The 72,089-nt window shown below is 43.9% G+C and overlaps 1 pseudogene across 1 annotated transcript; it reads left to right on the forward strand.

The window, feature by feature from the left end:
• The first annotated feature begins 30,109 nt into the window (after positions 1–30,109).
• Positions 30,110–41,656, forward strand: LOC147466201 (chaperone protein ClpB1-like; annotated as a pseudogene). Its single transcript, XR_015189756.1, has 6 exons — positions 30,110–30,661; positions 31,221–31,381; positions 31,465–31,610; positions 40,131–40,412; positions 40,493–40,833; positions 40,912–41,656. The product of XR_015189756.1 is annotated as a chaperone protein ClpB1-like (transcript).
• Positions 41,657–72,089: the final 30,433 nt, after the last annotated feature.

A 72,089-nucleotide genomic window follows, 5' to 3' on the forward strand; every position in this document is an offset into this window, starting at 1 on the left:
TCTCTCTCTCTCTCTCTTTCTTTCTCTTCTTTTTTAAAATTGAGATTTTAATCAATATTCTTTAATTTTTACTGAGAGGAGGGAAACACAAAAATTTTAAGGGAAAGGGGGGGGGGGGGGGGGATGTTTATTGTAAGCCAGAATTTGAAACTTTAGGCGCTAAATTTGGTTGTCGAATATAACAGCGGCAATAAACGCAATAATAACAGCAATACTAAACGCGGTAATAATAGTAGAAACTATCACGGTAATATTTTAAACACAAAAAAAACCCCCTGACCTCCTCTCTCTTGTTTCGCTACTTGAATTTGCACCTTAATCTCTCTATAAAACGCGATAAAACAGCGCGGTAAATTTACACTTGGAGATTTTCTTAGTGTTTCCAAAGATTAATGAGTCACTCGTTTAGACAATATCTTCAGATATTTCTAAAATTCTATATGGATGACCCTTGCATTTGTTCTTCTTTAAGAGAAGATCATTTCAAACACCTTGGGATTTTTTTTTTTGAGAAATGCCACTTGTACAAGATTCACTTAAAAATACTAAAAAGTGTATATTTATGGTACGGCAAGGGAACATATTGGGACACATAGCTCAAAAAATGCGGTATCTATTAATATTGAGAAAACTAATGCCATTATTGAAATGGCTAGAAAGTGCAATCATTCATGGGACACTACGAGTATCATCATCAAATTATATACATGTATGTGATTGCTACTACCAAACCCCTTCATGGTCTTATCAATGACTTCAAATGAATGAAAGATTGCAAGGCATCATTTCAAATATTAAAGGACTCTTTATTCTCCACACCCATCTTGAAAGCACTAGTCTAGAACAAAATATTCCATGTACATGTGGAATATGCTTCAAATTTTGCTACTAGATGTATCTTGGCATAGCCAAGTGAGAAAACCATGGATTTTTCTATTTGCTATACTAGTAGACATCTCAATAGCGGGGCAAGAAATTACATGACTACTCAAAGAGAAGGATTGAGCATGATATATGTTGTGAAGAAACTCAAAAATTATCTTCTCATAGACAAATTCATCTTTTTTAATTTGTAGACCACCAAGCTCAGTAAATAAACTGTGTAATATAGGAAGGATTGTGAGATGGTTTATCGTCCTGCTTGAGTTTGACTTCATGGTTGTTGTTCAAAAGGATACAACTCATGTCAGGGTTGACTATTTCTTAAGAGTGATAGATGGTGAGAACCCATCTATCACTCATGTCAGGGTTGACTATCTGTTTAAAGTGATTGCTAGTGAGAACCAAGTAGGAGTTGACAATGATTTACTAGATGCATATTTGTTTTTGGTAGAGTTGATCCCTAGATGGTGTGAAGAGATAATGGCATTAGTGACTATTACCCAGCTAGACTTAAACATTCCCTTATCCATTATGCACAAATTGATAGGTCAAGCTGCTATGTATCGATTACTAGCAAGACGAGTGTATAAAAAAATGCTAGTAGGGATTCTCTTATTGTGCATAGAATGTGACAAACAATACATCTATCTAGAATGCGGTCATAACACTATGGTTGGCATTCATTATGCAAGAGATCAAACTATTTAGACACTAAAATAATTAGGAGTTTACTGGCTTTCTATGATACAAGATGGAGCAACATTTATATACATCTATAGATAATGCCAAAAGCCCAACCTTATACCTCATGCTACTCTATTGCAAGTCATGTTAGCACCCTGATCATGGAGCAAACATTTGGTAGAATATTTGTCAAAACTCACATTCCGTGAAAAAGTGAGTAAAGACGTAGGGGAGCAATTGAGGTAGAGTCCCAAAGCTATGCTTTAATCGAAAATCAAGTGTATAGGAGGAGACAAGACCAATACCTTTTTGTTCATGCAAACAAATCTAATTACAATTTAATACTAGAGAAATCACATGTTAAGTTAGCAGGAGACACTTTTCAATAGCCACCACACTGCTCAATCGATTATGACAAGAATTTGGTGGCCCACTCTCAACTCAGATGCCCAAGAATTAGGGTACCTCAATGTACATATCATATGCCATTAAGGCCAACGATGGGCACTCATCCCTTTGCCAACTAGGAAATATACTTTTTGGCCCAATTCACCCACCAACTTCTCTCATGCATAACAAAATGGGCAGAAGCCAAGGGAACCCAAAAGAGTGATGCACGTACCACATTACAATTCTTATATGAGCATATATGCACTTGCTATTGATTGCTAATAAAAATTGTGAGTGATTGGGACACTTATTTTTTGAATGAATTAATTGAACACCTGTTAAATGAGTTCATGGTAAATTGTAATTCATAACAAGTTAGCCCCATACCACCCCAAGCTAACAAACAAGCAGAATATATATACTAGCAAAATTTTGAGCTCTTTTCTAACAAAAGTTGTTACTATTAGATGGATCAATTGGAAAACATGATTACATTTTTCATTATGGGCATATTGAGTGGCTTACAAAACCCCTTTGAAATCAAAACTCTTCAATTTGGTTTTTGGATTGGATGCCATACTTTTGATGGAATTTTTAATTCCTACACTTTAGTAAGCTCAAAAACTTGAATGGAATGGCCATGAAATATCAACCTAATAACAATAATAGATAACTATTAATATTGCTCACATATATGCACTAAAATAAAAACCAAAATAGTTCTTTGATTGCAAAGTACTATCAAATAGTTCAAAAAAGGAGACATAGTTTTGATATAGTCTCTAAAACAACATGTATTAAAGTTCAAGAGAAAAATGGGAATGACTCATTTGTCATTGAAGATAGATCTTCGAGTGGGATAGTACAACTTGATACTCTTGATGGTGAGGTAATGGCTAATTGATCAATGGTGGTCATTTAAAACAATATCACTTTTTCTTAACTGACGAGATGCTTAGCAAATTGCATACAACTAAGGAGTAGAAACTCAAGAAGTAACAAATTTTAGAATAGGCTCAAGAAGAAGCACAACTTAGGATGCTCAAGTGCAAGCAACTAATGCGACCAAAACACATTTCTCTGGAGACTATTACCTTGCTTTATTGGATACAAGATAGCATGGGTGTTCGAATCCAAGTTGTCTCTTCTACAGGCTATTAAGAGCGATCAATTGTGGATGCAGGGGCAAAAGAAAATGTCGTATGATACACCACTTATTTCCAAATGACTACTAAACCAATGGAACCTTATTGGATAAGCCTCCACACCACTACCCATTCTCTTTTCTATACAGTCTGCAAAGTGTATCTTGATATTATAGTGCAGGGCATCCCTTGTTGACATTTGCTTTATGTATTGCCATATGATAGATTAGCAGAATAGATAATCCTTGGCACCCCTTGGATAGTAACTTATAACGAAATTCCAATTTGGGATGATAATACTTTACAAGTGAATACACCTAACGGGCCACACACACTTGCCTTATGCCCTAATAGTTTCTCGTACAAACAACAATTTGAAGAATCGCAACAATATCAGTGGCAACCACAACTACTAGACCAACATTGCATACAAGGGATCATGCAAGTTTGGGTAACAAAATACTTCTTCAAAACAATACTAACCACATTTCGATACCCAAAACACACAGCAACCACTCCACACCAACCCCATTGCAAACATCGAAGAAACCCTATCAAAAGACCTAATGGGTCTGGAGGAAGAAAACTACTTCTCATTTCATTGATATAGTTGCACTACCCATCCACACCACCACAGTCTACCAATCCACATCCATGGATTTGGCGACCCAAAGCAACTGCCCAGGTATAGCCCACCATTGAAGAATGAGTGCCCCACCTACAAATCTCTTATTTGGTAAGAAAGTTCATGAAACCTTGCCAGCAAACACCCTTGATATATTGCTCAACCGTCCCTCCTCTTGCACTGCATGTTCTTTGAACTACATGGTAGAGCCACTCCGGGCATAGCCACAATTTCATAACTCATGCATGCCACCACACTAGCGGTCACCCATTTTCTAGGAGGGGGAGGAAGAACACATACCAACTCAGCATGATAACCATGGGCATTGTTTTTGAACTAGTCCAAGGTACGTATATTCTCTAGAGGCATTTCCTAGCTCAATTCCATTGTCCTTTGTGTGTGTGTGTGTTGTTGTATTAAACTAGATACATATACACAAAAGAACATAACGTTCAAAAGACAACTAGCTTTAGATACCTGGGCAATGATTTTTACAGAAATGACTTACTTTTTGATTCATTTAAGTGCAACATAGTAAGAATGAGGCATCATTCTATTGATTTTATACAAAAGTAATAGATTTGTTGAGGTCATGCAGGTTGAATCATCAAGGGTCTTCAGAGTCAGATTGCAGCATGTTAAACCTCTTTAAGTCAAGATAGAATTCTCACCTGCATCCATATAGTCAAGATAACAGATTTGTTAGACTCGGCTACATATGGAAGCTTCAAAGAACCTATCAGTTGTTATCCATGTCAAACTTAAAAATTATTAGACTAGCTATTGTAATTAACAAATCTCAAGTACTTTGCACATTTTTTTTAAAAGTAATCCTGCCAAAATTGTACCATATGATCTTAAAAATTGATTTTTATAGTAACCATTTACTATAAAAAATTGTCAAACTATCCATAAGTTAACCAAAAATTTTATGCAATGCTTTGTAACTACAACATAATGTATGGACCAAGACTTGTATGCAATGCTTTGTTTTGTAACTACAACATAATGTATGGACCAAAGTCGATGTTGGCGGATCGTAGCGATTGGATGATGTAGCCTAGCGAGAACTCAACCCAACATAAATATGTCAATCCAAGGATGTAGCTGACTCAATTAGTGCATGGAAATGTTGAATGCAATGCCCATACGGCAAAGCATTAAGGAGAAAGGTGTCACTCTCAAGCAAGGAAGCAACTAAGTGGAAAATGCCTAAATCTCCCCTGCGATCTAACTAACAAATGGTCATATAGGGGTCAAATGAACTCCAAATGACATGAAACTTGAGATTGGGGGTCTCTAGGCTATAGGCAATATTAATAAGTTTCCAACACCAAAACCCAAAAGTCACAGTCGGATAGATGAGAAACCGAAATTATTGCCACCTCTCAACTTCACCAAAAATGACAAATGGGGGGTTGTTTGGCTCCTCCTAAGGCATACTTACGTCTATCCATGCTTAGTTTCACTTAAAACACCATTAATAACACAAAATGAGTACTTAAACACACTAGGTGACCTATAGCTAAAACCACTCATTGCATCGCGCGCGCTCGCACACACACACACACTCACTCAAGCATAGCACATTGAACATGTACATGATGCCAAGATCATGAGGAAGCAATACATGAAGTTTCATTAGCAATGCTTACTCATAGAAGGAGTGGTGAGCGCACAAGCGTAGGCGTCCTCTTCACTACATAAGCTCCAAAGTAAAAACAATCGACTAATAATTACAATTTTTGGCTTATATACCTAAGGTGAAAAATTGGGTTTCTTTCTTTTTTTTTGCTAGAAAGGGATAAGTATTTCCAAAATGTGATGGGATCTGGCATATAGCCTCTCTATTAAGTACAAAAAAGGGTTAAAAAATAATCAGACTTTTTCGAGTTCAGGACTTATGACACCGGCTTAGGCGGAAAAATTAGCTTTGCTTCTTGACTTTCCTTCCTATAATTGTATGAAATCTACTAAGCATTTCGTCAGCCAAGGGCAAGTGATATTGTTTTAAATGACCACCATTGATCTAGTTAGCCATTACCTCACCGTCAAGGTCAGGAGTCGGGGGATGAATATCTCAGTCGTCCATCTCCACTCCATTCCGTGTTGTAATAATTATGAGCAGTGTTGGATGCATGCCAGATCAATAGTCATAATCCAATTATGATTGTCCAATCACAACAGCCTGCAAATCCACGCTGTGTCTAATAGGTCAGCACACGAAATAAGTTGAGTGCAACTCTGGTGGTGACAAGTTAGCACACAAATGGTTAATAGCAATTATTTCATGAGCAAAAATCCTCCACATCAGCCCTTGGAATGGTTGATGACGAGCTTTGGATGTGCACAGGACCTCCACGTAGCCTATAGTCACAGTGCAATGTAGTGATCAGTTGAAAAACTTCAACCCGATCAGGAATGGCCGTCAATGACCATTCTCTCCGTAATTTGTGCTCCCTCCATTGGCTCCCAGCGTTCACTGGTCGCCAAGGGGTCACACAAATTACAGGGAATGGTCATTGATGAGAAAAGTTTGTTATCCCTTTTTAAGCTTCAAATTAACTATATATATTCCAACCCATGTACACAGCCACTCTAAATGCTTTTCAATTTTCTCCTTCCTTATACAATATCTACCCCATTGAAGTTTTTGACCATTTCTTTCCAACCTCTCTCTCTCTCTCTCTCTCTCTCTCTCTCTCTCTCTCTCTCTCTCTCTCTCTCTCTCTCTCTCCACATTTTTGTCTCTAATCTTGCAATTGCTACAATGTGCATAAGCCACAAAGTATTCTTTCTCTAAAAAATTCCATCCACACGAGCTCTTAGATTGATGCTTCAAATTAAATTTACACAAAAGGTAGATTGGTTCCATTAGGCTTCATTATGGATTAATTTTCAGCTTTTCAGTACTTCTTTGATGCACCATCTCTCACATTTATTCACTCAAAGATTTAAAAAAATTATCAGACACAATTTTGCATAGACAAAACCTTATGAAAATTGATGTACTAGGGAAATGGGTGATGAGATAATGAGGAGAGAATCACACAAGAGGAGACAAACATAACGTGAAAGAGAGATTGAGAGAGAATGACCTAGAAGCAATAACATAATAACTCAAGGGAGTGCTTGTGGAATAAATGATTGAGAATGACTGTTAAGGGATCACCTCTATATCATTAATGTGACCTAAAGGTCTACAGAAAGAGGGGTTGCACCCAATTTGGGACTAACTTATTCCAAAATGATGCCACATCAAAATGGTGCTCAATTTGGAGTTGAATCATCTCCATAAAATGCAACATCATCAAAAAATACAAGACATGGTAAAAAGGCTAATGAATATATCACATCAGTTAAAATATGCTACATCATAATCAAAAGTTAATAGTGGGAAAGTTGGACTAAAGTGCACATGCAAGGCATTATGAAAATACATAAATGAGATGAAAATATACTAAGTCTATCTATTATATCAAATTAGAGATAAGTGACGTTTTGATCCAACCAACAAAATCATCATGTGATGTTTATGATGTACCACTACATGCTCACATACTCACACACAGATATGGCAAGAGGAGGAGAAGAAGGAGATAGACACTCGTCACAAATATGGCCATAATTGCCTTCCACTTCATTTGATGCCTAATATTTCAATACAAAGCATCATTTTAGTGTGCACTTGGAAGTGTTCCCATGGAGCTTCCCTAACACAATAGGAGCCCTTCATATCTCCATTTTTGCATTCCTCAAAACTCATCATTTTCTCGATCGTAGTGCACTCTCAAACTAAAAATATATAAATAAATTTCTAAATGGGAATAACTTGGCCATATATCTCTATCATCCACACCTGGCACACCATGTGTAGGTTAATTTTAACAAAAATCCGACTCGTTGCACATAGATCCTTGATAAAAAAAATAAGTGCTAAAAGCCGTATATGATGCAAAGTGTAGTGCTGGGAACTTAATTCAAATTACACAAACCACACCATAGAAGTGCGTAGACACCATCCAAAGGATTACAATCCTATCAAAAAATATTGTGTAACTTTTTAGCACGTCAAGTGAATTATATGTACACACTTAATTCAATAAACCTCATACAATATGAATTTTCGAAACAAAAAATCAATAAGCAACAATTTGATTCTTGAAAACATGCCAAAAAACTACATGCATCTGTAAACCTACAATATCTACGTCACAAAGACTTTGCAAAAATAGATTTTTTTTTTCAATAATGAGTTATAATCCCTATCCTTCTACTCATCAAATGTGCAAATCGACCAAAAGACCATGTTATATATCACTGTGATCACCTCGATATATCATCTAATTTTCGCAAAATCAAACTCCACTCTACCTTGTTTCTTCATTAGATTAAAAAAATTATTTGAAGAATAAGTAAAATGGATAAATGAGTCGTCAAACTCATTGGCTACCTAAATGACACATGAGGTACAAAAGATATTCAAAAACTCTAATGAAAAAATACATGGCATAGAGTTTAAAACAAACTTGTATGCATGTTCACAATCAACTTCAACCATCAATTATCCACTATAAAGACCACATCAAACAAATCAAGCTTTTGTCCAAAGGAAAGTAAAGAGATTGAGCATTGACACTAGTTCTATAAGTGGGCACTAAACTGTCTTGTTTTTTTGTTAGATATTTATATATATTTGTGAAGCTAGAAATAAAACTTTGAGGTTTGCTTCATCATGTAGTTACAAAATGCAACTGTGAGCACTAAAGTGTCTTGTTTTTTTTTCTAGATATTTAGACATATTTTGTGAAGCTAGAAACAAAACTTTGAGGTTTGTTTCATCATTGTAGTCAGGCTACAATGCAAACCAAATTGCAAATTCTTTTCCTATGTCAAAATGAGTACTATGTAAGGAGATTTATGAAAGGTTTTATGTTGGCAATTTTATCAAAAACATTAGATGTTTAAAAAATAATAATAAGCCTAATTTTTCTAATAAATTATGTCTTTCATGTTTTTAAATCCTTAATAAAAAGTAACATTAAAAAATAGTATTCTCAAAAGCTAATTTTCCATGCCTATGATCATAAATGATATACAAAATATGTAATTTTGAAAATGCTAACTAGGGAATTAATTTTGGTCTATCAAAGAATAGTTTTTTTGTAGTGGTAAGGTATGGTCTAACTGATTCTATATATTAAAACTTTGTAGTGACATATTTTTCAAAGTCCAGGATAAATCTTATAACTCTACATTTTGAAAAGCTTTCATGTATAATTTGTGAAACACATAACTTATCACCAAAAAAGCATTCAAAGGAGATTATAAATGCTTTGATAGTTGGATTTTGGGAAACTGACGTGATATATTGACATTACAAAGTTTTTTGAAGCTATGCCCATTTTAATAGCTAATGTCTCTTATAAGAAAAGTGGAAATTTTGGTTGTATGCAGTTTTAGAAATGTATCAAAGTTGTAAGAAATGCGAAATACAATAAGGATCTAGTAACAAGGAGAGTAGAGAGAGATACGATGCAAAGTAGATTAGTGGCAAATCAAAAACTTTAGATTAGCACACTATTACAAAGTGATGGAATCATCCACCCATGCGCTCTCAAGGTAGAGCTTAGATGGAAATTTAGATAACTAGAGCAAGTAGGAAATGCAAGGGGCTAACAATCCTTCAACAAGGATGTGTGTGTGTGCATCTAGTGTGCACACCTCTAATGTGTAGTGCTAAAAATACTCACGGAGAAGGCCTCCTTATAAAGATGTAAAGGAACCTCTAAACTCCCATGTGTAGCTGCCCTTAGATAGCCAAGTCCAAGTAGGACTCTCCCATACACCCATGTGTAGCCGCTTTTGGGTAGACAAGTCCGCCTAGAACTCGACCATCAGCCAAGGACCACCGGCCATCGGTCTCATCAGACGACCGTTTTCCAACTGTCAAGATATTGGCCACTGTCTGGCCAATATATTCTGACAAAAAGGAATATTTTAGCAGCGTGCAAATTTGGAATCCACCAAATATATGTGCACCATTGGCTTCTCCTCATATGGGGGCCTTACAAACTGTGCAACATCTATTTTGGTGGCAAAACTGAGAGAGGTGAGCATTGCAAGTATACCAATACCCCCCCTCAATGAACACCCAAAGATGCTCTATGTTGGCCATGTGCCAACTCCAAGTTGATGAAGATGTCAAAGTAGCTGGTCTTTCCCTAGATCTTTGGCGAAGATATCTGCACAATTATCTTCAGTAGGACAATACTTTAGCTCTACAAATTCATCCTCAATTAGCTCTCGAACATAATGATATTGAACCTTAATATGCTTTGTGCGTGCATGATGGAAGACATGGTTCTTGTCGATTGTCATGCAACTCTGGTTGTCGCATTGAAGTGTTATTGTTGAATCAAGAGAAACATCTAAGTCCATGAGAGCTTGTCTGAGCCAACTGCTTTACAAGTTGCAAAACAAGCAGCTTTGTATTCTGCTTCCATTGAAGAAAGAGCAACGATTGGCTGCTTCTTGTTGATCCAAGAAAACACTCCAGAACCAAGTGAGAAACAAAATCCAGAAACTGACTTTCTAGAATCACAATCTTTTGTCTAATGGGAGTCACAATCCACTTAGAGTATTTGTGCCAACACTGCAGAAAATGCCGTGGCCCAAAGTACCTTTGATGTACTTTAGAAAACTTTCATAAAACACCTATTGCAAAAGAAGTATATGGCCTAGTATTACACAAGAAAATTAAGCTTCCCACGAGTTTTCTGTACTTTTTGATGCCGACTAAAAGAAGAAAAATCTTCCATGGCGAGTTTTGCGTTTACCTCCATTGGAGTGCTCACAAGTTTGCAATCTCTGTTGCATACTTTTGTTGAGAGATGAGATGCCTTTTGAGGATTGCCAAACCTGAATCCCCAAACAGTAATGCAACAAACCCAAGTATGTCATTTCAAATTCAGAGCTCAAACTTTTGCGAGTTTGTTGGATGAGCTCTTCGTGAGGATCACATGTGATTATTAAGTCATCGACATACAAGATAATAATGACTTGTTTTCCATTCTCTCTAAGTACATATAAATTTGCTTCAGAAGAGCTTCATCTAAAGATAAGTCTTTTGAAAAACTTATGAATTTTGATATACCATGATCTTGGTGACTATTTCAAGCCGTATAAATCCTTCTTCAATCTGCAAACCTTTTGTTTTAAATGAGGCAACTCAAACCCTGGTGGTTGCTCTATATACACCTCCTCCTTGAGAAGTCCATTCAAAAATGCAGATACAACATCCATTTGGTAAACAACCCACAAATAGATAGCAGCAAGCGCAAGTACAAGACGAATAGTGGTCATTTGAGCTATGGGAGCGAAGGTGTCACTAACATCAAACCCTTCAACTTGAGAAGAACCTTGTGCTACTAACCTTGAAGTTTGTACTTCTGCAATGAGCCATCAGCCTTATGCTTGAGCTTGAAGACCCATTTGGTGCCGAAGACTTCCTTCTTTGGATGCTGATCCACTACTTTCCAAGTGTCATTCTTTGTGATGTTGTCATACTCTAACCACATCACTTCCTTCCACTTTGGATCAGCCATGAACTCATTGACGGAGGCTGGCTTCTTCACAAAGCCCACAATTTTGGTAATAAGAGCCATGTGGACAATGTGTTCAGAAGCTCTTCTTTGCTCCTCTATTCTCTCTGACCATCATAAACCCCCCTCCTCTTCCTGAGGATTGTGAACTTGAGGGTTTCGAGCGTTAAAAAGCTGTTGAGCAGCCCACTTTGGTAGTGACTTTTTCTATGATGTTGCAACAACAGGTTGTTTAGATTTATTTGAGTTGTCATCATTAGACAACTCCTCCCTTGGATTTTTTACCTGACTTTAGTATGGCACATGGTGATTTATTTCTTCATTTGATGAGAAAGTGAACGAACCTGGTTTCTGCACCGCATGTGGCCCTTCTTCAAATACCACATCTTGACTCATGAGTATTTTCTTTTCCTGTGGATCATAGAGTCTATATGTCTTAGACTCTTTACTGTATTCGACACCCACATCTTTCTACCAAAGCCATCAACTAACATCAAAAAGTAGAAAGATCCACCCAAAGCGTACGTAGACATTTTACAACAGAGATCCGCATGTACCAACTCTAGAGGAGACTGAGCTCAATTACTACTCTCTTGTCAAAACGCCTTTCTTTGTTACTTTCCCATCATGCAAACTTCACATACTTCATTCATATCTGAGATTTGAGGCATGCATGCCACCATCCCAGATTTTTGCTTCTCTTTTAGCACATCAATGCTTTAGGTGACCAATTCTCTCATGCCATAGTTGAGTTGTACCTTTTGACTTCAAGATCATGATCAATGATCGCAACAATGAAGAGAAAATTCTTTTTTATTTGAGGCATGTACAACACATATGAGAACTCTTTAGTTTCACCTGTAGCTGCTAAAAAAGAAATTGCCCCAGACCCTTCGGCTAGACATTTGACATTATTCCCAAAAATTACACTAATGGGTTCCTATAGAGGCTTCAAGGAACTATACCAGTCGTTCTTACTAGTCATATGTCGGGATGCACCACTGTCTAGAATCCAAGAACCATCAACGAGCGGAATTTGTGCTGATGAGCATACCTCTACTATGATGGCCCATAGTTCAAGGTCTACCTCATCATTGTTGGCTGATTATCTTTCCTTCCAAGAAGCTTTCATTGTGCCATTCTTCTCGATTTCTTTCTTCTTCCTATAGTCTTTAACAACGTGACCCTTCTTGTCACAATAAAAATAGCTACCAAAAAATTTCCTCTTCTTGGGCTTTCTCTTAGAGGCATTTGACGTAGTTCCCTTACCTTTTGCACTGACTGTGAAGGCAGCATCACCTCCATCATCCCTAGTCCTGAGTTGCAGCTCCTCTTCAAGCAAAATTGCACTCAATTCTTCGAACATAAGAGGGGTTGGACAAACTTGACTGCTGAGTGCCGTAACAAGACCATCATATCTTGTCGGAAGTATATGAATGCAGCATCGAGCTAAATCTTTCGGAGAAATAGCCACACCAACGGTAGCTAATTGATTGTAGAGGTCCTTAATCTGCTTGATAAAGGCCTCCACCTTCTCTCCATCAGCAGCAAGCTGACTTTCCAATTTTTGAATTCTGGTGTGATTGTGTGCCTTATATTGGTGAGCCAATATGTTCCAAGCTTCATGTGCTTTAGTGGTATGTTGAACCAAAGTGAGGACAGAATCACTTACAACATGACAATGGCGCATAATGCATGTGAATTCCTTCTTTTCCAGGCACTTAGAGGAGTAGCATCCGAAGGAATTATAACACTTGGATTTGTCGAATCATTCGTTGCCGTGGGCTTTGAGTCTACACCATTTGGCCCCAACAGTGTATCCAATAATTCGTACAAATCCAAAATTGTGGAAATTTTGAATTTCCATAATGTGTAGTTGGTGCCATTAAGATTTCCTTCGGTGAAGGCTGGTGGACGCATGCAAAGCGGAGTAGCACCGGCAACGGCACTTGAAGACATTGACATATTTGCTTTTGCAAAGTAATACAACTAATTATTGTACTTTCTTAGCTATGAGCACTTGGAGCTTTGATACCATGTAAGAAATGTGAATTACAAAAAGGATCTAGTAGCAATGGCAGTAGAGAGAGATACGAGGCAAAGTAGATTAGTGGCAAATCAAAAACTTTAGATAAGCACACTATTACAAAGTGATGGCATCATCCACCCATGCACTCTCAAGGTAGAGCTTAGATGGCGATTTAGACAACTAGAGAAACTAGAAAATGCAAGGGGATAACTTCAACAAGGATGTGTGTGTGTGCATCTATTGTGCACACGTCTGATGTGTAGTGCTAAAAATACTCATGGAGAAGGCCTCCTTATATAGATGAAGGGAGCCCCTAAATGCCCATGTGTAGCCACCCTTAGATAGCCAAGTCGAAGTACGACTCTCTCATGCATCCATGTGTAGCCGCTTTTGGATAGACAAGTCCGCCTAGAACTCGGCCACCGGCCAAGGACCACCGGCTATCGACCATTGGACGGTAGCCTGTCTTCCGTCGATCGCCGTCTGACCGATATATTTTGATGAAAAAGGAATATTTCGGCAGTGTGCAAAGCTGGAATCCACCAAATATATGTGTACCATTAGCTTCTCCTCATACGAGCGCGTTACAAATTGTGCATCATATATTGTGGTGGAAAAACTGAGAGAGATGGGCATTGCATGTCTATATAACTTGATGAAGCTTGAAGTCCCATAAATAACATGTTCAACTTTATGGTCAAACATATAAAACTTTTATAGAACACATGAAACTTGTATACACAAACCCATGCACCTTAACACAATTTAATACATCTTTAAGGAACTTTTCTATAAGGTAAGAATTTTATAAATATATAACAATAGTATGAATAAATGCCTAAAGTATTTACCTAGGCCGGAGTATCTTTCTCTAAGCTTAAAGTACCTATTCTTCAAAAACATAACATGCAATTTTGTGAGAATACTCGTCTTGGTCCCAATTCTTTACCACGGTAAGTTCAAAAAGTTAAGGATATATATTTTTTACAAATTCTATGATTAGTGTATCAAAGACACTCAAAAGTATTCTTTGAGATTCTCTTTTAGATGAACATTTCATTTTATTCAAACCTTCAAAAGAAGAACAATTTAGTAGCCTATTTTGGCACAAAACTAGTGTTAGAAACAAACTTTGGTACTAGCAAACAATGTAGCTTCTTCAATAGTTGTTGCAACATCTAGGAATATCAGCTTATCACATGATTTAATGATACTCAAGTCTGCAAAAAAATTAAGATTAGAGTAATTGGCACTCAAGATTACTCCCATAGTGTCAAACTAATCATTTTTTTTAATTTAATGATTTTGGATTCGACATTTGATATTGAAAATACTAAATCAATAAAAACCTGATCTACAAAACTTACATCTTATTCTTGCAACCTTGGATTGAAAAAATATAGCATTTTCAGCATTCACAATCTTTGATTCATTAGCCGAATGAAAAGAATCACTACAACACTAAATGAAGATATCGATGCGCCTATATCGACGGTCATGCCTTTCCACGCGTATATCGACGACATTAGCGGGCGTCGCTATACGCGTGGAAAGGCTTTATTTGCCACGCATATATCGACACCAAAAAAAATGGGGGGAAAAAGCAAAACCCGTGCGCAGGGGTCATTTTCGCCTGCTCGGGTCTTGGCCGAAACCTGCTGCGCAGGTATTATGTCCATCTCCACCCTCCCCAACCCCTCTCTCTTGCTCTCTCTCTCTCTCTACCTCTACATCGTGTGTGTGTGTGTGTGTGTGTAGGAAAGAGAAAGAGAGAGAGAGAGAGAGAGAGAGAGAGAGAGGGAGAGAGAGCGGTGTGTGTGTGTGTAGGAAAGAGAGAGAGAGAGAGAGAGAGAGAGAGAGAGAGAGAGAGAGAGAGAGGTGTGTAGGTAGGAAATAGAGAGAGAGAGAGCGGTGTGTGTGTGTGTGTAGGAAAGAGAGAGAGAGAGAGGTGTGTGTGTGTGTGTAGGAGAGAGAGAGAGAGAGAGAGAGAGAGAGAGAGAGAGAGAGAGAGAGAAATGTGTGTGTGTGTGTGTGGGAAAGAGAGAGAGAGAGAGAGAGAGAGAGAGAGAGAATTAATGTATGCTTAGGAAATTAAAACTAAAGAAAAATAAAATTAAAGAGAGAAATGAAATGAAATGTTATATTAACGTCTTCGAAAGGCCAAAGTGACCTATGAGACATGAGACAAGAAAGTTACAATGTGATGGATCTGATACAAAGTCAGAGTAAGAAGATGACAAAATAAAATATTATGGAATCCTAAACTGTTGGGTGTGGACTAAATGGCTAAACGAGCTAGTTGGGATAGGTAGATCTCCTCCATGGTCAGTACTCTGACCGAACGTTGTGCATGTCGAGCCAAAGTGACCTAGCTAGATCCTCTGATGCAGCCTCTGTTGATGTTGTGTAGTCCTCCGCAGTCGCGGGCCTCTAGATCTCCCTAGATCAGTCGCTCGTTCGATCATTAGAGAGATAGGGAAGTAGAGAGCGAGAGAGAGAGAGAGAGGTAAGTAGAGAGAGAGAGATAGGAAATAGAGAAAGAGAGTTATATATATATATATATATATATATATAGAGAGAGAGAGAGAGAGAGAGATAGGGAAGTGGAGCTCCAGGAGTTATGGCAGAGAAATAGGAAAATAGAGAAATAGAGAGAGACAGGAAAATAGAGAAAGAGAGATAGCGAGAGCGAGAGCGAGATCGAGAGAGAGAGAGAGAGAGAGAGAGAGAGAGAGAGAGAGAGAGAGAGAGAGAGAGAGAGAGAGAGAGAGAGAGAGAGAGATAGCGAGAGCGAGATCGAGAGAGAAAGAACGAGAGATAGGGTACGTAGACAGAGAAGAAACTATGGAACTAAAAGAGGCAAAGGGGTTTTGCCTGCTACATGCATTGCCATGTACACCTGGGAGTGCACGTATGTGTCTACCCATATAGGATTTGACCAATAAAGACGAGATTTTGACCCAGTGGTCCTGATCTCCGTACACCTCTGGACCGAGGTGTACGGAGATTGGGCAAGACTAGAGAATGCGAGGTAGTTTACATTGTGAGGAGTATATATATATATATATATATATATATATATATATATAAACATTCATAATCATTGTAGATGGCAACGTCATCAACTAACATGGAGGAAAAGATTGCATGCTCGTGCACGCTCTGCAAGTATCAAATCCTGCGCAAGCGTAGGATATGTAATGAGCATGTGCGCAAGTACGGAGAGTTTGCTAGAGAAACCGTACAGAATCTGTGATACGACTTCTACGGAACGGGCATTGATTTCCGCGACATAGCACCTACATCTAAGAGAGAGAGAGAAAAAAGATTATGCGTGAAGGTCCGACCAATATAGAGCCACGGATGGAAGCAGAAAAGGGCTTACAGACAGAAGACGACGGCATGGAGGAGATGCTGGATGCCTTCTTCCAGACAAGCGAGGAGAACGCGAACGAAGCAGCACCAGAAGCCGTGCGCCTATCTCCTGAAGACATGTTGAGAAAGTTGGCACGTCAACCAATCTATGAAGGCGCCAAAATATCTGTGCTTCGTACTTGTCTGGCGTTTTTGAATCTTCAGTCAGTGTACGGGTGGTCAGATGCAAGCGCCACTGCTTTGTTTAGGTACGTAATTTACAAAAGAGATTTTCCGATTGCAACGGTGATGTGCTCGGAGAGCTTTAATTTTAATTTAATGTGGCTTAAATAGGTTATTGCGGGAGCAACTTCTCCCGGCTGGCAATAAAATGCCCCCCTCCAGGCCAGACACAAAGCAACTTCTGACCTCAGTTGGCTTGGACTACAACAAGATTCATGCATGTCCAAATGATTGCATTCTTTTTCGCAATGAATTCGCAGATTGTCTGTCGTGTCCTAAGTGCGGAGCAATGCGCTACAAACAAGATGCAGTTGGCGAGACAATGCCAGCTAAAGTGTTGCGGCATTTCCCTATTATTCCTAGGATAAAAAGCATGTTTCGTTGTGGTTTCATTGCAAAGTTGATGCGGTGGCATTCTACGAATAGATCCACTGACGCAACATTTAGGGTGCCCGCTGATTCAAAGGCTTGGAGGCACATTGAAGATACCTGGCCACATTTTAAGAGTAAACCACGCAATTTGCGTTTGGGCATGGCAATGGATGGAGTCAATCCATTTGGCTTGAGAAGCTCGTCATGGAGCACTTGGCCTGTGTGCCTTATCAATTACAACCTCCCGCCGTGGCTTGTTATCAAGAAGGGTCATTTGATTTTAAGCTTGATTGTACCTGGTAAGTTCAAAGCAAAAAACATGGATGTTTATCTAGCTCCACTAGTTGACGAGCTCCAGGAGTTATGGCATGGGATCGACATAGCAGATGCGGTTGAACCAGTAGGACAACAGCATGCAAGGATCCATGGACTTCTTATGTGGACTATGCATGATTGGCTAGGATCCGGAGAAGCTTTTGGTAATGGTTATTGATTTACAAAATTCTCGCTATTCGCAAGCCCTTTGCCTTGGCCTGATTCATGCTTTGATATATGCAGGACTAACAACTTCGGGATACAATGCATGTCCAATTTGCGGGCAGTCTTTGGATGTGAGCTATTCTACCTCTCTTCAAAAGGCAATTTATCAAGGCCACCACCGTTATCTTCCAGATGGCCATCACTTGCGCGAAGGCCAGCTTGGTCACGTCGAATGTCGTACTATGCATGTACAAGAGTGGCGTCGCAGATGGGAGCAACATGAGGGGCAACCTGTTCCAAGAATGAAACGTTTGTCCATTCTCCATACGTTGCCGTACTGGGGTGATCTAATAATTAACCATTTGCTGGATCCAATGCATATATTCAAGAATGTGGGAGAGCTCCTCTGGAAGACAATCATGGGAATGAAAGACAATCGAGCTTCACGAGATAATTTGCAGTCGGTTGGAAAGATGCCAGAGCTGTGGCCTTTCACCAATGCAGCTGGTCAAACAAAACTTCCAAGAGAGCCATGGGTATTGATAAAAAACGAAGAGCGACAAGTGAAAAGGGTGATTTCAGAGTTCAGGACGCCAAGGGATATATGCGATGTCTCAAGACAGCATTCACTCGTGACGATCAACTGTCAAATCGCACGACTAGCATAAGTTCTTGCAATTCATTCTTCCAATTGCGATCAAGGGGTGTTTAACGGAGGAAGTGCGAACTTGCATATACAAGATTTCAGAGCTAGTGCGATGGATCTCTTCCAAGGAGATACGAGAGGAATCTATTGCAGTTGCAAGGGCTAACTCCATTGAGGCAGTTTGCATGATTGAGAAGTATCTACCCACGAGCTGCCTAACTATCCAAATGCACTTGCTCGTCCATGTAGTAGATGAGGTTGCAGTGGCAGGTACAGTCCACAGCCGTTGGATGTTCTTTCTAGAGCGGTTCATGAAAACACTTAAGGGTTTTGTTCGCCAAAAAGCGCGTCCAGAGGGGAGCATGGCAAAATGATGGCTGGTGCAAGAGTCTCTTGTATTGACGACCCAGAATTGACACTTGTAGATGAAGATGCAATGGATGAAGACAATCTGCCAGAACGAGTTGGAGCAGAGTTATGTTTGCAATTAGAGATAGACGATGATACGGTGCAAGATCTTATCGATGATGCCTCACTCGTCGAGGCCTAGGCCTGTAAGTGTTTGTGTGAAGACTTTGATTTAAAATTAAGCTTAAAGTTAATTTAAACAACTGTGTTCTGACGCTTTATTTTACTTTCTTTGTGCAGGACTTTAGTATGGCAGACGAGATTCCAGATCCCGCTTCCATGAGTGCAGATGCATTCATGGGCTTCGTTACACGGATGACGCCTGCTCAGATGGCAGAGGCTTCTCAGTACTGGTAGCCAGAGGCACGGGTACTACGCCTCCGGGCTTCACACCCGAGGGTCCGACACCTTGGGGGGGGGGGGCGCCTACGGGGTTCAGGACGCCTATGGGTACAACGCCTTCTTCTCCCATCACGGCGGCTTCGACACCTAGGGGTGGGGCAGAGGCGGGTACGTCCTCATCTCCGCAGCACAGACGCACTCGCCGATCTCGGCGATCGTCAGGTGGAGGTGGTGGTTGCTGTGGAGGAGCGTCCACAGATGCTTCGACCCCTCCTCGCTCACGACCCCCGTCTTACCCAGGCACACCTCTCGACACACCTCTTGGCACACCTCGGACACCTTGGGGGGCACACGATCCTAGTGCCTCCAAGCTCTATACTGTACGGGGAGATGGTTCTGTTGACATGGATAGAATCGGGACTGAGATGCGACAGCGGATTCGCCAGCTCGTGGAGCTGCAATTTTCGACCAGCATTCTGACGTCTTGGGATCAGCAAGAAAAGGAAAAAGTCACTTACATAGTGGAGACCATCCTGAGAGAGTACTAGCCTACTCCGGGTTCTTCCGTTGTTTCGGCGCGGTGGATCAAGGGTGTTGCACGGGACACCATCAAACATCGATGAGATGCAACTCGGAAGGCTTTCAAGACCGGCTCGTCGAAGCCTTCGGGCATCCCACACGAGACGTGGCTGCAGATCAGGGAGGATGAGCGGACAGCGGCCACACGGTTCAGACAGCAACGTGAGGCCGCGCAGGTACGACAGATGACTAGGGGGACATCTCATCTTGGCAGCGGAGGCTTCGACACCTTTCGCTATGAGTTTGTGAGTTTCTAATCCAATCTTAACTATGGCGTTTTTTAAAACGCGATGAATCATGTATTCTTATTACTTTGATTTTTGTATAAACGCAGAATCTTGCGATGCATCGAGCTCCATCACGCGAGGAGGAGTCAGATGGATATCGCAGAGGTATCTATGAAGTACTGAATGATCTTGAAGCTTCAAGAGAGCCTGTAGACTGGGAGGCCTTACAGTCTCGCTGATCGCTTGAGGTGAGACGTTAATATGTGTGAGTTGATTTAATTAAGTCAGTATATGTGAAGTAATATCAATACTAATTTTGTGAGTTGTCATATGTGCAGGTTGCGACGCCTAGTCATTAGTGGACCAGATTTCATCTATATGCTTTGTGAGACACAGACACGCTTCTGTGTCTCTTTTTTGTACAAACAGTTAGTGTTCAGACAGTTATTGTTTCCCTTATGGTTATGATTATTTTCATTGTCATTGTATAGACAATTATTGTTTCTCTTTCCGGTTATGCTTATGGTTATTGTAAATTTTGTTTATGGTTATGGTTATCTGCATTATGGTTTTGATCAAAGTGGTTATAGCCGGTTATGGTTTTAAGTTATGGTTATGCTTTTAAGTTATGGTTATGGTTCGTTCTGGTTATGCTTTTAAGTTATGGTTATGCTTTTAAGTTATGGCTATGCTTTTCAGTTGGTACAGTTGTCTTTCATTGGCCTTAAATCTCATGTGAGATCCTACATGGATAGCATGTAGGAGGCATATACATGATATGGTTTTTTTTGAAAAGTTTATGTAAAAACAAAGTGAACTCTGCCGAAATTTCTCCGCGTGGGAGCATGGTTGATATTTTGGTGCTGCTCGCTTTCTTGGGCAGAGGGCAGGAAGTCTGGCTATGGCTGTGTCCATCTTTTAACTAGGCACAGGCCAGGCTACCTGCCCTCTGCCCAAGAAAAAAATTTTCTGCTTTGGTCGTCGCTATGTGCGTCGCTAATAGCGACTGGTTTCACAGCGACGCGCCGCGTCGATATCTGCGTCGATAACACGTTTTTTTGTTGTAGTGAATATTGCATTGCAGTATCATTCTCATTAAAATTTGACTTCAAAACCTCAAACTAGTAATCTCTGCTTCAAATTGAGCACCTTGAAAATCACCTACAGCTCTATGGAACACCACAAATGCTTCAAAAAGGGCTAAATCATCTTGGACAATACCAGGTCACGCTTTTAGAGATTCACATAGAGTAGCTTGGTCTTCAATTTGAGAGAAATCAAACTCAAATAAAAAAATCCAACTTCATTTAGTTTCTTGCTTTCCCCTTGTTATGAGCGCGTATAGAGCTAGAAGAGAGCAAGAGGAGGCGCTCACAATGTACAAGAAGTTGGATTTGATGATAAGCGTAATATTGATTACAAGACTTAATACTTTATTAAGAGAGCTAGATACAAGACTTGGATTACATGACTTGAGTACAAGACAAGGCTTGATTGCAAGGACAAGACTTGAACATAAGAACTAGAAGAGGGATTTCCTCATAGGAGGCTCACAACTGGTGTTGGCAAGACTGAGGGGCTTGTGGCCCAAGACTCCTATTTATACTAGTGCTTGAGGAGGTTACTTGAGGAGGTTAGGACTTTCTAGGTTCTTCTTGAGGAGGTTAGAATCTTCTAGAACCTTCTTGATCCTTCTAGTTCTTCTAGAACCTTCTGGATCCTTCTTCAACTTTCTAGAGCTTTCCAAAAACTTCTAGATTCTTCCGGAATCTTCTCCAAGCTTCTAGAAACTTCTTGATCCTTCTAGTTCTTCTAGAACCTTCTAGATCCTTCTTCAACTTTTTAGAGCTTTCCAGAAACTTCTAGATTCTTCCGGAATCTTCTCCATGCTTCTAGAAACTTCTAGAATCTCCTTGATACTTTTAGAACTTCTAGAATCTTCTAGATCCTTCTAGATTCTTCTAGAGCCTTCTAGCGATGATGTAGGCGATGACATAGGAGATGATGCAGGCAGCGACTGACTCTCAAGCTTCCATGACATTACCCCCTCCTCTAGCGACGAGTTCCACGAGGAGCAGTGGTGTTCCTTGAGTTGGGCTTCCATGGATGTTATTGATGGAACTCTTGGACTTTGAGAGATGCATGTTGTAGATTGTGTGCTAGTTCCCAGGTTTGTTCACTAACATCATAGCCTTTCCAATGCACCAAATACTGTAACCTGCCACACCAAACTCGAGAATCTAGGACTTTCTTGACCTCATATTCGTCATGTCCTTAAATCTCAACTGGAGGAGGTGGTTGTAGGGCTCTTCCTCGGATCTTAGATGTGTGACAAGGTTCTAGAACTGAGACATGAAAGACCGGATGGATTTTCATGGATGAGGGCAATCGGAGTCGATAGGTGACTCGATCGACTTGACGGATAATTTTAAACGGGCCAAGCCTTCGATAATCAAGCTTTTGACAGGGACGAGATGAACACAGATCACGTCGGAGGAGCCACACTTTATCCCCTTCTTTGTATTTTGGATGCTACATGCGATGGAGATCTGCACTTTTCTTATACTTGGATTGAGCTTCTTTGATATGAATTGTAAGTTCTTGTGAATTGCAGATAATTGTTGTGTAAGATGAATAGCAGCCGGATTCTTGACTTGATAGTGTCTGTGGATATCCTGTTTGGGATGTTGACCATATTAGCAAAGAATGGAGTGTGATGGGTGGAGGCATGAAAACTGTTATTATAGGAGAATTCTGCTAGCGGTAGGAGCTCGACCCAATTATCCTGGTGATAATTGATAGTACAGCGGAGATACTATTCCAAAACTTGATTTACTCTGTCTGTTTGTCCATCACTTTGTGGGTGATTGGCTGAGGAGAGGTTGATTTGTACTCCGAGTAGCTTGAATAAGCTTTTCCAAAAGCTAGAGATGAATTGTGGGCCTCGATCAGAAAATATGTCATCCGATAATCCATGATAACAATAGATATGCTGTAGAAAGAGTTTGGCCGTACCTTCCCTGGTGATGGTTTTAGTGGTTGGAATGAAGTGTGCCATTTTTGTAACCGATCCACGACTACTCAAATGGAGTCAAATCCTTGTGACAAGGGTAGCTCTACAATGAAATCCATGGAGATGGATGACCATGGTTTGGTTGGAATGGGCAAGAATGGAGTAACCCATGAGGACGATGACGAGGGGCCTTTGATCTATTGCAAGTGTCACAAGTGCCTACGTACTCCTTGACAAGCTTCCACATTTGAGGCCACCAAAAGTCACAGGAGAGAAGCTCAATTGTCTTATTAACCCCAAAATGCCCTGCTGATGGAAGATCATGCCGTTGTTGAAGTACCTCCAAGCGTGTTGGTCTTGGCGGAATATAGAGAAGACCCTTATAGTAAATTAGTCCATCAATTTCTTGAAAGTCCTCATTAACCTCTTGTCCTTGTAGTTGTTGCCTAATATTCTGAGCAAGTGGGTACCCTTTGGCAATTTGCGTCTTCACCTTAGAAAGAAAAGTACAATCTTTAGGAGCTTGGCTCATGGTGGCGGTTAGCTTAAGCTGCTCAGGTTTCAAAATCACTGACTCTTGTTGATCAAATGCTGCGTCGCCTTCTCTAGGTGCAAGGTAGGATCTTCTTGATAAGGCATTTGGCTTAGCTTGTTGACGGCCAGGTCTATAAGAGATAAGAAAATCAAACCTTGATAGGGTACCACTCCACCTGGCTTGGCGACGATTCAAGACACGGGATGTCATGAAGTATTCCAAATTCTTGTGATCTATATAGACAGTGATCTTATAAGGAGCTCCTTCAAGTAGGTGACGCCAAGTGTCGAAGGAGTCGATGATTGCTAAGAGCTCTTTGTCATGGATTTCATAATTGATTTCTGCAGCTCAGAACTTGTGGGAATGAAAAGCCACTGGATGTACTCGACCATCCTCTCCTACTTGGGATAGAATAGCGCCAAGGGAAAAATCTGAAGCGTCTGTTTCTAGGATGAAAGGCTTTGTAGGATCTGCGTGAATTAGAATGGGTGCGGTCGTGAAAGCTTGCTTGAGAGTCTGAAATGCTTTCGCGGCCTCTGAGTCCCAGACAAACTTATATGGCCTGTCAACCTTGTGAGTGCTGTAACCACCTTAGAATATCCCTGTATAAAGATACGATAAAAATTTGCAAATCTGAAGAAACATTGAACATCTCTTACCGAGGTGGGTGTCTCCCAATCAAGGATGGTTTGAACCTTCTTTGGATCCATGGAGATTCCCTTTTCAGAAATTACATAACCAAGAAATTCCACCTTAGATTGATGAAAAGAGCACTTCTCCAAGCTTCTAGAAACTTCTTGATCCTTCTAGTTCTTCTAGAACCTTCTAGATCCTTCTTCAACTTTTTAGAGCTTTTCAGAAACTTCAAGATTCTTCTGGAATCTTTTGGAATCTTCTCCATGCTTCTAGAAACTTCTAGAATCTCCTTGATACTTTTAGAACTTCTAGAATCTTCTAAATCCTTCTAGATTCTTCTAGAGCCTTCTAACGATGATGTGGGTGATGATGCAGGCAGCAACTGACTCTCAAGCTTCCATGACATCTAGAAGTTTCTAGAAGCAAGGGGAAGATTCTAGAAGTTTCTAGAAGGCTCTAGAAAGTTGAAGAAGGATCTTCTAGAACTTAGAAGATCCTTCTTCAACTTTCTAGAGCTTTCTAAAAACTTCTAGATTCTTCCAGAATCTTCCCCTTGCTTCTAGAAACTTCTAGAATCTCCTTGATACTTTTAGAACTTCTAGAATCTTCTAGATCCCTCTAGATTCTTCTAGAGCCTTCTAGCGATGATGTAGGCGATGACATAGGCGATGATGCAGGCAGTGACTCACTCTCAAGCTTCCATGACACCCCTTGCATTCAAAAATAAAGGAAACTTCTATAAAGAATGAACTTGTGGAATTTAGAGTAGACGTACCTTCTCAAACCTTACTCTGTTACCCAAAATTCAAAACTTTGACTCATTGATGCAATTTTAATGTTGGCATATCATGTTTATTCAAGGCTTTGGATGGGATTTTGGTTGCTTCTTTGGCTCACACCCTCTTCTACTCCCTTTCTCTCAATCGGTTGCAATCCCATGGGATAAATCCACTCCTTATCTTCATCACTAAATCTCATCCCAATCTAAATAATCATCATACTTCTCTCTTATATACAAGCATGCTTTCTATAAGCTCCTTATCCTCTTCTGGGTAAAACAAGACTTTACCCTTTTAACCTTATGGTTAAAAAAATACATCTGGACCAATACATTCTCAAGAAACACTCCAAATTATGCAATGTGTCACTGGCTATATGAAATTTCTCCCTTAATAAAGAATGTTTGAAAAAATTGTTAAAACAATGATCTCAAGCGTTGAGAAGGTCTATTGGGAGAAATTGAATCCCCAAGTCCAATTATGGAACATAGGATAGACGTTGAGTTCACCTTGCAAAACTACAGCAGAGGAGATCTAGCTAGAAAGGCCATATTTGGCCAGTCAACAACTTCAATCATCTCAAGGGACAAGCCCAAACTCACCAGCTTCCTTTTCGATCACTATACTCTTTGTGCAATTGGTTTCACACTAAGTCACTACTCTTATCTCTCCTAGAGATACAGGAGGCCGTGTCTTATATTTGGAGCACTTCCTTTGATTCCTCCACACTCTCTCCTAGATCATGGTCTGCAACTTTATGAGAGACCTAAAGCTACCTCTTCAAAGTCCAAAAACAAGTGGCAAAATCAGGAACATAAGGAGAAAATCTATCTTAGAAGTGCTAGCAGACGGTTCTTCATGCTTTGCCAGATTCTCACCAGACTTTTGCTAGTACTTGGAGACTTATGACCCAAGGAAATCCTGAAGTTGTCAAGTTTGATGCATTATGCACATTATTGTTGCAAGGGTCACTTTCAAAAAAAAAAAGGGCTAAATACGTACATTTGAACAAGCCTTTATTGCTTCTCAAAGAAAAAGTGGTAACAACAATGTAGCCACTTCTCATGGTTCTTCTACGAGTGGAAAGGCACATGTTCCTAATGCTTTTGCTGATAGCACTTTGGTCTAGGGATTCTAGAGAAAAGGGCAAAAAGAAGATGCGTTGCCATTATTGTAAAGAAAATGATCACTTGATCAAGCAGTGTTCGAAATTGAAGGCAAAAGAGGCTAAGAAGAAAGAGGTTTTTTCCACTACAAGTGCAACTATTGTAGAGTCTTTTGTGAAAGGAGATTGTGATGCTGATGTAGATGTAGAGTGGAAATTTAGTGCAGAGTGCACTTATGATCCTTCTGTCCATGATGCATGTATCTGCAGATGCTCATGTGTGGTACTTTGATAGTGGTGCTACAAAGCACATTATCTCTCATCGTGATTTCTTAACCTCTCTTGAGGATGTCCCTCACGGGAATACAATCACTTGTGTAAACAATGCCTCTTATCCGATCAAGGGAGTTGGAAAGATTGTAATGACTACTGCAACTGGCAGTACTTTCACACTTGTCGATGCACTTTATGTACTAGGGATAAAAAAGAACCTTTTGTCTATATTTGCACTTGCTAGACTTGTTCTTGTTGTCAAATTTGTGGATGACAGATGTACAATTCATGATCTCATTTTTGGTGATGAAATTGTTGCATCTGGCATTTCATGTGGGCTGTATAAGCGCACTTGGTATGATAAGTGTGGGCAGAATTTTACAAATTTAGTTGCAGATTCAAAGGCTGTTTCAGATGCAAAACTTTGGTATGGACATTTTGGGCATCTAAATTTTGCCAGTTTGCTACGTTTGCAGAAATCTGATATGATTGCTTCTTTGACGCCACTCTGTTATGCATGTTTGTGAAGGATGTATTTTGGGTAAGATGGAGTGTTCAAAGTTTCCAAAGGATGGCTCAATAAGGGCTACATGCATGTTGCAGCTTGTGCATAGTGATGTTTGTGGGTCTATGCAAACTCCGTCCTTAGGCAATAACCACTTCATGAATTCATTGATCCAGGCATGCATGGGTGTATCCACTTAAAGCTAAGTTCGAAGTGTTCATGTGCTTCAAGCAATTTTTGGCTATGATTGAAAATGTCTCTAAATGTACAATGGGCACCCTCCGTTCAAATAAAGAGGGGGAGTATGTCTCATGAATTTAATGCATTTTTGGCTAGTCGTGGAATAAAACACCAATGTACACTGCTGTATAAACCTCAGAAAAATGGTGTTGATGAAAGGAAAAACAGGTCACTTATGGAGATGGCACAATGTATGGTCAAGAGTCAAACTTTACCACATGCATTTTGGCTTGAGGCTATCATGTGTGCTACTTATGTATTTAGCAACTGTCCTACAAAAGCTTTGCACGCTATGAAGCATGGCATGATAGAAAGCCATCTATTGATCACATTCACATTTCTGGTTGTTTGGCTTATGCTTTGCTGCCACAAACACATCACAAAAAATCGGATGATAAGATTTGTGATGTGTTTGCTGCCACAAACACATCACAAAAAATCGGATGATAAGATTGTCAAATGCATTTTTGCTGGTTTATTATAGTACTGAAAGCAAAGGTTATAGGTTATACCATGCACAAACGAAGCATATCTTGGTTTCACGTGATGCCGTGTTTGTGGAAGATTTTGTTCAGCCTTTGTTGTTATGTATTAAAAAGACAGTAATGTAAGCTCACATGACATTTATGATAGTTTATTGCCTCTTTTCAGTGGTGGAAGTTTGAATGTAAACTCAAATGAGGCAAATATACAGCCTATGGGGGTTTCATAAAGTGCTATGGATCAGCCCATTATTGATGTAGATGTACATGATGTGCTTGATTTGAAAAGGATTGAGAATGAGTAGGCTAGAGGTATGCCAAAATGGATGGTGCATACTTTGCGTGACAGTAAGTTTGTCTCGTCGTACTCGTCCAGGTTCTCGCCATGCATCTTATGCATCAAAATGTTATGCTTTGAATGTTTCTAGCTTATGTGATGTAGAGGAACCTCTGTCTTTTGGTGAAGCACAAAATTCTAAAAATTGGATGCCTGCCATGCAATCATTATATGATGCACTTATAGAAATTGACACATGGACTTTATGTGATTTGCCTCCTGGCAAAAAGGCCATTGATACGAAGTGGGTTTACAAATTGAAACGTAAGCTGGATGGTGAGATCGATTGCTATAAGGCTCAACTTGTTGCAAAAGGTTATGCACAACAGAAAGGCATAGATTATGAAGAGACATTTTCTCCCACTTGTCGTATGACTATTATGCGTTTTCTATGTGCATTGGAAACTCATTTTGGATGGGATGTACAATCAAACATTGTTACTGCTTTCTTGAATAATGACATATTTGAGAAAGTTTATGTAATGCAGCGAGTCACGGTTCTATCAGAAAGGACAAGAGGATAAAGTGTGCAAATGCAAGAAAGCTTTGTATGGTTTGAAGCATTCTCCTCATGCTTGGTATGAGAAAGTTGACACTCATTTGGCCAAACGAGGTAGAGAATCATATGAAAGAAAAACATAATGTACGTAAGTGTGAAGTAGCAAAACCTCGACCACCTGCACCAACTTTGTTAGTATCAAACCTATAAACTCCAACAGGTTATTAGGTACCATCCCGAGCATTTGGCATAGCTTCAAAACCTACCACTTCATGAAAACTGGATCATAGGATCTCTATCGCATCTTACTTGGGCATGTGCAGGAATCTTCTACAACTGGACCTACATTCAAACCAACACACTTATGAGGGGAATTCAAAGAGAGATGGGAGCTTTGACCAATTTTGCAAGATCTTAACTCTGCACTGCGAGAGAGAGAGAGAGAGAGAGAGAGAGAGAGAGAGAGAGAGAGAGAGAGAGAGAGAGAGAGAGAGAGAGTACATGTGGCCTCCTCAGCTATACCCTACGTTGTAATAGAAAAGCCCTCTCTCTCTCTCTCTCTCTCTCTCTCTCTCTCTCTCTCTCTCCTCCCCCCCCACCCCCCCCCCCCCCCCCCCCCCCACAAAGGGGACGCTTTTCCTTATAGAAAGTTTCTACTTGTGGCCCTAGATTCAAGGCAACATTCTTGTAGTAAAGATATGGAAATGATGCGTTAAAAGCTACCTCCGGCAGTGGAACAAAACACCCCTTTATGGCAAGACCAGAGCTGGTCTTAGTGTCAGGCCCTCTTACACTTGGGAACTTGGAAATCTCTCATATTCGTCTGGAGTTGTATCGGAGTGTCATTCCAGTTGTTTAAGAGCATGGTCACACGAAACTCAGTTATCAATAATGTATAAGTGAGCCCTACTGTGCTTTGACTCAATTACTGAGCCTCCGCCATGGTCACGCGTATTCAGTTTTGTGAGAATAACCGGCTGCTTCTACAGGTGAGAAGCAAGAGCTGCAGGATAGTTGCCGGTGAGAGATAGAGAGAGAGAGGAGAGAGGGGGACTGAGGAAGAGAGAGAGAGTCCACGCACGCAACATAGATCTGCAACAACAGGCGCCGCGAGTGAAGCCAAGCAGGTGTCTCCACGTAAGCCTGCTTCCACGTTTTATTCACTTTAGTGTTTCTTAGTTCATGCTTCATTAAATGTCAACCCCGGTTACGTTGTGCAACTATGCCGATTTGTACCTCCACGTAAGCTTGCTTGCACGTAGTGTTTCTTTGTTCATGCTTATTAAATGTCAGCCCCGGTTACGTTGTGCAACTATGCCGAAATCGGCATAGTTGCAAAACACATGGCTTTAGAAGAACTGAGGAGGCTCAGCCTCAACACTATCTCACACGGGTCCACTCTTGTTTTGGGGAGCGCGGGCATCGTGGGCCGTTGATCTCACGTCGTGCCCGAATTTACCAGTTTCCCCGAATTTACTAAAGCCGCCCCGAATTTACACAACGACGGCCCGAATCATAAAACTCCTCCTTCTCCAATTGCTTTCAACGAGCACGCGCAAGTGAGGTGGTTAAGGTGATAGGCTTGCAAAGGTGGCGTCCAGGGTTCCCGAATTTACAAGTTTTGGTGCGTTCAAATTTACCTATTTTCCCGAATTTACAAAAGTCGCATCAGACGGCTCATATCACACCCGATCCCCTAAATGGGTGTGGGCCATTGATCCCATCGAGCTCATGCCCTTTCATCTTGCCCTTGCTCTACTCCAAGAGCCTAATGGTCTTTTCTGCCAAGCGCTTAAAGCTGCTGGAGGAGGCGAAGAAGCTGGAAATGCTTTCGAGCGTGTCGTGAGGTCGTTTCTGAAGAAAATTCCAATACAAGATCCACCACCGGATGATGTTCCTCTCAACCCTGCCCTTCTAAAGATTATAAGAAAGGCCCAAGCTACACAGAAGAGCGTGGAGACTCAGTGGAAGTCAAATCAGATTGAGAATGCAACAGGAGAAGGCAAGAAGGTTGAAAGTGCAACTGGAGATACTAATTTTCAAGCTTTGAAGACATATAGTGTTGATCTAGTAGAGCAAGCAGCTAAGCTTGATCCTGTGATTGGTCGGGATGAAGAAATACGCAGGGTTATCCGCATCTTGTCCAGGAGACAAAAACAACCCTGTGGTGATTGGTGAACCTGGAGTAGGAAAGACTGCTGTAGTAGAAGGCCTGGCTCAGAGGATTTTGAGAGGGGATGTCCCAATGCATGTTACAGTTCGCTTCGTAACACGGTTTCACCGGTTCTGGCTCTGCACATGCATTTGTGTAAGCTCTTGGTCTCTTGAGTTACATTGGTGTGAGCTTTTTCTCTGTTTTTTTGCTTAGTCTCTTGAGTTACATTTTCTTTTCGGTCTTAAGTGCCAGGAAGATTGTGGTTTTAAGATTTTTTTCTTACAATTCTGGGTGAGGAGTGGCAATAAACTACTAGCATTGACCTTACATAACGGCACCTGGTCATGCAAAAGTTGCTGAGGTTTTATGACAAGTTTTAATTTTTCCTTCGGTCACCATGTTTGTAGCAAAAGTGCATGCAAAGTGTTTGGTTCAAGAGGACTTGAGCATTTGCACATGTAGGGATATAATGAAATATGAAGTTTTAGAAGGTTATATTTGTGATAAACGTAGAACGTGTGATCCAAATTTTCAACTCTCCTAGGCCAAGTAGAATTTTCCTCAGTTTTAGCAGATTATGTACCTGGATTCAGTAGACATTCTTGTAAGGAAAAATCTATGCTAAATGTGGATATATGACGATGTTTGCAGTAATTTCTTGGATGTGAGGATCATAGCACTAGATATGGGAGCTTTAGTGGCAGGTGCAAAATACCATGGAGAGTTTGAGGAGCGGTTGAATACTGTTTCGAAAGAAGTTGAGGAAGCTGCAGGCAAGGTTATAGATGAGATTCATCTTGTTCTTGGTGCTGGTGAGTCAATTGCTCTTTATCTTGTTTTTTCATCTAATGTGATGATCAATGTGACGGGGAGAAGGCTTTTGTGCCTTTCATAGGCCGAACAGAAGGATCAATGGATGCTGCTAACCTGTTCAAACCAATGCTTGCCAAAGGCCTATTTCGATGCATTGGAGCGACAAATTTAGAGGAATATCAGAAGTATGTGGAGGAGAATGCTGCTTTTGAAAGGCGCTTCCAGCAAGTAAGTTGCAAGAACATAAATTTGTCCTATGCAAAGCTGCCAAAAGGTGATACAATTCTTTTTGTTGCTTCCATGAACTGGTACGTTTATGTGGCAGAACCAAGTGTTGCTGATATTATAAGCATACTTCAAGGATTAAAGGAGAAGTACGATGAACATTACGGTGTGCGGATCTTGGATAGAGCTCTGGTTGTTGCTGTTCAGCTGTCTGCCCGCTATATAACGTGCATCTCCATTTACTTGTCACCTTCTCAATAGGATTCCGGAAAAAATTAAGCCGTGCGTTACCACGTGCTGGTACAGGGTTGAGATCCTGCATGGGAATGCCGTGATGTAGGGGTTTTGAGTAGCTTTCATTTCTTTGTTTTATAAAGCAATCTGTAATATGTGCAGAAGCTTGAAGTGGCACTATCCTTGCAGCAAGATATCTTTCGGATAAAGCCATCGATTTGGTCAATTAGGCTGTGCAAATGTACATGTGCAACTTGACAGTATGCCTGAGGATCTGGATGCGGTTGAGTGCAAGCGAATGCAACTAGAGGTTGAGCTACATCAGTGTAACAGGGAACGGGTGGAACGCAGCCCTAACGTCCTGAAATGGTGTTCTGGACGAGTCCTGTTCCCAAATCAGAGTTGGGAACGGAACGCCGTTCCGGAACGGGCTGTAACCGGAGGGGGGGCGGAACATGCAAAAGTAGGCATCTGGGGGCAAAAAAGTAGGCATTTGAGGGGCTGTTTGGGGGACATATTTGGGGCAGCTTGAGGGCAAGTTTGGGGTTGTTTATGAGTTGATTTGGAACTAAGTTGGATGGAGGTAATTCAAGCCTTACTTTAGTTAACCGTTCAGAATCCCCGTTCCCATTCCGCCCCCCCTTTCACAAAACGGGAGCGTACACGAGCACTTAGAAATCTGAAAAATTATAATACTTTGCAAAAGGGAGAGAAGGGAGAAGATCGACACAATATTGGGGACCAGAAGACGGGCTGGTCCCCGCCCCCCCCGTTAAGAGTATTCTTTTATTCAGGGAGAATTTTTTTACAAGCACAAGAACCCGAGGAAACCCCTCCGTTCGGTAATCTTAGACCCGTAGGTCGTGCTTTCCCCGTAGAGGGCTTGGGCACAAGGCCGTTCCTTCCCGCAAGGGACTTAGGCACGAAGCCGTACTTTCTCGTAAGGGACTTAGGCGTGAAGCCGTACTTTCCCGTAAGGGACTTAGGCGTGAAGCCGTACTTCCCATGAAGGGCCTTCCCGTAAGACGGGAGATTCCTGCAAAACAAACCACACAGAGCAACAATTCTCAATGCGTATCAACACCTTGTACCTGTCGCTCCTTGCTCGGAGAATCGACCTCCGTACTCAGTCGTCACACGAACACTTGCAGTTTTTGTCGCCAGGCTCTGCTCGAGAATTCCCAGCGCTGGTGTTTTTCTGCTGCTTCCGGCGTGCTGAGAAACTGAACGTTGGCTGTCCTTTTATAAGCCCTGGCACCCGGCTGGAATAGCAGCCGAAAAGCGGAGCCTTGGCGCCCTAGAGAGAGGAGAGAGAGATCGTTGGGCTTGGCGCTTTTTAGAGAGAGGAGAGAGAGATCGCAGATTTCAGCTTGCTACGTAGCTATTAGCGTTGGCCTTTTTAGAGACTTGCTTTATTTTATTAATAAAGGGCTGGTCACTTAAAAGTGACCGGCCACTTTATAAAATAAAGTGTGAACCTGTTCAAACTTTAAAAACTCACTTAGTTAGTGAAAGCAATGCTACACAAACACATTCCAGGCGTCCCCGGGTGCAGGACACGACACAGATGCAATGCAGACACAGACTCCTAGCGGGAAAACATCTGTCCTCCCGCGATTGTTCTTGCTTTTCGTAAAAAGCTTCATTGAACCCATCTTTATTCTTGTGCTTGCGTTCTTACGCATATTTTCTTACTCAGTTCGGATTTCCTCCTTAGCCTACGGAATGCCCCCTTTCTGATGCACCCGTCACCCATCATGTGACGCATCAGGGGTACTCGTAACCCGGCTCTTTCCAACGAACTTACGGAAACTCCTTCGCGATGTTTACCGTCACCCATCAAATGACACATCAGAGTTGTCCGTTCTTGATGGCACTTCCTGTAGCTACAATCTTTTAACAGTTCTTAGTGTACACGATAAAATATCCTGAAAAAGAGATTTAATCATTAAAAATAAGAAAATAGTCCAATTAGCAACATCCCTCTGGCTTCTAAACAGTTGACCTCAACTGTAGTGCTTGGACATATACCTCCAGTATCTCGGGATAAGCTGCTAATTCCTCCTGCGTCATCCACTGAGCATCTAGATTCGAATAGTTCTTAAACTTAACCAAATACTTCCGTGTTATCTTTCCGGATTTGAGAGACCGCTCTTGATGACTTACTATCTCCTCCGGTTGGAGTATTTCTTCTGTTTCCTCAACCTCAGGAGGTTCCTCAGCGCTAGGCTGGCTCGGAGGCGGTCCTACATACGGCAGGAGTAAACTGACATGGAAAGCATTATGGATCTTCCAATTAGGCGGTAGCTCTAATTGGAAAGTGACATCATTCACTTGCTCAGTGATCTTAAACGGCCCATAGTAGCAGGTAGAAAGTTTTACCACCTTCCCCTTATGAGACACTTGTTTCTTATGTCTTGCCTTCTCAAACTTGAGTAAGACTAACTGTCCGACTGTTAAGTCTAGATTCCTTCTGTGCTTCTCTGCAGCTTTCTTACGCTTTTCCTGAGAGCGTAGAATAGCTCTCCTAACTTGCCCGTAGGCTGTGTCCAAATCCCGGACAAATTCATCCGCTGCAAAGATCTTATCCTTAGTTAAAAGGATGGGTGGAAGCAAAGGCTTACCATAGAGAATCTCAAAAGGTGCTTTCCCCGTCGATGAGTGTATGGTATTGTTATACGCATACTCGACAAGAGGCAAATATTTCTCCCAATCAGATTGCCGGTCTGACACATAAGCTTTTAACATATCCAATACTGTGGAATTGGCTATCTCACTTTGCCCGTCCATTTGAGGATGGTAGGCAGATGAAAAATTCAGCTTTGTACCAAGATTATCCATCAAGGCACGCCAAAAATTTCCTGTCATGCGAGGATCTCGATCACTCACAATAGACTTAGGCATTCCATGATGCTTAAAAATCTGTGTTAGGAAGACCCTAGCCATATGATCTGCTTTGATCATTTTCTTGACTGGTATAAAGTGTGCTTGCTTGCTAAACCTGTCCACAATGGTCCAAATCGCGTCATTTCCAGTCTGAGCTCTAGGGAGGTCCATGATGAAGTCCATGGCAATACTTTCCCAAGGTTCATTAGGCACAGGCAAAGGTTGTAGCAACCCAGGCGTCTTATGCCGATCATACTTCACTTTTTTGCAAACCAAACATTCCCTGACATACTTATCAATGTCTGCTTTAAGGCTAGGCCAAAAGAAATATCTTTCCATTGCTAAGGTTGTAGGGAGAATACCTCGATGACCCGCATAAGGCGAAGCGTGTGCTTCATCCATGATCTTCTTTCTTAATGGTTCCGCCACACATATAGCCTGATGGTGGTAGAGATAACCGTCCCGAATGGAATAGGGAAACTCATTCTCTCCACGATGTAGCTTTCCCCAAATGGTGGAGAAGTCTGGATCATTTGGATACGAATCCGGTAGTGCTTCTAATTCTTGGCGATACACCGAAGTGATAGCGTTCACCCTTGGCCGTCTAGACAGTGCATCTGCGACTACATTTTTACTCCCAGCCGTGTGAAGGATCTGGAAGTGAAACATAGACAAAAAGTTTGCCCATCTCATCGGCTTCTCAGATAGTTTCTTTTGCGTAAGAAAATACCGCAAACTCTGGTGATCAGTCTTGATCACAAAATCCGCTCCTAGAAGATAGTGCTTCGAGTTGGATAAGGCGTGAATCACAGCCATGAGTTCCTTTTCGTAGATTGATGCACGCAACTCTGCATCCTTAAGCCGTCTGCTCTCATAAGCCACTGCATGGCCTTCTTGGTTTAACAGTGCTCCGATGCAATCACCTGAAGCATCGCAGTGAACCTCAAATGGTTTCCTTAAGTCAGACACTATCAAAATAGGTCCATGGCTTAGCAAGTACTTGAGCCGATCAAAAGCTCCTTGTTGTCTCGATCCCCATCTGAAAGGAATCTTCTTCTTTGTCAAATCATGAAGTGGTCCTGCTACATGAGCAAATCCTCGGACAAACCTTCGATAATATGAACATAATCCCAGAAAGCTACGTACATCATGTACCGTAGTGGGAATAGGCCAATCTTCTACCACTCTGATCTTGGCAGGATCCATACTCACTTGATTGTGAGAGACTATATGGCCGAGATAGTGTATCTCAGAGAGAAAGAACTCGCTCTTCTTTGCATTCACATGCAACTCATGCTTTCGCAATTCTTGAAACACTAAGTCCAAGTGCTTCCGATGTTCCTCTTCTGACTTAGAGAAGATAAGTATGTCGTCAAAGAACACTCCCGTAAAAGCTCGATACGGGTTGAAAATGCGGTCCATCATGCGATTGAACGTCGCAGGAGCATTGGTCAAGCCGAAAGGCATTACCAAAAATTCATATAGTCCAAAGGTTGTGCGGAAAACAGTCTTATGGACATCCTCAAGGGCGATTCGTATTTGATGATACCCACTCTTTAAGTCTATGCGACTAAAGACACTTGCATCCTGCAACTTATCAAGTATATCATCAATCCGAGGGATCGGAAAGCGATTCTTGATTGTGATCTTGTTTAACGACCGATAGTCTATGCACATTCGAAACGTGCCATCTTTCTTCTGCACCAATAGAACTAGAGAGCAGTACGGTGAAGCACTTGGCCGTACTAACCCTTTCTCTAGAAGCTCGTTGACTTGCTTCAAAATTTCCTCTTGCTGAGCAAGACTTACCCGATAAGGGGGTTGATTGGGAGGCGAGCTACCCGGTATGAGATCTATGCGGTGATCTTCCGGGCGTACCGGAGGGAGTTCATCAGGGAGTGTTTCCGTGAGACAATCTTTGTGCTTTTCAATAAATTGAAGACGCTTAATTTCCAGACTAGAGAGAGAGTCCCTACTAGCTTTATCCTTTTCACGTGCAAAAATCAAGTAAGCAGAAACACACTTCTTCATTTCTTTCTTAATGGAGATATGGCTTATAATTGGAACTGCCAATCTCCTGCATCAGCTTGAATCTTTATTTTCTTACCCCCATGATCAAAAGTGAGGGTCTTTTCCACATAATCAAGAATAGGTGTCATGTGGAAGTGCCATGGCATACCCAAGATGATATCACATCCCTCGATGGGTGCCATCAAAAATGATTCGCGGTCCTTGTACTCACCAATCCGAAGATTGAGCTGTCCTTGCACGGGAGTTGCATTGGTTGTCAACCCCTCGAATGCCGATCCGGATGTAACCGGTGTGCCAAGTTGAGCCGGTGTGAGGCACAAACGTTCCGCAGTATCCAGGGAGATGAAGTTATCCGTGGATCCTGGATCATAAAGAATCAGTACTCACTAGTTGTTCAAAGACCCCCAGCCCTTCAGAAGTTGACGCTTCCCTTTCTCCATTTCTGTGTTTCCTTGAACATCTGGAATTGAGTTCGAGCTTGGTGGTGCGGGTTCCTTCCTTGCTTTCTCTTGCCTCGTAGAGGCTTGCTCTTGCCGTTGCTGCTTTAGCAGGCAGTCCGGTTTCATATGTCCTTTCTCGCCACAGTAGAAGCATCTTCCTTCCTCTCTGAAAGTTTGAAGTTGAGTAGGAGAAAGGTATTTAGTTCGCTTGCCAGTGCCCTCTTGCTTCTTAGAATGATCATCGTCTCTAGATGGAGGACGTTTTCTTCCTTGGCCCCCTTGGTCATCGTAGACCCCTCTTTGTCTTGCACGGTAAGTGCTATGCTCCATCTTTCTGGGCGTCCGAGTTGAGTGCAAATCCTCAGCAATGATTGCTGACTCCATCATCCTCTGAAGAGTATCATGCGGATACACCTTCATACTCTTTCGAAGCTGCGGTTGGAGACCCGCTTCGAACTTTCGTTTCTTTTCCTCGTCGGCAATCTTCATGAAGGGAGTGACCTTCAGAAGAACCGACCAATACTTGTCCACATAAGTCGTTACTCTTTCATGTTCCTTCTGGGCAAGCCAGTCCCATTCCTTCCGTATGTCTTGCTCGAAGTCAGGTGGAAGAAATTGTTCATAAAATTCAGATTTGAAGCTCTCCCAAGTTCTGGCCTGAGAACCTTCCAGAATCTTTGCTAACCACCAATTACTTGCCGTTTCCTTGAGGTGCATCCCCACATGGCGTAATTTGGATTTTTTCTGTGAAGTGCCCATTGGTAAAGGCGACTTTAAACTGTCTGATGAAGGACAGTGCTTTGGAGATGTCTCTCCGTCCGTTGTAAGTTTCGAACTTGATGTCCTTGTCGCCTGATTTGAAGACTCTCATGCGATGTTGAGACTGGCGACCATGCTTCTTGAATCGAGGCTTATCTTTAGGTTGATGTAGGGTAGTGGCAGTAGTAGTGGCTTCCTTCTTCTGACGAGATGATCGAGAAGTAGAAGTATAATCAGGAGAGTAAGATGGAGATGAGATAGAGATGTCCTTGCTCTCGTCTAGCAAAGAGAGCGCTTTTTCCTGGCCTTTCCTTGAAGTAGGCCGTTCATTCCGATCCGAAGATCCTTTGTGCACCTCGGCACGTTCTTCTTCTCTTGCCTCCTGTGGTCTCACGCCAACAGTGTTGTCTGGACACTTGGCTGCATCAGTTCCATTCGTTTTCTTCATTCCGCCCAAAAGCTTTTGGACGTCTGGCAACAGTAAGATTTGTTGCAACTCCGCAAGCTGAGCTTGCACTTGTTGAAGCTCCTCTTCAACGCTTCTCCCTTGGCTCGACATGGTTCTTCCCGTTCTTCCCTGAATCGTCCTTCTTTTCAGAGAAAGAGAGGAGTTCGAGCTCTGATACCACTGTCACAAAACGGGAGCGTACACGAGCACTTAGGAATCTGAGAAATTATAATACTTTGCAAAAGGGAGAGAAGGGAGAAGATCGACACAGTATTGGGGACCAGAAGATGGGCTGGTCCCTCCCCCCCCCGTTAAGAGTATTCTTTTATTCAGGGAGAATTCTTTTACAAGCACAAGAACCCGAGGAAACCCCTCCGTTCGGTAATCTTAGACCCGTAGGTCGTGCTTTCCCCGTAGAGGGCTTGGGCACAAGGCCGTTCCTTCCGGTAAGGGACTTAGGCACGAAGCCGTACTTTCTCGTAAGGGACTTAGGCGTGAAGCCGTACTTTCCCGTAAGGGACTAAGGCGTGAAGCCGTACTTCCCGTGAAGGGCCTTCCCGTAAGACGGGAGATTCCTGCAAAACAAACCACACAGAGCAACAATTCTCAATGCGTATCAACACCTTATACCTGTCGCTCCTTGCTCGGAGAATCGACCTCCGTACTCAGTCGTCACACGAACACTAGCAGTTTTTGTCGCCAGGCTCTGCTCGAGAATTCCCAGCGCTGGTGTTTTTCTGCTGCTTCCGGCGTGCTGAGAAAGTGAACGCTGGCTGTCCTTTTATAAGCCTTGGCACCCGGCGGGAATAGCAGCCGAAAAGCGGAGCCTTGGCGCCCTAGAGAGAGGAGAGAGAGAGATCGTTGGGCCTGGCTCTTTTTAGAGAGAGGAGAGAGAGAGATCGCAGATTTCAGCCTGCTGCGTAGCTATTAGCGCTGGCCTTTTTAGAGACTTGCTTTATTTTATTAATAAAGGGCTGGTCACTTAAAAGTGACCGGCCACTTTATAAAATAAAGTGTGAACCTGTTCAAACTTTAAAAACTGACTTAGTTAGTGAAAGCAATGCTACACAAACACATTCCAGGCGTCCCCGGGTGCAGGACACGACACAGATGCAATGCAGACACAGACTCCTCGCGGGAAAACATCTGTCCTCCCGCGATTGTTCCTGCTTTTCGTAAAAAGCTTCATTGAACCCATCTTTATTCTTGTGCTTGCGTTCTTACGCGTATTTTCTTACTCAGTTCGGATTTCCTCCTTAGCCTACGGAATGCCCCCTTTCTGATGCACCCGTCACCCATCATGTGACGCATCAGGGGCATTCGTAACCTGGCTCTTTCCAACGAACTTACGGAAACTCCTTCGCGATGTTTACCGTCACCCATCAAATGACACATCAGAGTTGTCCGTTCTTGATGGCACTTCCTGTAGCTACAATCTTTTAACAGTTCTTAGTACACAATAAAATATCCTAAAAAAGAGATTTAATCATTAAAAATAAGAAAATAGTCCAATTAGCAACAAACCCCCCCCCCCCCCCCTCCCTGTTCCCGTCTCGTTTCGTACTGTTCCCGTTCCGGGTAACTTTGAGCTACATGCCTTAGAGAAAGAGAAGGATAAAGCAAGCAAGGTGAGACTTGCTGAGGTAATGCAGTAGTACAGTGATATGAACTTATTCTGCCACTGAGTTGAGATAATGAATTAACGGGCTGTTTAAAATGGTGTAGGTGGGGAAGGAGCTGCAAGAATTGAAAGAAAAGCTTCAACCTCTGAGAATACAATATGAGAAGGAAAAGAGAAGACTTGATGAACTTAGGCGTCTCAAACAGAAAAAGGAGGAGATGCTGATCTATTTGCAGGAAGCAGAACACAGGATGGATCTAGCCAGGATTGCTGACTTGCAATATGGAGCTTTGCCAGAAATTGAAAATGCTATTCAAAGACTAGAGGCGGAGGTAAATGAAAATAGGATGTTGACTGAAACCGTTGGACCCGAGCAAATAGCAGAGGTGAGGTGCTCTTTGGACGCTTTTGTTTATTCAACACTTTTTGCTTAAGGAGAGCTGGGCTAAGTTGATGGCTTCTGCAGGTGGTGAGCCGCTGTACTGGGATACCAGTAAACAGGCTTGGGCAGAGGGACGAAGAACGCCTCATTAACTTGGTAGAGCAATTACATGAGCGTGTAGTTGGTAAAAAAGAAACTGTCCAAGCGGTCTTTGAAGCTATATTAAGGTCCCATGCTGGGCTGGGTAGACCTCAGCAACCAACTGGTTCCTTCATGTTTTTGGGACCTACAGGAGTTGGCAAATCAGAGCTGGCAAAAGCCCTGGCAGAACAATTGTTTGATAATGAGAATCAACTTTTTAGGATTGACATGTCTGAATACATGGAATCACGCTTTGTTGCTAGGCTTATTGGAGCTCCACCAGGGTAAGGAGAATGTAGCATGTGAATTGGGGGAGCATAGTGGCGAGCTACTTGCTGAACTACTTATGGTGAATGCAGCAGGTATGTAGGTCATGAGGAAGGGGGACAGTTAACTGAAGCGGTGCGCCGGCGCCCTTATAGTGTGGTCTTATGTGATGAAGTGGAGAAAGGGCACATGTCTGTTTTCATTGCACTGCTTCAAATCTTTGATGATGGTCGACTTACTGATGGTCAGGGACGGACAGTGAGTTTCTCCAACACTATGATCATTTTAACATCCGATTTAGGATCCGAACATCTGCTGGCTGGCTTAACTGGGAAATACAATATGGACGTGGCTCGAGAAAGGCTTTAAGCAGAGGTAGGTTGGCTGATGCGAAGTCTGGCACTCCTTAAAGAACTGTAGCAGATTGCGTGTTTATTCGTAGATGGTTAGAGCGCAGAGTTGTGACACAGTTTTCAGGCATGCTTATCAATGATGAGATAGATGAAAATTCTACTGTTATCATTGATGTTAAGCCAGGAACCAAAGTACTTTCTTTTCAAGCGCTGAAAACAGGCGGATTTGTGAACGAGGCGACGGGTCAGAAAGCTGACATTTTGAATAGTGTTCCCAACAATTCTGACTCTCAACCTCCCAAAAAGATGACAATTGAGGAGATTGATGATGATGATTATGATGAAATGGGGGACTAAATAGCTTTCGTTACACACACACTGCCTTTTTTTGCTTAAAAGTGGGCAGGATGGCTCGACTCTTGTGCAGGCGAGTGATGTCTTGATATTTTGACCTTGCATTTCTTCACAATGATTTTCAATTTTAGCAGCCAAGTTTTATGTGATTGGAAAGGTGGTCTGTTCTTCAACCTGATTGCTTGGTTCAAAATGCACATCACATTGGATTGTCTTTCCTACATTCTCGATTCAAAATGCATACCTTTCTTAAGTTAGAAAAACCACCTTTGTCAGCAATATCTGGAAGGTAAGGAACTGTCGCATATTTTATAATGACCTCTCTGTGGCTAGCTTCTTAGAGATTGTGCAAGAAAGTAAGGAGTTAATATGTGTGATAGGTAAAACGCAAAACACGGATGATTGGCTTAGGGTGTCCCTCGCCATCCGGTCGAGCCTTGCCGTGTAAAGGATTGGACGTTTGGTAATAGTACATTATTGATGCAATCATCTGCCCCTCAAGGCTCGGCATGAGCTTGAGGCTGATTTGTATGTTTCTTGGTGCCTTTTTTTTTTGCAAAACTCACCTTTGGCAAGCCCTAGAGAGGGAAAGCTTGGAATTTTTCGAAGGGCGCTCTTTTCTAAGTTAGAAAAACTTTTCTGGCAAGCCCTATAGTTTTTTCTAAGAGTGCTTGAAAGCAAAACCTAGGTTTAGTGCAATACCCTTTTTTTTTCCCAGAACTCACAATTGTGAGTAGTAGATAAATTATAAATCCAAAAAATTTACATCATAAACCATGCTCAAACGAGCCATGCATGGCGTCATCAATCCAACACTGATTATTAGGCTAACAAGGGAGCCACCCTGACCGCATGAAACCGACTACAGTATACGGACCGCATACATGGGCTGAGAAGGAAGCCACCCTCGCAAGAAGAAAGAGAAACTTGATCAGGCGCTACCAAAGCCCCAACCTGTGCCACTGGAAGGGACCCACCCAAGCAGGACAATCGAGAGAACCATAAAGCCGAAAGAGGCGGGGCCCATCCACCATGAGCTGACAGTGCCACCGGTAGAGAGCCAAGCTGCCACCTCCGCTCCGCACCCCGGCCGACCCAAGGGCACAAGCATAGGTCGTCAAAGATTCCCAAGGGGTGGGAGGGACGACCACTCCCATGAAGCAAAAAATTGAGAGGGAGGTCGCGAAATGCAGAACCGAGCTAGGTGTGGCTGTAGGACCCTCCCCTCGAGGGAATCCCAGCCCCTCAGACCCTCGGTTTTTTCATTGACCAGTCTGCAGATCAACCCGAGCTTGAGAGACGACGCCCTACCGCAGGCTACCTTGAGTGCCTCCCAAGTCGCGCAGTCTCGCAGGTTGCGAAACCCTAACACCGAGCCCCTCCACAACATGCAATTCTCTACAAAGCTCACCCAACTCATGGCCATTCACTCTTGATTGTTAGTAACTCTCTCCGGCAAGTCTTTGAAGAAGGACATCATGCTGGTAGGGTTTTCCCGCTTCCTCTTCTTTCATTGATCTTTGGCAGAGGGTAGAGCATGTGATGGGGAGCAGAGATTAATTGCTAGGTGCAGCGGAATGAATGTTGTATTTTCTCAAGATGAGTGATCTATATTTGCTCAAGGTTTCTTTTAGTTCTTATGGAAGGTAAAGCCTTCCGTTGTTTATGGAGAGTGTTGTGATCACGAACAAAGTGGATGGATATTGTGCGTGCAAGTGTATGAGACTGAGAGAAAGAGAGAAGAGAGATACGACACCAGAGACGTTGTAAAACCCTCCTCCGAAGGCCCCACTTTCGTCGGCAAGAGTGGTCTACTATTGATTGCACAAAGTGGTACAATGACGATGCATGGAAACTGATGCAACTTGGGACTATGTCGGTGACGACGACGATGACCTTAGGGTTGAAATCTGCGGTCTTCTATCTGCTGTACATAAAAACGCTATGGCTGAAAATCTGGGACTGTTTTGGGTGGCTGAAAAACGTTGTTTTGGCTGTGTTTTTGAGGGCTGAAAAATGACGATCTTCTGCAAGTCGCTAGGGCTGGATCTGCTGATGTTCCTAAGGCTGAAAAAGCTGGTCCATCTGTTGCAACAAGGCTGAAAATGGAAAACGCTGGGGCTGCTTGTAGCGTTAGTAAAAACGTTGGCCTATCTGGTACTGTGGCGATGAAGGAAATCTGAAAACGCTAGGGGTCTAGGACTGCAAGGCTGAAATCGCCAAGGCTTGAGGGAGGTGCTGATGAAGACCAAAAACGCTAGGTTGATGGGAGAGGGAAAACGCCAAGGTTGATGGTGCTTGGGGGGTTCTTGTTGAGAAGATGCCTGTTGAGCGGGAAGCTCCTGTTGCCTCTTCTGCCATTTAGTGCTAACTTGGGTTTGCTTATATATTTTCTTAGCAAAATTGCCCTACCTACTTTTGTTGGAAAGTCACTTAAATTAATAAGTGAAAAATGTCAAAAATAGGGAAAATAGGCTAAATGCACTGGAAAAATCCCCTAACTGATTCTAATGGATTCTGATGGATATACTGATGATCATGCTGTGTGCAACCAGAGGATATGCATCTATGCTAAGTGATTGGGCATGCACGGTCTACGAATAGACTCACAAAAGTGCCAGATCACTTCTAATCTGGACTGACTGGACTGACTAAACCCTGATCATGCTGTAGCTTGTCCACGGATACATAGGGTTGGATGTGTCACGTGATATCCCCTCCTTTTCAAAGTGAGGTACTAGTACCGAACTGTATGGCGTCGAGGGAGATCGCCAATAGCATCCAGAATCCTGGAAGGGACTCTTCGCCGGCCCACTCTGATGTGTGGGTCGTGCGGTACTTGAACTTCATAAAGGTTTGCAACGCTTGCTTCTTTGGGCCGCGCCGAAAGCGACACAGTCTTTTGAGTCTCCTTCAATGCTTCCACTTCTTCTATGGACGTAGGTCCACCTTCTTCAAGAATCTCCATGGCTGAAAATTCCTGAAACCATTTCCAACACAAAACCATGAACATACCTATTCCATGTAAAGTGAGTGAAAAAAATATTGTCTTCGCTAAAGACTGTGTATGCAATGTAGATGAACATAGAGACGGAGTGACAACCCTTTCATCAAACACATGCAAACAATGAGATCGAATCTTTCTCTTATGATCTAAAGCAATCAACTGTGGCAATTCACAATGGAAATGCCCATGCTTGGTGCTCATACTTTCATGTGCTCTTTCTACAACTGTGTCGTGCCAAGGAAGAGACATGGAATGTGACTTCCTTACATACATACTTTTCAACTTTTCATGAGGAATCCGCATACATTCGTGCTCATCCATGAGAGAAACGTGTTCAACATACAATATGTTATGCCTAGGAAAAGGGATCACGTAACGATGCTGGCTAAAATATAGGAAACGATCACGAATGAAACACTCGAACAATGCGTGCGTATCAATCATGCGAACATATAATACTTCTTGTGAGGGTTCTTGAGACCTAGGCTCGAGAGCCAAGATCGGTTCTTCGTGACTAATCGAATCTGCGACGAGGTTAGCGTTGCTAGAAAAAGCATCAACTAACACATCATCCTGGTGAACAATCACATCTTCTTCATGCAACTCATCATGCTTGAGAGAAATCACATCTTGATCATGCAAATCATCATGCTTATCTTTAGCATCCAAAGCATCATGCTTATCATTGTCAATCAAATCATTATGCTGCTCACAATCATGCAAATCCCATGTGTCATGCTTTGGAGAAAAAGAGACTGAGAGAGTCTCCTTCTCATGAATCCGTTCAGGCTTGTCCTGCATATTAGCAATGAGAGGTGGAGAATGAACAATGTCCTCCCCATGAATGACAATGGGAGAATCACTTTTGGCATTGAGAGTGAAGATATTAGCCTCCCAATCAATGAGAGTGTTATTATCACGAAACCATCGAATGCCCAAAATCATATCACATCCTGAGAGAGAGAGAGAAACAACAAATCTTCTAGTGAAGGCCGCTTGTGGAATTGCAAACAACACATCAAGGCACTCCTCCGTGATGAGAGCGTCCATACCGGGAAGAAAGCCAGAGACCTTCATAGGAGATCTCGGACTAACTTTGAGGCGGGCTCTCTCAACAAGAGAGGGACTGATCACATCATGCATACTACCTGGGTCAAACAATATGACAAAACGCTACCCCGACGTACGACCATAACATTTAATGAGAGAATCATCAATGGGAAGGTCATGAGAAACTTGGGGCGCACTCGTGCTATCAGTAATTGCATGACAGAGAAAGTGGGTTCTGTGGATTCTGTGGATTCTTTAGATTCATTCGATTCGAGCTTAGGACATGTTCTTTTTATGTGACCCTTAATGTGACAATGAAAACAACGACCTTCCTTAGAATAAGTGCTTTGCTCTTTCGACGTGATGTATCCTCCTACAATTCCTTGTGCTACCTTTTCATATGGAGTAAGCTTAGGTTTAGCAATTGTGTTAGCCTTACCCTTAGATTCATTGGAAGAATTCTTTTCTGAGAGATTGTTGGAAGATTGGTTAGAAGAGTTACCATTCTTACCGTACTGAGGGTTCTGAGAAGTCTGCGAGATACTTGTGGGAGTCTTGTTCTCCTTAGGCTTTCCCTTATTGTGCTTCATCTCTTGTGCGAGAGCAATCGCTACCGCCTAGATCGATTGGATCGGATACCTCGACATCGAACTTGCTATACTCGTCCAATCCAAAAAGGAATGCCTCTTTGCGTTCATCATCCGACTTGCGCAATTGGGTACCTAGCTGCAAAACACGATTAGAGAAAGACATAACCGGCATACCATTTTGCTTGAGAGTGCGCCAATCGTCCTTCAATTGTGCGAGGTACTGAGGTGGCATAAACCCCGCCTTGAGCTTGTCTTGGAAATCAGCCCAATTGAAAGAAAGAAGGGCCTGAATTCGTCGGCTTCCTCTAGGTGCGCGGCCAGGTGTGTCTCTTGCCATGCGTGGTACCAATTGATGGCATCACCGGCAAGGTACATAGCTCCTGTCAAAACTTTGCTATTTCCTGTCTTCTTAGTTGTCGCAAAATAAGCATTAAATTGATGCAACTAAGAATGAATAACCGTAGCATCCATCTTACCGTCATACTTACTGAAAGCCAACTTCTCTTTGACTGGATGGTTGGAATTCGCGTCGTGGGTTGCGCCATTTGAGGAACTCCCACGATCTTTGGGTGGTTCGGTCTTCGAGGCTAGCACTTGTCGAAGCAATTCTTGAGTGCGTAGTTCTCGTTGAGCTTCACGCTCGATCTCTAAAGACACTCTTTGAGCTGCACGCTAGGCCTCAAAGATCGCGCTTCGTGTTGCCTCTTCCTTGCCTCCATAGGGTTGGGTACACTTGGTGGCGTAGATGACGAAGGGGGAGAGTCGAAAAAATCTCCTGGTGGGGAAAATTCTGTCACCTCTCCCATGCTCATCACTTGTATGTGAAGTATCCATTCCGCTTGGGGTCACGACCATGCACTATGATCTTTGGTCCTTAAGTCCACGAGGAACTTGGGTTCTTGAGGGTCTTGAGGTTCTTGGATTCTTGAGGATCTTGAAGTTCTTGAGGTTTTCTTTCGCTTGCAAACCGTGTTTGAGAAGGATCTTGTCTTCACCTGAGTTCTACTCCTTTTTGTGGACGCACCCCTTGGCGGCCTTGCGCTCGCACCGAGGTTGATTTTCCCACCTCACGTCGATTGGCCGGCCGCTAAGTGCACGGTCCGTTCTCAATGAGTGAAAAGAGACACAAGGGGAGGCTAGACAAGCCCTTCTTTCTTGGGATTCCTATCACTCTTCAAAAACACGATTAGGAATCGACACGCCCAAGCGAACTTGGGTTCGTGTGACCGCAACAAGCAAAAAAAATTCTTGGGATTCTTGTGGTTCTTTCCTTGCGTGATACAGAACACTGCCAAAGCTCTGATACCAATGTTAGGTGCAGCGGAATGAATGTTGTATTTTCTCAAGATGAGTGATCTATATTTGCTCAAGGTTCCTTTTAGTTCTTATGGAAGAAAAGCCTTCCGTTCTTTATGGAGAGTGTTGTGATCACGAACAAAGTGGATAGATATTGTGCGTGCAAGTGTATGAGACTGAGAGAAAGAGAGAAGAGAGATACGACACCAGAGACGTTGTAAAACCCTCCTCCGAAGGCCCCACTCTCGTCGGCGAGAGTGGTCTACTATTGATTGCACAAAGTGGTACAATGACGATGCATGGAAACTGATGCAACTTGGGACTATGTCGGTGACGACGACGACCTTAGGGCTGAAATCTGCGGTCATCTATCTGCTGTCCATAAAAACGCTATGGCTGAAAATCTGGGACTGTTTTGGGTGGCTGAAAAACGTTGTTTTGGCTGCGTTTTTTGAGGGCTGAAAATGACGATCTTCTACAAGTCGCTAGGGCTGAATCTGCTGCTGTTCCTAAGGCTGAAAACGCTTGTCCATCTGCTGCAACAAGGTTGAAAATGGAAAACGCTGGGGTTGTCTGTAGCGTTAGTAAAAACGCTGGCCTATCTAGTACCGTGGCGATGAAGGAAAACTTGAAACGCTAGGGGTCTAGGATTGCTGGCGAGGACTGCAAGGTTGAAATCACCAAGGCTTGAGGGAGGTGCTGATGAAGACCAAAAACGCTAGGTTGATGGGAGAGGGAAAACGCCAAGGTTGATGGTGCTTGGGGGGTTCTTGTTGAGAAGATGCCTGTTGAGCGGGAAGCTCCTGTTGCCTCTTCTGCCATTTAGTGCTAACTTGGGTTTGCTTATATATTTTCTTAGCAAAATTGCCCTACCTACTTTTGTTGGAAAGTCACTTAAATTAATAAGTGAAAAATGTCAAAAATAGGGAAAATAGGCTAAATGCACTGGAAAAATCCCCTAACTGTTCTAATGGATTCTGATGGGAATATTGATGATCATGTTGTGTGCAACCAGAGGATATGCATCTATGCTAATTGACAGGGCATGCGCGGTCTACGAATAGACTCACAAAAGTGCAAGATCACTTCTAATCTGGACTGACTGGACTGACTAAACCCTGATCATGCTGTAGCTCGTCCACGGACATATAGGTGGGATGTGTCACGTGACATTAACCCTCTCCACCAAGCCTTCAAAGAAGACCATTGTGCTTATTTCTCTGATTTGTGGCAAGGGGCAGAGCATGTGATAGATTATGTAGTGGACTAGAGTGAGGCTTTGAGCTTAATTTACACATTCTCCGTATTGTCTCCGTTCTTGTTGGTGCATCGTCCACATCAACAATGGCCTTGTCCTCATCATCCTTGTCATTGTCGGAGGAAGAGCTATATTGAGGTAAGAAACGAAGAGTTGTATCGATGTTTGCTCAAGATGCGGTGGGCAATACGTTAAACTCGAACTAGGGAGCTGAAAAGCGGAGGTTTCACATGTATTCTCAAACTTCTCCTTACACTTCTTGGCACTCTTCTTGTAGCCCAACTCTACAGGCTTTCTACACCAACATACTTCCATTATTTGCAGTTGTAAATTCTTGACGAACGCAACTATGCTATTGGTCCACAATGAAATTAGTGCATACGACAGATCCACATTCAAGGAATAAGACTTCTACATGATGCTGGCTAGGTTCAATGTAGGATCTTGTAACGAACTTGGACACTCCAAGATCTACCACGACAACACCAAATAACCACTTCAAAACAATTCACAGTTCACAATTGATTCGACAGGCGGAGTTCCGTGCCTAGAGATATTGGCCCCAAAGACTGGCGCCCCTTTCCATATTGCTTTTTGTATTAATCTGAGTTCAAAGTACAAGAGTGCGGTTGGGTCTCACTCTCAGAATCTGCGTCCATATGCTTTGAGAAGTGAGAGACCAACTTCACTTATAAAGATAAAGAGTTACAAGGGATGCCAAAAGCAGAGCCTCAAAAGCTTAAAATCAAAAGCCTTGATAAAAATAAAGCAAGGACTCTTTGTTTCTTTCTCAAGCTTTAAGAAAGCAGAAAGCTTCTCTCTTGCTGCCTTAAGGGAAAATAAAGTGTCGCCCAAAAAGCTGCCAGGCTGCCACAAACATCCGCTGCAACTTACGCCGCAAATCGCGAGATGCTGTACGGCATGCCACGTGTCTTGCTTTTCTGCAATTCTCGGGGCTGACAGCCATGTCAACATTTTTGCCCGCCACAGGGGTGTGTGTGTGTGTGCACTGGGCAGCCACGTCATCAATTTGTGACATACCCCCCTCTTGAAAGCATTGTAATCGCTCTCGATTACGCTTGCAAAATAGACAGAAGCCATAAACCGTCTTAGCAGACACTGACTGTTAGTACCTACGTACTAGGAACGCACATCTAGCACATGTATCAATCGACAGTCACATCACATGACATCACAGGACATCACTAGACATCACTGGACATCACATGACATTCAATATTCATTCGGTAGCCAATCGCATCTAGATCTGGTCGGGACCTCATAGATGTCAGATTGACTAACCCCTATTGCAACCATGTCTATTCGAGATCAATTAGACCAAAATGCTGCAGTCATTTCGTCTATCAGTGCCTGCACTTAAAAACAAGTCAAGAACAAATCAGTTTTATATTTAGGAATTCCATTTCATAAAGTCATACAGTAGAATATTGTCAGCTCTGAAGCTCAAAGAGACATCAGTGACTCACTATCAAAATCGAGGCATTTGTTGACAAAGGAGCGGAGTAACTCTCCTCTTGTGCATCCCACTACACTAGATCTCCGGCCAAGCTGAATTCTGGGTTCCATTTGAAGTAGACTATGCTAAATCAAAAGCTTCGAGGTAAAGTTTCACAATCTGAGGAGTATCTGCTAGGTCCTCCTCCTCCATCCACTTCGCATCCAATGCAGGATAGTTCTTGAACTTAACCAAGAACCGCCTTCGGACTTTACCTTTATTGTTTGTATCCTTATGTGCCAAAATCTGTTCAGGAACAAGGATATCCTCGTTTGCTTCCACTTTGGGTTGCTCATCAGGCTCCCCATCATCAGGCACATCACCTTTAAAAGGTCTCGAGAGACTCACATGGAATGCATTGTGAATCCTCCAAGTGTCAGGCAGTTTCAGTCGGAAGGAGGCATCATTGATCTTTTTAGAGATCTGGAAAGGTCCGTAGTATCGCATACTAAGCTTTGGAAAAAGCCTCTCCCTTCCCTTCTTCTTTCTTAGGCGTGCCTTCTCAAAACGTAAGAGCACCCAATCATCCTCCTTCAATTTCAAATCGCGATGATGGCGATCCGCTGCCTTTTTCTTTCGTTCTTGAGACTTCTGCAAAGCCTCGCGGACCTTGGCAAAAGCCGTGTCTAAGTCGCACGTATACTCATCCGCTTCAAAAATCTTATCTTTCGTGCTTAGGAAGGGTGGAACCCTCGTAGCACCTTCAACAATCTCAAATGGCGCCTTCCTCGTCGAAGAGTGTATTGTGTTATTGTAGGCAAATTCCACCAAAGGTAGATACTTTTCCCATTGAGTCTTCTAATCCGAGATATAAGACTTCAATAAATCTAAAACCATTGAATTGGCAATCTCAGATTGCTCGTCAGTCTGAGGGTGGAAAGATGACGAGAACTTTCTTCACTGGAATGAAATGAGCTTGCTTGCTAAATTGTTAATAACGGTCCAGATACCATCGTGACCACTCTGTGTTCTCGGGAGATCAAAAATGAAATCCATTGCAATACTTTCCCAGGGTCGGGTGGATATGGGCAAAGGCTGTAACAATCCCTATGCCTTATGCCTGTCAAACTTGACCTTCTGGCATACCAAGCAACTGCGCACAAAGGAAGTATCTCTCTACCCCTTTCATGGTGGTAGCGATGCCGCGATGACCCGTAAAAGACGGACAGTGACATTCAGTCATAACCTTTTCCCTCAACGGCTGTGTAACGCACAACATGGTTTTTCTCATCAAGTAGCCATCCTGAATGGAATATCCCGCTACTGTCTTCCCATCTCGTATCCGTGTGAAAACGTCTGCAAAATCTGTATCTGTGGCATATTGGTCGACCATATCCTCGAAGCTCCTATGATGTATCGTGGAAATAGCCAGAACCAACGGCTTCCAAGACATAGCATCTGCCACCACATTCTTCTGTCCCTGAACATGGACAATCTGGAAGTGAAACTATGACAAGATGTTCGCCCACCACATCTGCTTTTCCGGTAGGTGCTTCTGTGACAAGAAGTAACGCAAACTCTGATGGTTTGTAAAGACAGTAAAATCCGCTCCGAGTAGGTAGTGCTGCCACTGAGTAAGAGCATGGATAATCGCCAAAAGCTCTTTCTCATAAATCTGTGCTGTCATTTCCGGCCTTGAGAACAATCGGCTCTCGTAAGCAATGACATGGCCTTCTTGAATTAAGACTGCACCCAAACTACGACAACAAGTATCACAATATACTTCAAAAGACTTCTGCAAGTCCGGCAGAGTCAAAACTGGTCCCGTAGTCAATTTCTCTTTCAATGTCTGAAAGGCAGTCACCTCTGTGGGTCCCCATGAGAAAGGGACTCCTTTCTGTGTCAAGATATGCAAAGGAGAAGCAACCTCTTCAAACTTTCGAATGAACCGCCTGTAGTACGAACACAGTCCCAAGAAGCTTCTAACTTCATGGACATTCTTTAAATCGGGCCAATCACGGATAGTCTCTATCTTGGCCGGATCCATTTGCACTCCTGCTGCTGACACAATGTGTCCCAAAAAGTGTATCTCTGGTAGGAAAAATTTACTTTTCTTTGCATTAACCACTAACTTGTGATCTTGTAATGCCTGAAAGACCTGAAGCAGATGATCTCTATGTTCTGCCTCATTCTTGGAGAAAACAATGATATCGTCGAAGAAAGTGTCAACAAATAGCCTGTACTCTCGAAAAATCCTATCCATCATCCGGTTAAATGTTGCAGGAGCATTGGTTAAGCCAAAAGGCATCACCAAAAACTCAAATAACCCAAAAGTCGTCCGAAATGCTGTCTTGTAGACGTCTCCCGACGCGATTCTGATCTGATGATATCCACTTTTCAAATCAATCCTGCTAAAGCACGAGGATCCCTGTAATCTGTCGAGTATATCATCAATTCTAGGAATCGGAAATCTGTTCTTGATGGTGATTTTGTTGAGAGCTCTATGATCGATGCACATTCTCGAAGATCCGTCTTTCTTCAAAACCAACAACACTGGAGAGCAGTACGATGAAGTATTGGGCTGGACAAGACCCTTTTTGAAGAGGTCTTTCACTTGGTTCATAATCTCTTTATTCTGTGCTCGGCTCACACGGTTCGGTGGCCGGTTCGGTGGTGTGCTTCCAGGTATCAGATCAATGGTATGATCTTCAGGACGAGCAGGTGGTAACTTGCTTGGTAGGCCCTCTGATAAGCAATCGGCGTGAGAGTGGAGAAAATCTTGGCGTTCTTTGTCAAGTTTAGACATATTTGTCCTATTCTCATCACTCAACTCTTTCATAAAGATCGAGTAAACAAACAGACTGGATTTCATTAATTTTGAAATGGCCGAAGCCGATACAATAGGTACAGACTCGCCCTTCAGTTTAATATCAAGTACAATGGTTCTGTCCTTTTCTGTAGTCAAAGTTGCTTTTTTGCCCGATAATCGACCACGGCGTTGTTCTTGTGGTACCAGGAAATCTCTAAGAGAACATCACAACCCTCCAAAGGCATTATGAAGAAGTCCTCATGCCCCAAATACCCCTGACAATGCAACCGAAGTTTACCAATGACAGGTGTAATGGCTACGTCCCTGCCGGGTGCCGCTAGAACTGCCTCTGCAAGTGGTCCCATCCGATCGGGAGTAATCTCAAGCCGCGCAGCCAATTCCGGTGAAATGAAGTTGGCCTTGGCTCCTCCATCAAAGAAAATTAGGGCCTCTTGATCTTTCACTTTGCCCCAAGCTCGGTAAAGATCTGTACTCTCGTCCATGTTGTCGGGATCGGTACCCACACAATTTGAAACCAGTCCTGTTTTCATCTTGCCTTTTCGTACACGGTCCTCAGTTGCTCTCGAACTCTCAACCCTTTCGTCGTCCTTGTCATTTCGTTCTTTCTGTGTCTTTTTAGGGCACTTCGCGGAGATATGTCTATGTTCCCCCCAGCATCCAAAGCACTTCCCCTCCTTGATGAAGCGAGCTCTCTTCTGAGGAGTAAGCTTGGGTCGTGCATCCTTCTTTTCTGGTTTACTCTTTCTCTTTCTACTTTCATTTGCTGAAGTCTGTTCGGGTCGTTCTGTCATGACCTCATCGGTGGGGTAGGTTAGACTGCTAGAGTGAATGGCAAAACCCCGTTTCGCATGACTCATCAACTCCTGAATAGAAGCTGACTTCTGTTCCAAGCAGTGATCTCGGATCTCTGTAGGTAGACCCAAGGTAAACCGCTCAATCTGTTCTCTGAACGAAGTCTTCTTGAATGAAGAGGTGGGTAGAAAAGAGCTCCAAAATCTCTCGCAATAAGCATCCACTGCATCTTTCTTGGTCATTTTAAGATGGTTCCAAGCAGCTCGTATATTGCGTTCATACTCTTGAGTCAGCCAAGAAGAAATAAAAAGCTCTCTTAAATTTCAGCCATTTAACTGGCGCAGTCTTGTTTAAAAGAATCGTGGACCACCAAGTTCGAGCATTCCCCTTAAAGTAAGAGGCAGCTCTCCGAATCTTAGAGCGCTCTGAGTAGCGTCCTCCCGCGAAAGTGATGTCAAATTGTTGTACAAAAGACAAAACCTTCGAAGCATCTCTATATCCCGAAAACGTGTCAAATTTAATTGACTGTCCACCTTCCTTAAACTCTTGGTCCTTCTTGCTTTTATCTTCCAAAAAGTCATATTGGTTGGCTTTATTGCTGTCGTTAGAGTCTGAACTGTCTGTAGTCGAGTCCTCTGTAGAACTATCACTCACTGGGTGAAATTTAGACTTCTTTGCCTTTTTCTTACCCTTTCCGAAGCGTTGTTTCTTGTTTCGCTTTTTGCCTTTGCGGTCTTCTTCGCTCGAGTCAAATGAGCTAGAAGAACTTTCAAAAGAAGAAGAAGAAGAAGAACTGGGTACTTCTTCAAATTGAACACGCTTCTTTTGTTTCTTTGCCTTTTCAAATGTCGACTGACGATCCAAATAAGCCGGGAAGTCAGTGCCTTTCTTCTGCTTTTTGCCGTGCTTTTTGGCTTTGTTTTGCGCGTCAAAAAGCTGAGCAATCCGTGCATCAACCACCTCTTCTAATTCCTTCTATGAATATTTCTTGTGAGCAGAAGGTTTTTTGAGAGCGGGTTTTGGGGGTGGTATTGTGGCTTCTGCCACTGCGTATGCACTTCTTGAAAAGAAGTCTCGCTCATATATTTTGCAAATTTTGGGTCCTTCGCAAAATTGAGCATCATCTTCGTTGCATCGCCGATCAATTAACGACGCTCCATCTCTCGACGCTCCGCCTAAGTAGGCCGAGGCGGGCCATACTCCTTGCCGGAATCTTCGTTGTGATCCCTTGCCGCATTGCCGGATGCAGAGGGAGTCGACTGATCCTTGCATGAAGCCATAGGTGCCGCGGAAAAAAAATTTGGGATCGGATTTCGCGTAGAAGAGAAATCGGCCGTGCTCTAATACCACTGTAACGAACTTGGACACTCCAAGTCAAGAATCTACCGCGACAACACCAAATAACCACTTCAAAACAATTCACACTTCATAAATGATTCGACAATGGCCCGGCGGAGTTCCGTGCCTAGAGATATTGGCCCCAAAGATTGGCGCCCCTTTCGGTATTTCTTTTTGTATTAATCTGAGTACAACAAGAGTGCGTTTGGGTCTCACTCTTAGACTGTGCGTCCAGATGCTCTGAGAAGTGAGAGACCAACTTCACTTATAAAGAGTCACAAGGGATGCCAAAAGCAGAGCCCCAAAAGCTCAAAATCAAAAGCCATGATAAAAATAAAGCAAGGACTCTTTCTTTCTCTCTCAAGCTTTAATAAAGCAGAAAAGCTTCTCTCTCTTGCTACCTTAAGGGAAAATAAAGCGTCGCCCAAAAAGCTGCCAGGCTGTCGCAAAAATCCGTCGCAACTTACGCCGCAAATCACGGGATGCTGTATGGCTGCAACTTATGCCGCAAATCGCGGGATGCTGTACGGCCGCAACTTATGCCGCAAATTGCAGGATGGTAAATGGCCTGCCACGTGTCCTCCTTTTCCGCAATTCCCGGGGTTGATAGCCACGTCAACATTTCTGCCCACCACAAGGGTGTGTGTGTGTGTGTGCGCACTGGGCAGCCACGTCATCAGTTTGTGATAGATCTTGTTGCCCCATTCCTGGCCTTTCACCTTCTTCAAGCACCCTAAACATTAGCTGCCTTTGAGTGCTAGCCCTTCACAAGCAACCACTGGCTCGTGCCATCAACCAAGTGAACAAGCCGCTCTATTTCCTGCAGCGCATAACAGCCTGCCTATTTCTCCTTGGGGCACCTCTGACTCCCTTCAATGGGCAAGGGATCAAAGCCCTAACAGAAGCAAAATCTTCCAAGCACTTGACTGTCTCATCTAAGGAAGAAACTTGTCAATCATTGGTGCAAGAGACCATGTAAGATGTGGATGCGTCACAAGCTGATGACGTGGCATGACCAACTACTAAGTTGTTCCAACTTGTTGACAACTGCCGAGGGGCCTAAGGGACACCTAGGGATTAAAAATAATGCATAAGAACTATTGACGTGGCTGTTGTACGGACGCCCGCGATTCATGTTGCTGGTGGCACTACTGTACGGATTTCCGCGAACAGTGCTGGCTACTTTAGGCCTACTGCGTTTGAGTTAGAAGCTTTTGTGCTACTGCTTTTGGGGCTCTGCTTTTGGCATCCCTTTTATCAATAAATAAGCCCAAGGGGGTCTCACTTCTCAGAGCATCTGGATGCAGAGTCTGAGAGCGAGCACCCATGGGAGTTGTACTTTGCTCAAAGGTTAATATAAAAAGAAATACCAAAAGGGGCACCAGTCTTTGGGGCCAATCACTCTTTGGCATGGACATAGCCGGGCCGTGTCGACTCAATAACTGTGAAGTATATTAAGTGAATCTCTATTGTGTCGCGACAGAGTCTAGACTTGGGGTGTCTACGGATACTTCAGCCTCTGACCTATGCTTGAATGGGCATGCTCTTGAGAAATCTTCAGAATCCATACCATAACCGCAAGCAAGTCATGAAATCTGAACCCTCGTTCAACCTTCGACAATTGCAAGGAAGGGTTGAATGTTTCCAATTACCACCTCCTAGCCTCACCTTCCACATCCCCATGGATTGCTCCTCTAAAAATTCCCATCTAGAACCCTCGCAACAGCTTCATTGTCTCCCTCATCATCCTTGCTAATAAGTGTGAGTCTCTCTTCAAATGCAACTGAGTGCAGCAGTTCCCCTACATGAAGCCCTCGCTTTGCACGTCTTAGAAGTTGGCTCCACTACTATGAAGCCCTTGCGTTTGCACGTCGTAGAAGTTGGCTTCGTCAACATACTGGAAGCCAAAGACATCTGCCATTCAATCTGCCCTTCGTCTGGATGTCAAGAACAATGCCCACGCATTTCTGTTATGACTTCATGGAAATCAGTTCCACATACTCTCCCATGCCTCTTATCATCGGCAACATCCCTACACCCTTGCTATTAATTGAATCCCCCTTTGAGACACACACCATGCATTGCCCTCTGCCTGTCCGCAATCCAGACCCTTGCTGATCCTCACATGGGAGAACACTTGGGCTTAATCAAGCAGTATGCAATGTGCTGCTTCAACGATGGGCAATCAATCAACCGGTCAGCTCCCTAATGATTCACGCTGGTCAAAATGTTAGATGATCGTGTTGAAAAGACACGCGATAGATCATGAGGCCCACCTATGTAAACATCAATAAGATTCATTATGAGTTGCATTAGCAAATGAGCTTGCATTGGAGTGTAACAGCATAAGTATCTGGTCCCTTTCTGCATTACTCTCCACAATCTAACATAAGATGCGTTGTTTTGAAAGGATAAAATAAGAATGCCAATTACATTGCAACCAGGAAGCTTACATCCAACCTGGAGTACAATGCACAACAAGGAGCATACCTCACAAGCATGACAAACCTTCGGAGTGCTTAGATATACGCATGCACCAGCTATCAAACACTTGAAAAACATATATTTGACTGGAGAAAATTTGGAGCTCGTAGTTCACAAGCGGCAGGCTGCATGGTAGATCACCGGCATTACAAAGGGACTCAACTAATTGAAGGAAACGTAGATTAAAAAAACAATGTACCTTGTAAGAGGCTTGCCATAGACCACACACAAGAGAAGGTATCTTGCAAGGCAAGCTAAGGAATGTTTGGGTTTGAGTTGACGGGGGAGCATGAAATATATGCATGTGTGTAGGCAGGGTAGGCTGTGTGTGCACGCGCGTGTAACGCAAGGCGATTGGACCTGGTATGACACATCATGGTCACATTGCATCAAGGAGGAGTATAATTAGAAGGCTGCTATAAAATACTCTCTATCTCTCTCGCTACCCAGATCATGATGCTTTGTCATTTCCTTGATAGTGCTTTTGCCACAATAGGCTAGCCTCTAGGGTAGACACATCATAAGTTTTTTTTTTCCCCCGAGAGAGAGATCCGTCTATGAGTTAGTGAAACTGCCCATAGGGCTACAACAATCATAAGGGGAGACTCTCCCAATGAACAAACAACATATGTACAATGAGGCTAAAATCACGAGATGGGAGGAGGGAAAAGCCACACAGGTGGACGGTTGTGCCATCTGAGCACACCCTGAACCATGATGAAGAAAGGCCCAGGGCGCCAGAGTCGAAGGAACGCCTCTCTACGCTCCCGCATGCGGTCGAAGCTGCCCTGGAGTCTCTTGAACTGTCCCCTGAGAGTATGGATGACCTCTAGCCAAAAATCTTGAACTGTCTCTGTTGGTGGTGTCACCGGCGTGTGACTACTATCTATCCTTTTTGTTGATTTCTTTCTTATTATCTATTTACTTTCACTTTTTGGAAACACCCCTCGGGAAATCTAACTGCCTTGCATTGCATAGCTAGTGTGGAACTGTCCAGAGGGAGTCCAGGCCTGAGGGCAAGAGAGCACTAAGGTTGGACAAGGACTATGGTTAGCCAAGTGGGGTCATTGACTAGCCAAAGTGGAATCCTTTGCTACAGAGGCTACATTTCAGTTCTGGATGTGGCCCCAGTGTACAAAGAGGGTCGGATGACTTAGAAAGATACAAGGGCAGCATCTCCTAAAATTTAGGGAACAGCTATTTTGGGACCTGAAAATGTGTTGGCGTCATTACCTCCGGAATGACAAGGGGAACATTTTCTTACTTTGCAGTGAAGTCAACTGGGCAACCGGTTGGGAGATTTTTAGGCGGCAACCCCGAAACGGGAAAATGCTTGTAAATGTGCCAAGTGGCACATTCTGGTGCAGTTTCCAATGCAAGAAGGAGTTGGCGCTGAATTTGAAGGGGGGAGAGCCTCATTTTCAGATTTTGTCACAGGTTAAGAGCTATGGAGTGCTTGCTTTCCCTCTTATGCACAGTGCGGTGCCAGGAGTGATGCCCTACACGCTACGCACTGCCCTCTCTCTCCCCTATGGCAGTATGTTATGCCCCACTAGTGGGCTTTTCAATTGACCAATGTACAGTTGTGTGGGTTCATGCGCGATTGCCGAGGCAAGAGCCTGTTGCACAGGTACTGGATTAGCTAGCGGCTAATCCCCCCTACAGGTACAGGTGAATTCGGAGAGGATTCACGCCCGAAATCTCATCCGATTCAAAGGGCAAGTAGCCCTACAGGTGCGGGAGCTCGAGGACTTGCTACGGATGCGACCGGCACATGAAACGGAGCCCGAAACAGTAAATTACAGCCTACTGTGTATTTTTGCAGGTTTAGGGTTTCGGCCCTAAACGGACCCTAATACCCCAGGAGGTTCGGGGACGCAAGGGGACCGCTGTACAGGCGATCTGGCGCATTTTCAGGGCTGAAAACAGAGAATTCAGCGTGCTGCAGATTCTCGTCAGGTTTTGCAAAGTGCTCGTATTCGTTGGGAAAGTCATTTAATGCGTGGGAATACTGACCATGAAGGGTTCTAGTACAGTTATGCTATCGAAATCAGGCCAGAACAGTCAAAATTCAGCCAAGGTTGTGCGGGGCAGCTTGGAAAGAACCACAACGTTTATTCCCTCTTTTAAACAATAAAGAAATACCGAAAGGGGCGCCTAAGTTAGGGGCCAATCTGGTGTCGGTCTTCTCATACAGGTGCATTCTAGCATCTGTATCCCATTCCCCTCTCTTGTGTCACTATAGCGCAGGTGTAATAGACGACTAATAATGGGTGAAAGCTAAATCAAGGTTTGAAGTAAAGTCTACCGACCTTTTTGGATTGGACAGGCCGGTTTCATGGTTCCATCGACGGGATTAAATCACTTTTTCCCATAGAAGTGAGCCTTGGTCAGTTTTGGGCTTGAAGACACAGGGGATCATAGACCAGACATAGGGAATTGCAATTATGGCTTACAGACCAGATGATGTGACTGAAGAGGTTTCCTCTTCACAGGGTCAACAGACACATGAAGTGGGTGAGTCCTCAAGACCACCACAGACGGATGATGATATATTCAGGACCCAGTTGGCTACTGCTGTGGCTATGTTCACACAAGTAATGCAGAACCCGAGGTTTTTAGCCTTTCTGCAACCTCCTGTTCCGTCTCAGCAAGTTGGGTCACTGGATCATATTCAAAAGCCTGTTAAGGCTCGAGCACATGTGATTCATACTGCACAGTCAATGGAAACACCTGTACACTTGACGGAGAACATGCATTCTCCACAACCTGTGCCTAAGGTGCAAGAAGAGGTGGCGGAGATGCCAGTCTTTCAAGTTGTACCAGTTCAGCCCGCCACCTTTCAGCAGCCTATAGCTGGTTCTAATGGGCAGGGAAGCAACCTACAGGCTATGCAACAGGTCTTCCCACCACCTTCAGTACACCCTGGCTATTTTGGAGGTGGATTGGTATTCCAGAGCATGGCTGGTCATGCACCTGGAAATCAGTTTTACACGCCAGGAACAGTGTTCGGGGGTGCTCAAACGATGATGCCTAACCCCATGTATGGTGTCACGGGCATGCTACCAGGGTTTCAGAGCACTCAGGGCCAATTTGGGATGCCACAGGCAAATTTTGGTAAGGCTAGAATTACAAATCAGCAGCCAAATATGGCATTTCCAGGTCAACTTAATTGCGGTCAGGGAACATAGATGAACCCTAACAGTGTTCCCATGTTTCAGTCACTGCCATATGACAATTTAATGCCGCTGGAGAGGCCAACTCCGTACAAAGAAGGTGGCAAAGGTGTGTCTTTCACGACCTTTACAGGGTTTGATGACAGGAAGAAGGCTCTCTCATTCCTCCAGCAGTTTGACAAGGCCTATGCAGGGGGAAACTTTACAAAGGCTTCAAAGGTCCGCAAGGCAGCCACTTTCTTGACAGGGAATGCGGGACAATGTTGGACAACTTTATTGCTTCAAGGGCAAGCTCCGTCCACATGGATTTACTTCAAGCAGATTTTTGCAGCAACATGCTTATTTGATGATTTTGAAGCAGATGTCATGACAGAATGGCACCAGCTTAATGCTGCCACTTGCAGAAATCTGGATGATTACAATCGGAAGTTTTGGAAAGCTCTACTTCCAGTAACTTCCTATAGGTTTGTGCCATTGATAGAACAGATTGAAAAATACTGTTGTGGCCTGCCTAAAGGATTCAGAAAGTACTGTACGAAGACAAAAGTCACTACTTTGACGCAGCTCATCGAGGTAGCAAACACTGGCAATGGTTTGCTTAAGGGAGAAGATTGTGAATTTAACACTGGCGTCAAGGCAGGATCAGGCAAGAAAAATTCAGCCAAGAAGCACGTTCCCAATGAGGCACCTAAAGGGACTCAGGAGTCAGCCAACGCAGGGAAAGATAAAGCTACGGCCGGATCAGAAAAGGGACTAGCAAAGAAATGGAAAAGACGTTTTCCTCGCAAGTCAGAAGAGCAAAAGAAGGTATAGGGAATCTTAAAGACGGGTTCATGATGATGCATGGCAGATTGTGTGTCACAAAGCCATTGCGACGCAAAGTTATGGAAGAGAGTCATGTCCCACTGTATGCAGGGCATCGTGGTATCGATGCTACAGTTAAAGCGGTTGAGACATTCTTCTATTGGCCTACATTGAGAAGAGATGTGGATGCCTTTGTGCGAGAATGCCTAATTTGCCAGAAGGTCAAGTTTGACAGGCAAAAGGCACCAGGGTTATTGCAACCACTACCTATTCCAGATAAACCATGGGAAAGTATTGCTATGGATTTTATCTTTGATCTTCCGAGAACGCAGACAAGAAATGATGGTATTTGGACCATTATTTGCAGATTCAGCAAACAGGCTCATTTCATTCCTGTCAGGAAGAAGATAAAGCCAGATCAGATGACACGCTTGTTTATGAGCAATATTTTCAAGTATCATGGCATGCCACAGTCGATTGTTAGCGACTTGATCCATGCATGACAAGTTTGTTCTGGAGAGGCTTGTTTGAGAATATGGGCACAACGCTCAAATTCTCTTCGTCATTTCATCCTCAAACAGATGGGCAGTCAGAAGAGGCAAATTCTACTGTCCTAGATCTGCTGAAGTGCTATGTGTCAGAGCATAAAGGAAAGTGGGAGTAGTACTTGCCATTGGTGGAGTATGCATACAATAATACAGTGCATTCATCAACTGGCAAGGCACCTTTTGAGATAGTTGAAGGTGGCAAGAAAGTTCCTCCCATACTGCATACAAAGGACAAGATATTTGAAGCAGATAAGTATGTTCAGGACATGGATGAAATGTACAAGAAGGTCAAAGTGGCCTTGGAAAAGACTCAGGCAAAGCAAAAGAAAGCAGCTGATCATCACCGTCGTGAAGTGGTATATTCACTTGGTGATTGGGTGCTTTTACGCTTTGAAAAGGCAAGGTTGAAGAAGATGAAGGGCAAGGAAAGACTGTTTCCAAAGCTCAACATGCGTTACTATGGGCCTTTTCAAGTGTGCGACATAATCAGTGATGTTGCATATAGGCTGAAATTGCCTGACAGTTGGAAGATTCACAATGCGTTTCGTGTGAGTCTCCTCAGACCCTATGTGGGTGATGTGCCAGAAGATATGCCAGCTGAAGATTAGCCGGAAGTCGAGGAACTTGACGAGATCTTGGTCCCGGAACAGATTTTGGCACACAAAGAAAGGAAAGTGAAAGGCAAGGTTGCTAGGCGTTACTTGGTAAAGTTCAGAAACTATCCACCAATGGATGCTAAGTGGATGGAAGAAGGTGAACTTGCAGAGTCACCAACTGTGTTATCACTTTACCTTGAAGCCTTCGATTATCAACCTACCTTGACCCCTTGAGTTTCAAAGCTACATAGATTGTCAGTATGACAATGGCTTCTGAAAGAAATGATGTACATGGTATTTAAAGTGAGCTCAAATGAAATATCTGTTACATGAATGTTAAGAGTTGTACAGATTGTTAGTTTGGCAATTGCTCTTATGGAATGTCCAAAAGTTTCGTTAGTGCTATAGAAGTGAGTATTTCTTGTCAGTTTGTCAAGGATACAGTAATTTCTTCTATTAAAGGGTACATGTGTAACTGCATTCCTAAACTGTCGGTTTGGGTATGCTCGAAAGTGTTATGAGATCCAACGTGTACTATAAGACAGTGGCAAAATGTGCAGCTACCATTTTGTCATTGGAAAGTTAGTGACTCAAAGCAATGGCAGAATGCGCAGCTACCACTATGTCATTGGGACAGGGTTCACACGCAGGCAATACATGAGTCGACGAGGTGTTGAATACACCAGGGTTGACAATGAGCATGTATGTGTTGTACATGTGTCGACAGGTGTTGAATACATCAATGTTGACTGTGATCATGTACGACATAGATGCAAACGAGGACGTTTGAGATTTCAAGAGGGGGGTATGTCACCAGCGTGTGACTACTATCTATCCTTTTTGTTGATTTCTTTCTTATTATCTATTTACTTTCACTTTTTGGAAACACTCCTCGGGAAATCTAACTTCCCTGCATTGCATAGCTAGTGTGGAACTGTCCAGAGGGAGTCCAGGCCTGAGGGCAAGAGAGCACTAAGGTTGGACAAGGACTATGGTTAGCCAAGTGGGGTCATTGACTAGCCAAAGTGGAATCCTTTGCTATAGAGGCTACATTTCAGTTGTGGATGTGGCCCCAGTGTACAAAGAGGGTCGGATGACCTAGAAAGATACAAGGGCAGCATCTCCTAAAATTTAGGGAACTGCTATTTTGGGACCTGAAAATGTGTTGGCGTCATTACCTCCGGAATGACAAGGGGAACATTTTTTTACTCTGCCGTGAAGTCAACTGGGCAACCGGTTGGGAGATTTTTAGGCGGCAACCCCGAAACGGGAAAATGCTTGTAAATGTGCCAAGTGGCACATTCTGGTGCAATTTCCAATGCAAGGAGGAGTTGGCGCTGAATTTGAAGGGGAGAGAGCCTCATTTTCAGATTTTGTCACAGGTTAAGAGCTATGGAGTGCTTGCTTTCCCTCTTATGCACAGTGCGGTGCCAGGAGTGATGCCCTGCACGCTACGCACTGCCCTCTCTCTCCCCTATGGCAGTATGTTATGCCCCACTAGTGGGCTTTTCAATTGACCAATGTATAGTTGTGTGGGTTCATGCGCGATTGCCGAGGCAAGAGCCTCTTGCACAGGTACTGGATTAGCTAGCGGCTAATCCCCCCTGCAGGTACAGGTGAATTCGGAGAGGTTTCACGCCCGAAATCTCATCTGATTCAAAGGGCAAGTAGCCCTACAGGTGCGGGAGCTCGAGGACTTGCTACGGATGCGACCGGCACGTGAAATGGAGCCCGAAACAGTAAATTACAGCCTACTGTGTATTTTTGCAGGTTTAGGGTTTCGGCCCTAAACGGACCCTAATACCCCCAGGAGGTTCGGGGACGCAAGGGGACCGCTGTACAAGCGATCTGGCGCATTTTCAGGGCTGAAAACAGAGAATTCAGCGTGCTGCAGATTCTCGCCAGGTTTTCCAAAGTGCCCGTATGCGTCGGGAAAGTCATTTAATGCGTGGGAATACTGACCGTGAAGGGTTGTAGTACAGTTATGCTACCGAAATCAGGCCAGAACAGTCAAAATTCAGCCAAGGTTGTGCGGGGCAGCTTGGAAAGAACCACAACGTTTATTCCCTCTTTTAAACAATAAAGAAATACCGAAAGGGGCGCCTAAGTTAGGGGCCAATCTGGTGTCGGTCTTCTCATACAGGTGCATTCTAGCATCTGTATCCCATTCCCCTCTCTTGTGTCACTATAGTGCACGTATAATAGACGACTAATAATGGGTGAAAGCTAAATCAAGGTTTGAAGTAAAGTCTACCGCCCTTTTTGGATTGGATAGGCCGGTTTCAGGTGGTACAACGCAAGCCTCAAAGATGTTGAAGCAGCGGGCCCGCCATATGAACCAGAGTGTCAGGCCACAGACGAGCTCCCAACACTCCTCTCTCTCAGTGCACCACTCCTGTGGAGTAAGCTTTGTAGCAGGCTGGAGTGTAGGTCGATCCCCTTGTATCACTATCATCCTGCTGGTGGAGGATATCTCAAATTGTAGTGCCGGGCCCGTGAGAGTGGACCAAGCAGCTACCCCCCAAGTGTACTGCCGTGCTGTGGAAAGAGCTGGCATGAGGCGAAGGACACGAAGCCAAACCTGTTGTGCCATAGGACAGTCCCAAAGACACTGACGCTGACTCTCCAAAGGATGGTCACAAGCTGCACATGTTGCCGAGAGGCCACTATGTACAAACCTGCTCCCCACTGTTGTAGCTCTATGTGCAACCAGCCACTGGAACAAAGCGACTCGCCGCGGCTGTCTGGTGTCTCACAACCTCGCCCAAAAGGTTGACAAAATCTCAACTGTGAGACCCTCCTCCTACGAGTGAGGTGCTGCAGCAGGACCAACCTCTCTCCGTGTTGCCAGTATGTGACGTCCCAGTCGAACCTGTACTGAAAGAAAGGGACACCTGGATAGTCGGTTGAGGAGAAAGGGTCTCTCCAAAACCGGACATCCGCTGGACGGGGGCCTTTTTCTACCAGGCGAAAATCCTGGAGTACTTGGGCAGGATTCAACACGGTCTGTAAGTTACAAGGGTCTGTCCCTCTCTCTCAGCCTTGGTCCTTAAATGCATCACTGAATTCGTTTGGTGATTTCCCGACGTTACCCTCGGGTGGCGTGACTAACAAGGGAACATGGACTGACTAACATGGCATGAAAAGACTTTTTACTCCCCCGAGGGGGAAACCTGCTTCCATTCCCCGTTGACATGCCACGATACGGCATGGAGGCGCTTTTCCCCTTGTCGGCAAGTCCGCAAGATAACTTGTCTTTGACTCGTTTGCGTGCACGCGAAGCAAAGGCAGTTCCTTGCTGGCTTTCCGGCTCTAGCCCAAAAAAGTAAAAAGTAAAGTCTCTCCAAAACCACTCTTCAGGTTCCCAATGCACTCGTGCCAGTGGACAACTCTCCCAAGCCTACAGCCTGCAGTGGCCTGTCTCAAGAGCTGCTGGGTCAGGATCTATGACACAAGTCCTCCCATAGATGCCCACAACTCTGATCCTTTGAAAACAACACTCTGCAACCTGTGGGGCCTCTACTGAGACTGTGTGCAACCGACCCTCACCTTGTAGATCGAAAAACATGGAGGGTATAGTCTCTGAGCAAGCCCGAATTGCGATGAGGACCTTTAGTCCCGTGAAGGCCCCCATCCATCTGGGTGCTGCGGACTCGAGAGGTGTAAGCCACTCAGCTGATACTGTCTCTGTGATGTCCTAGCTCATGCTCTACACCCCTTTCATGCCCTGTAGCTAGATGCTCTGAAGCTCCTCTGACAAACCTGAGAACGGTAGCCAATCACCTAAAGTGCGTGCTGGACCCTTTGCCATGGGATCCCAAGAGACATGAGGCGTACTACCAACCAAGTGGCCTCTCTGAGTGCTGACGATGGAGTTCCAAACAAGGGGCTGTCTCAAGCGCTCCTCTGTGCAAGTAGGCTGGTGCTGCTCCACGCCTCTCCACAGCTGCTCCCAAGATCGAAGAAGGCTCACAGCAAAACGGTCCTCTAGTCTCCTGCTCATGCCAACTTTGCGCATCTCTGTGAAAATCCATTTGGTGGAAGGTTTCTAGGGGCCTCCAGCCTGAGGCACTCTAGCTCTAAGCCGCTGAAGCAAAAACTCCTTCCAGGGCTCCTCCCGTGGAAGCAGTCCTTTGGCATGGACATAGCCGGGCCGGGTCGACTCAATAAATGTGAAGCATTTTAAGTGAATCTCTATTGTGTCGCGACAGAGTCTAGACTTGGGATGTGCAAGTTTGTTACGGATACTCCAGCCTCTAACCCATGCTTGAATGGGCATGCTCTTGAGAAATCTTCAGAATCCATACCATAACCGCAGGCAAGTCATGAAATCTGAACCCTTGTTCAACCTTCGACAATTGCAAGGAAGGGTTGAATGTTTCCAATTACCACCTCCTAGCCTCACCTTCCACATCCCCATGGACTGCTCCTTTGAAAATTCCCATCTACTATCCTCGCAACAGCTTCATTGTCTCCCTCATCATCCTCGCTAATAAGTGTGACTCTCTCTTGAAATGCAACCAGTGCAGCAGTTCCCCTACATGAAGCCCTCGCTTTGCACGTCTTAGAAGTTGGCTCCACTACTATGAAGCCCTTGCTTTGCACATCTTAGAAGTTGGCTTCGTCAACATACTGGAAGCCAAAGACATCTGCCATTGAATCTGCCCGTCGTCTGGATGTCAAGGACAATGCCCACGCATTTCTGCTGTGACTTCATGGAAGTCAGTTCCACATACTCTCCCATGCCTCTATCATCGGCAACATCCCTACACCCTTGCTATTAATTGAATCCCCCTTTGGGACACCCACCATGCATTGCCCTTTGCCTGTCTGCAATCCAGACCCTTGCTGATCCTCACATGGGAGAACACTTGGGCTTAACCAAGCAGTATGCAGTGTGCTGCTTCATCTATGGGCAATCAACCGGTCAACTAGAAGGCTATAAAATAATCTCTATCTCTCTCGCTACCCAGATCATGATGCTTTATAATTAGAAGGATGCTATAAAATACTCTCTATCTCTCTCGCTACCCAGATCATGATGCTTTATCATTTCCTTGATAGTGTTTTTGCCACAATAGGCTAGGGCAGACACATCATAAGTTTTTTTCCCCCCAGAGAGAGATCCTTCTATTAGTTAGTGAAAGTGCCCATAGGGCTACAACCACCTCTACTAGAGAGGGCTACAACAATCATAAGGGGAGACTCTACCAATGAACAAACAACATATGTACAATGAGGCTAAATCAGGAGATGGGAGGAGGGAAAAGCCACATAGGTGGACGATAGTGCCATCTGAGCACACCCTGAACCATGCTGAAGAAAGGCCCAAGGCGCTAGAGTCGAAGGAATGCCTCTCTACGCTCCCGCATGCGGTCGAAGTTGCCATGGAGTCTCTCAAACTGTCCCATGAAAGTATGGATCAGCTCTAGCCAAAAATCTTGAACTGTCTCTGCTGCTGGTACAAGGCAAGCCTCAAAGATGCTGAAGCAGCGGGCCCGCCAGATGAACCAGAGTTTCAGGCCACAGACGAGCTCCCAACACTCCTCTCTCTCAGTGCACCACTCCTATGGAGTAAGCTTTGTAGCAAGCTGGAGTGTAGGTCGACCCCCTTGTATTCTGCTGGTGGAGGATATCTCAAATTGTAGTGTCGGGCCCGTTAGAGTGGACCAAGCAGCTACCCCCCAAGTGTATTGCGTGTTGTGGAAAGAGCTGGCATGAGCCGAAGGACATGAAGCCAAACCTGTTGTGCCATAGGACAGTCCTAAAGACAGTGACATTGACTCTCTAAAGGATGGTCACAAGTTGCACATGTTGCCGAGAGGCCACTATGTACAAACCAGCTCCCCACTGCTGTAGCTCTATGTGCAACCAACCACTAGAACAAAGCGACTTGCGGCGGCTGTCTGGCGTCCCACAACCTCGCCCAAAAAGTGGACAAAAACTCAATTGTGAGACCCTCCTCTTGCCAATGAGGTGCTGCAGCAGCAGGACCAACCTCTCTCCGTGCTGCCAGTATGTGACGTCCTAGTCGAACAGTGCACTGAAAGAAAGGGATAATTGGATGTTTGGTTGAGGAGAAAGGGTCCCTCCAAAACCACTCTTCAGGTTCCCAATGCACTCTTGCTAGTGGACAACTCTCCCAAGCCCACGGCCTGCAGTGGCCTGTCTCAAGAGCTGCTGGGTCAGGATCTATGACACAAGTCCTCCCACAGATGCCCACAACTCTGATCCTCTGAAAACAACACTCTGCAACATGTGGGGCCTCTACTGAGACTGTGTGCAACCGACCCTCACCCTGTAGCTCGAAAAACATGGAGGGTATAGTCTCTGAGCAAGCCCGAATTGCGATGAGGACCTCCAGTCGCATGAAGGCCCCCATCCATATGGGCACTGCGGACTCGAGAGGTGTAAGCCTGTCAGCTGATACTGTCTCTGTGATGTCTTGGCTCATGCTCTACACCCCTCTCATGCCCTGTAGCTAGATGCTCTGAAGCTCCTCTGACAAACCTGAGAACTATAGCCAGTCACCTAAAGTGCGTGTTGGACCCTTTGCCATGGGATCCCAAGAGACATGAGGCCTACTACCAACCAAGTGGCCTCTCTGAGTGCTGACCATGGGGTTCCAAACGAGGGGTTGTCTCAGACACTCCTCTGTGCAAGTAGGCTGGTGCTGCTCCATGCCTCTCCGTAGTTGCTCCCAAGATCGAAGAAGGCTCACAACAAAACGGTCCTCTAGTCTCTTGCTCATGCCAACTTTGCGCATCTCTGTGAAAATCCATTTGGTGGAAGGTCTCCAAGGGCCTCCAGCCTGAGGTACTCTAGCTCTAAGCCGCTGAAGCAAAAACTCCTTCCAGGGCTCCTCCTGCGGAAGCAGTCCTCTGACAACAAACTTCCCAAGAAGGGCTTTGCTGTGCTGTGCTATGCTGTGTTGGGTCTATGATCCCCAACCCCCCCTGAGAACAAGGTAGAGTGATGACCTGCGAGGCCACTTTGGCTTGGGCTATCTGAGTATTGTGTCCTCACCAAAGGAAATTCCTGATCAGCCTCACTACCTGGTTGATGCATGAGCTCGAAAAGATCCAATCAGGTGTAATGTACCACATAGTAGCCAACAACACCTGGTTGGCCACTACAACTCTGTTTGCCAAAGAAAGTCGTGCAGAGCTCCAATGTGATAGCTTCCTCCTGATGGACAGGAGGAGGGGAGGAATTTGTTGCTCAGGAGACAAGTCCAAGCCAACCTGACAGCCTAAGTAACGAACTACAGTCCTTGGGGTGATCCATCTGAAACCCTCACCTGGCAGCCAATCAGGTGTAGGAGCACCGCCAACCGAGAAAGCCACTGTCTTCCTCCAGTTGATCAATGCGCCTGATCCACAACCAAAGGTCTCATGAGCTTGCTCACACCCGTGTAGGTTGGCCTCCTGGCCCTCTAAGTACAAAGCTGAGTCATCTGCAAACTCAACATCCAGTAGCTCATCGCCCCGAATAGGACGTGCTAACCCACGTAAACCAACTTGCTGTGAATCCAAAAATAAATTGCTCATCACCTCAGCATAGAACAGAAAGAGGAAGGGGGCAAGAGAGCAACCTTGTCTGACCGAACGTGTGAGTATGAACCGAACTCCTGTACCTCCTGCCAAAAGCACCTGACTCTGTGCACGGTTGTAAAGAGATGACACACCTCTAATCCAGGCATCTGAGAAGCCCATCCTGCGAAGAGTGCCCTCCAAAAAGTCCTAGTCAACTCTTATCGTAGGCCTTCTCAAAATTGACAAGAAGTTCACCAGATCCTCACCACGAAGGCGTGCGAGGGTAGAAGCCTCCCAAAAAGTAAAGATGTTGTCAAGGATACTGTGCTCCTTGACAAAACCTGTCTGGGTCTCATGTATAATGCTCTCTAGAAGTGGTTGAATCCTCAAACTCAGAGCCTTGGCAAGAATTTTGTAGGTTGAGTTAAAGGATGGTGATGGGCCGCTACTGATGAATCTCATCCAAGGAACCACCCTCCTTGGGAATGAGGTAAATCAAGCCCTCACTCATGCTGTCAGGCATCTCTTTTGTGTGTAAGATGTACTGAAAAGCGCTGCAGAGGTTTGAGCCAAGCAACTCCCAATACTCTAAGAAAAAAAATGGGAGTCAAACCATCCTCACCTGAACAGCTACCACTGGAAAGTGCTCTGAGGGCCACGTGAAGCCCCTCTAGCTGAAGAGGCAGCTCAAGCCTCTGGCGCATCTCGTGAGTCACGAGACAAGGCATCTTTGCCCAAACCTGCTCTCTACATGCATCCTGACGCTCCGATTGAGGCTTTGCTGACAACAGGTCACGGTAAAAGTCAGTAGCAACTGCACGCATGTCCTCTGGCTCTGAAGCAACTGACCCGTCAGACCTCCTCAACTGGCTGACACTCGCGTGCGCATGCCGGGGTCCCACTGTCTTGACTCTCAAAGAACGCCCCCGTAACTCTGTCACCCACCTGGGTCCACTGAGATGTGTGTCGATGGAAAGCAAACTAATGATGCCTCTCCTCTATGTTGGCAAGCTCTTGGCGAGCTTGCTGCAATTGCTTCTCCAACTAGGGACTGTCTGGGTGTTGCTCCTACATCCTCTTCAGGGAAGCAATGCCCTATCGAAGACGCTGCTCCTCCTCTCTCGCTATAGCCAGGCGGGCCGTAGACTCTTGAAAAAAGAACCGACTAAGCTAAGTAAGTCTAGAGGCCACTCTGTTAGCAGGAGAGTCTTGCGTGTCCAAGCCCTCAGTCCAAAGAGCCACCACTTGCTCTCTGAGCTCAAAGTCTAGCAAGATCCTCTCAAGGATGCGTAGCATCCTGCTGCCCCTCCTCTATCTATCTGTCACTGTGAGGATCACTGGTGCATGGTCCGAAAAGGATGTCCCAGCTAAGATGCAAATTGACCCACCCCAGTCACAAATGCGGTCACTAGCATAGAAGCGATCTATCCTAGATAGTTTTCACTCCTCCAACTTTGCGTTCAGAACGAGAGAAAACCAGGCTACCAGGGGGTCTCACAAAACCTGAGTCTTGCCAAACATTAGTAACCCTCACAGTCATACAAAACCGCTCCCAAGTTGCCAGCTCAACCCCGTGTACTGTGACATGGACACCTCCAATCCGATGAGAGGGGTCCTCCAACATGTGGAAGTCCCCTCCAAAACACCACTGCTCTGCATGTGGCAAAGACTCCACAACCTGAGACGAGAACTGTGCCTGTACACTTGCCACATTGGGCGCATAAATGTTTAGGAAACCCATGAGGCAACCGTGAACCTGCATAGTAATCCACTGAGCTCTGCCTGTTACAATAATACCTCTGCTCA

Source organism: Adiantum capillus-veneris, chromosome 1 (genome assembly GCF_014529385.1).
Source record: "Adiantum capillus-veneris isolate H3 chromosome 1, ASM1452938v2, whole genome shotgun sequence".
NCBI classification, from domain to species: Eukaryota; Viridiplantae; Streptophyta; class Polypodiopsida; order Polypodiales; family Pteridaceae; genus Adiantum; species Adiantum capillus-veneris.